Consider the following 60,948-nt stretch of genomic DNA (forward strand, 5'->3'; position numbering starts at 1 on the left):
ACCCATTAAAATTGAGAACAGGCAAATGGGTTTTTAACTCTTGGGCAAATGCAATGAGTTTCAACAAGAAGAACCCATTAAAATCAAGATCAAGCAAATGAGTCTTTTAACTCCTGAGCAAAATGCTAGAATCTCTCTCTCTCACTCGGCTTTGGAGGAACTAAGGATAAAATGGAAGAAGTGGGAACCCGTGAGGGTCAACGTAGGAAACCCATGAGCCAAATCACGTGACCGGACCCATGGAAACGGTGGTTGTGGGTTAGGGGTGGTGTGGAAGGATCATGCGTGTAACCCGTGATGTAGCCTAATGTGGGGACCCTCTGCACAAAAAAGGAAAAATTCAAAACACTTAGTTTTATCATGTGGTTAGAGTTTCTATCACGATGAGTTAGATAAGCATACGTATTAGGTGTTCTTTCATCAGGTTGGTAGCTTCTAGCGGGGTTTGGATTGGATCTGTCTTCTTCTTTTCACATTTTCAGGGCTTGTGAGTGAATGTGCCTATCACCTGTTTGAAGATATATCTCAGAGACAATGCAAATTGATTTCGTCGACATGTTTCTTCGTGGGTGCGAGCTCTTGCTCTCGCACATGATATGTAACCATTTCAGCAAGCATGTGATTGTGAAAGTAACACACTGTGTTTCCGTGTCTCTGGGTGTTCTTACTGCAAATATTTTTAGCTTGCTGCAACCTCATTTCACTGCTGCACCAAATCCTATATACAGATTTGAAATAATTCACTACCACTTTGCATAACTTAGATTTTGGTATCCTCAGAATTACCCTACTGCAGGAACGGCCAAATTTTGTCTGTTATTTATGGAAAACAAATTCCTGGACTTAAAACTTGAAAGAATCTTAGGAACCATTTTCAGATGGGACTGTAACCAGAAGACATTAATGAGCGTTTGGAAGCTCTGGCTAGCCTGGTTTCAAGTTATTGACATGCACCAGAAAAAGGGCATCTTGGATGTTCTCTGTTACTTCTGCAGAGAATTAATATATAAGCTTATACATGATGTGAATTTTTTGACTGCTGATATAGATAATTCATCTTTATGTTGGTTCACTCATGATGTGACAAGTTCGGTGTTAAATGTTGCTGCATAAGAAGTAAAGTGGGGGATAGTTTTTCTTTTTCAATACTGTCTTACCAAGCAATTTTTGCCAAAAAAACCGCTTCACTACCTTGACTTGACTGCTGATATAGATGTTCATCTTTTTGTTGGTTCACTTAGATGTGATCAGTTTAGTGTTAAATGTTTTTGCATAAGTAGTTAAATTCGGGAATAATTTTTCTATACAGTCTTACTCAAGCAATTATTGTAAAAATAACTATTCCGTTATTAAGTCAAGATCCACCCACCCTTATTTCATCTAGATCCTAAGATATATCAAAATGCAAAATTGATACATTAATTATATTAAACCATAGATGCACACCTTGTATGTAAGGGTGTAAATGGATAATTGAAATCTGCTCTCGAATTTGCATGTACATCCGTTTTGTGGTATTTGAATCCATCCGGTTACTAATAGGATGTGGATATGGTATGAGTTGACATCTTCTTGCGGCGCTCAATGTAGCGGCCATCCAGCAGCCACTACTGGGTGAGCGCCACGTGGAATATTTGAAATCGTAATTATCCACTAGTTATTCTGAAGAAAACATGTTTAAACCGGTCCAATATTACTGGCCCACCGATCCAACCTTGAGCAACATACAATTTACCCTTGTCTCTACCCTCTTCCCTTGTCGGCCGAGAATGTCATCGTTGTTGTCGTTGTGTGCTAATAAAATCAAAGAAATTCCTCCGACCCCAAGCATGAATCATCAAGCTGAGATTATTAGGACGTCTATAAAAAGAGATGATGGAGATGTAGGCCTGTAAACGGACCGGATTCGGCCCGGATACACCAGTATCGAATCCGAATCCGATTAGCAAATCCGGTATCCGAATCTGAATCCGAATCCGGCAAAAATTTAGAGAAGGCATCCGAATCCGAAACTTTATCGGATATCCGATAATAATCCGATCCGATAAAATATCCGATTATTGATTGATAATTGTCACTTTTTTACATTTTTTACTATAAATTTCTAATTTCCGATTACCGAATACCGCTATCCGAATCCGATTACCGGTATCCGAATCCGATTATCATCTATTTTTAAAGAAAAAATGTTAAATACTTTACTCTATCCGGATATTATCCGATCCGATAAGCAATTATCCGAATCCGAATCTGGTTGCTTAACGGACGGATACTGATATTTTCCGGTAAGAAAATTTTCGGATACGGATTCCCTTAAACGAATACGAATGCGAATTCGGAGGCGGATTTCGGCTATCCATTTACAGGTCTATGGAGATGTAGCCAAGTAACTCCAGAAGTCGCCAGAGAAATCTTTGCAGTGTAGGCCGATTCTAGCAACAATTCAACCCACCAAGAGCCAAGCGAAGTTTGGATCCAAACCCATAATACAGCTCCTAGAAAAAATATTATGGAAGCAAACACGATGCTGTAGCAATGACAGATCCAGTTGGAAACTTGTACAGGAACGGCGGAGCCCAGTAAGGAGCAGACATTGATGATTCCCACTGGAATTTCTATCTGGGTATTACTTATCTTTATATCATTTTTTTTATTTCAATTGTAGCTCTGCAAATAAGTCATAACTACAGTACTTGAATAAAGAAGAACGAGAAAAAAGACAAAATTAAACAACTGATAGATTAATGACCCTACACAATTCTTGACTGCAAATTAAGTAGTACTGATCATAGCCTAGTAAAATAGAAACCATTGAAGCTAAAGTTGCAGAAATCATAGAAAATTTGTTTCTCCTCTGTTTGCTCTACGATACAAGTGGCTTCGATTACTGCCATTGCTGTAGTTCAGATTACCGGAAGACTTGGTGAGAAGAGTCATTCCATTTCGTGAGTTGAGTTCTAATTGCAACGACGACGTTGTTCCTAGTCGGCGAGGGAAGAGGTAGGGACAAGGGTAGTTGTATGTTGCTCAAGGTTGGATCGGTGGGCCGACGCTATTGGACCGGTTTAAACATGTTTTCTTTAGAATAACTAGTGGACAGTTACGATTTCAAATATTCCACGTGGCACTTATCCAGTAGCGGCCGCTGGATGGCCGCTACATTGAGCGCCACAAAAGATGTCAACCCGATATGGTATATCCCTTTCTTACCGATTATTATCCGTCTGATAAAATTACCCGTTTAAGTTACTTATTTGGAATTATTTTTCTTGATTTTATAATTTTTTACCTGATGTGACTATTTTTATAGACTTTCTACTAAAATAACTACCAAAGTTGCTAAATTCTTAAATTTCAAACCTAGCTTCACAAACAAAAGGGTAAAGATGTCAACAGGTAGTCTAAAACCTATATCCAATCTATATACATGGCCATTTAAAAGAATCTATTTAAGAAAATAATTATCTGATTATCATCCGAATCCGACTGAATTTGTTCAAAAGTCGATAGGATATTATCCGAATCTGTCCAAATATAATAGGATGCAGCTATGGTATTACCACTATCCGATCTAAATCCGATCCATTTACACCCCTACTTGTACGTATATCTTGTTAATATTTTAAAATTTCAGGGATGCATTTGCAGTTTTGTAAACTAATATATCAATCCTACATTTTAATAGATCTCAAAGGGTTCAAGTGAAAATCTCCCTTAAAAAAAAAAAGAGGAAATGACAATCACTTACCCTCTTCGTTAAACAAATGACAAATACACCCCCCCCTCATAGGTGACATATGACAAGTGTCTACTCTCCTACTTAGGGCCTGTTTGGTTACTTGAGTCTAGAGATTTTAAAAATCTAGAGATTTCAAATCTATGAATCTTTGGAATGAAATTTGTAGATTCATCTTGAAAAAACATTTATGGAATCATGTTTTAAATGTTAATGCTTTTATAGTAGGGGTGAAATCTCTAGATTTCACCTCATACCCATAAATCTACAGGTTCACGTTTTTAGTGTAAAAAAATGAATCTCTAGATTTCATGAATCCAGGGATTCACACAACCAAATGCATATAAATCTTCCAATTGTGAATCTAGAGATTTGAGATATTTGGATTCAGTGAACCAAACAGGCCCTTAGAGAACCTGGGAATTCACGTTCAATGATATCAAACCCGTTAAATTTTTCTTTGATAAAACATATGGTCACCTATAATTCTGTTATTAAAACTTAAACCTAGCTAGTGTATGGGCTGGTTCAAGTACACAAGTTGTTGACTTGAAAAATTACAAAGAGAGACTACTTTTTTAGTCAGTCTCTTTAGGTTTGAAATCTAAATATACTTAATGATACTTAACGGTGTTAGTTTAGCTAGAGCCCACACATAATATATTGCCTTTAAAAGACCCAACATTAGTTTATGTTCCATTTAAAGGACCCACATATAAAAAACTCATTTATCAAAATAGATTCCTAATGAAATTGTTAATGCGGAAGTTAATCTAGTCCATTTCCTTGCCAGAAATGGATTGATGTGACTTAAATATAAATGGATTTCAACCATTTGATGTAGTGTTGAGACATACGTCACACATATATAAAGAAATGGACGGCTCATTTCCTTGTTAGAAATGGACATGATATTGGTCCCTGCCAAAGCCGAATAAGTCTTTGAAGCAACTACTCCAATTTTGGTAATTAGAAAAGACCAAATGAACAATGAGATGAAGTGTGCAATAGTTAGAACATCAAGTTGTTGTTGGTGATCTGTAGTGTCCAATCAAACGGAAGAACAGCTTCCCCTCTCTGCAAAATTAGAAATCCACCGCATTGATTTCAGTTTTCTAAAGGTGAGACCTGCAATTATTAGTGTAGTTTCAATAAGTTCTTTCCAAAGAGAAAGAGGACGGTTCAAGGATTCATCTCATCAATGTCTTCATTAGTCCTAGTTCATAAAGAAAACGCAGCACTTTCTTAACCAGTCCATGTCAATATCTAATGAAGCAATTCAGAAGGTCTCAGTTTGTGATGGTTAAAGAGGACTTCATTGCGAGTTTTTCATGCCAAGAAACAGCATAACTACTTCGAAGGAAAGAACACTGGAATCCCAAGAGTGTGAAATACAAATTTTAACACGCAGTGCCAAAAAAAATCAGCCAAAGATAATCTTTTACTTAAACCAAATCAACCATACTCCAACATCCAACCATGGATTTACTTTCAGCCATGGATAATCAGTTTTGCTCCACAGATTCATAAACTATTGTTTTTTTTTAAGGGACGAAGAAGGTGTAGAGGATAGAAGTTCGAACACAAGACTTTCTTAGTCTTACTACTTCTACATACGAATTGCCATCACTATACCAAAAGCATATCCAACGTACTATTGTTTTTCTCTTATGTGTAAATCTGTAAAGTTAAATTGGAGAGCTTAAAAACCAACGGGGTTGGTCCAAGTGGTAAGCAGCTTGGTCCGCTTAAATAAGGTTCCGGTATCGAAACCTTGTGGATGTAAAAAATCATCGCTGGGAGCTTAAACAAAAAAGCTCAACTATCAATAATTAGCTGAAATGTTCATCCACCCCCTCTAGTGAAGATGAGAGTGATCGACATGAAAACACCATTGTTTAGAAGGAGAGAATTGGGGGATTTGTATTCTAGAAAAAATAAAAAAGGGCTCTTCTATCTTTCTCCCTCCACCTTTTTGTATATAGGTTTTTTTTGAATTTCATGACTGCATTTCTATAATTTTTTTCATCAATTTAATACATACAGAAATTTCTAAAAACAAAAGAATTTCACAACTTTTTGATGGAATGCCAAAAAGATAAGTAAACATTACTATCACAAAAGATAAAACTTGACTAATTGAACGATTCCTAACATTTGTTCACTAATAGAATTGTAGTGGTGGACAAGTAGCTCAAGAACCCCATAGTCAGGATGGCCCATACCCCCTCGGGAAAAGGCATTGAAAACTTCCCCCCTTGGGAAAGGCTAGAACCTACCTCATTGGGAAATATATTGAGAACCTTTCCCCTCGGGGGAAGGCATAAAGAATCTACCCCCTCGGGGAAAGATATGGAGAAACCCTAGGGAGGTAAGCATGAAAGATCCCTATTGGGATTAAAATGAAGAACCCCCTCGGGAAGGGGAAGGACCCAAGTCAGGGATTAAGTGCTCCGAATATAGAGTACCACGCTCGGAGAAAGAATAAGTCAAAGGGGCTAGTTATGGAAGTAACCACCCACTATGCCCATAGCGAGATATGAGAGAGTAAATATCGGAGGGATGGCTCCATAGAGTTTTAAGTATGGGAACTGCCAAGAGTGGAGTGTGCTCCCAAAAGAAAACTCGCGTCAATCTTTGTGATCGAAAATCAAAGATTAATTGCCTCAAGGTAACTTCTATATAAACCCCACTTGTGGAATTGACAAGGTATAAAGAACTATCAAGTACTATTTTGCTTACGCTTTAAGAATCATTTCACAACCTTCTACTGTTGAGCCTAGACTAACTTGAAAGCCGGAGGTGGTTCTTCGACCTACATTAGGTCGGATAGCTCTAGCTTTCTTTATGAGTGCAGATATCATATAAACTCGAACAACGTTAAAGAATCCCTTAATTGGTTGTCCGAGTACTCGAGTGGTGCGAAGAAGGTCTAGATGCAATAGGAACAATTCCTCACATGGTGACACTAAAAGTCTGATGCCAAAATACCCTTGAGTAAATAAACTTTTTATATTTATATGAAAGTAAAATGGTAATTTTATCCCAATAAAAACTCTTTAAATTCTTATGGACTTTGGATAGAAATCATAGAAACCACACAAGGCACTGGAGTAGCAAGCTTTTTGCTTGTTTTTGGCATTGCATTTTACATGGGAAATTTATTCATAAAATATTCCACTTTCAGAAAATCTAGTATGAAATTTATTTTAAAAAATTCATTTTCTTTACAATTCATTTTTATATTAAAATATCCCGACTGGACTGCGGGGACACCTCATGACGGCGTAGGAAACACTTTCGACTGTTTGAGGTAGTTTGGTGGGCTTGTTTTGGAAAATGGGCCGGGCCAATCAGATGAAAAAGAGAAAAAAAACGTTTTCTTAAGTTTCACATCCAACTGTTACTGTTAGGTCCTCCTACCCCACCGATTTTTGCCACGTATACTACACGAAATATGAGATGACATGGATGACGCTTGATGTCGTAATCATCATTTTCTCGAATGTCCCAAACCCACAAATTCCCGAAGCTATGCGGGGTATTTTGTAATTTCACATTTAAGAGACGTCGGCAGGCGTGACGTGGGTTATAACTTGCAGGCTTGCAGCCTAGCAGGCAGTTGGTGCGTTGTTTTCACTCTTGCAAGACTCGGAAGGTTAACTCACTTCTTCTCCTCTTCGGCTCTGATCAGTCGACAAAGAAACTGGTATGTGAAACCCTAATTGCTCTTCTTTTCAGTTACAGGCTTCTGAAGTGTTACATTGAATTTTTACTTTTCTGTTGTTACTCTAACAGGTTTATTCAGAATCTCTTACTTGAGAAATTTCTGTAATTCAAGTCGTTGATAATCGGAATAGAGATACTCTATCTAGTTGTATTTAGTTATGAAAATATTGAAAATTTCGATGTTATTCTTCTTGTTCTGCTATTTTTCTCTTCCCTTCTCCTGATTTTGGAATTACCGAAACTTGAGTTTTCATGGAAAGCATTAGGAAGAAGAGAAGCCTGGTTTGATGTTTTTGTATTTTGGAGAAACGGTATTTGGCTTCAGTAGGGGATGAGAGGATGGGGAAAGGTTACCTGAGTGGAGTAAATTGCACCCTTCTTGTTGTCTCGTTCTGGCGTTGAAAGGGACCTGAAACTTGAACGTTAAGCTCTGTTTGCTCACCTAAAAGCTACTTTATTGCAAAAATACTATAAATAAGGAGTGAACCGTAATCAAATCCTAACTCCCACTCTTGTGTAGTGGTGTTGACTAAAGATTTCTTGTAGTGCAATTTGCTTTGCCTTCTTTTTATTGGTAAATTTGTCACACGGCACCCACCCCCATGCGATACTTGTTGGACTACCTACTGAAGCAATTGAAGTATGCCAGTGAAGAAGAGTGGGATGGAACAAAAGGATCAAAATTACACAACTGCCTGACCTGGCCTGGGTATACTGCACCATTCACTGAAATTTCAGAAAACAATAGGCCGGTGGAAAAGGACATCATGACTGGATATTTTGTTTGGATGAATGACTGCATGAGTTAATGTGAGTGGGAGAAAGAGTTCCATGCTTCCCTTTTGTTTCTCCAAGTACTGGATGTTTGTTTTTTTAATATTTGGTTTCTTACTCTATAGCTTTATTCCGAAGTGATATTGAAAAAAAATTTCGATTTTATATCAGTTTCTAAGGATTATCCTCCTTCTGGAAGCCTGTGGATTGGTTTTATTTTTTATTTTTATTTATTTAATATAAATATTAACCTTTGTATAGCTTTAACATTCAGAAAATGCTGATCTGAAGTTCTTACCATGTCATTGGAAACCTGACATATGGCTTAACCTGGTCAGACCAACAAACAATACTAACATTGTTTTTATTTCTCTGCCCTGAATGCACCATCAGGTTCAAAAAACTGAAGGTAAACCTTGCTTGATACTATTTAGGTATCATGAGTTCACATGGTTATACAGTGCAAGTTACAGGCCTATCTCCTAATGCAACAGAGAAGGATGTTTATGATTTCTTTGCCTTCTCAGGCACAATAGAACATGTTGAGATCGTCAGGTACCCGCTATTATTATTTTTGTTGGGGTAACAAGGTACCCTCTATTTGATACTAGCATTTTGTACTAAGTTTTTTTGTCCACTAAGCACCTCATCTATGATCTTATGTTGTGTCTGATGAAATTTGGTTTCTTCCAATGTTTTTCTCTGTATATTGTCCATAAATTAGTCCTTTAAAGGAGAAGAGAATTCAATTACTACTGCAATACCTGTTGTTTGATTGATGGTGAGAAATTTACTTCCAGACTTCTTGAATTTCATCATTGTATCCAATCTATGGGTGTTATTCTGAAGAAATTAATTTGAATTGCACCATATCCAACATCTCCTAAGTTTTAGATGGAGAGCACCCATTAGTATCGGAATATCCTTTTCTGGGTAAGAGCTTCTTGTTTACATCTGCTTAAACCAAGCACGGTCATTTGCAGGATCCATGTTGGTTCTGGGAATGCCATATAAAAACATTTATGAATTATTTTGAATTTTTCTAAGCTTGATCCATATATCAAGTTTCCTGTAAACAGTAACAAAACGACATACATACATGTATGGAGTAATTCCAGAAGCTCAACAGTTGTTAAATATTTATTTTGTAATTAGTCCCATTGGTTTTCTGTTTATGCTTATTGATACAAACTGTTTAATTGGTGAAACTAATGTAGACCCGAGAGTGGGTCTGCTATAGTGGGACTTCCAAGAGGTAGAATTAGAACAATAGGAAGAAAGGGGAATGAGATGTTGCATAAGAAGGGGGGGGGTTAAGGGTGCACACGTGCACACCAGACATGCTGACTCTCACAAGCATAAACTCAAATCAGATTTTCATTCCCTGTCTAACTCTGATTGATTTACATCATGTATGTAGAAAATTACATGACTCCTAAGTTAAGACTAACTCTTTGACTAACGCTAACTCAAATAACGAAACTAAAGAATTTCAAGCAAATATCTTACATATCTAATGTCTAATGTAAATAAAATAAAATAAACAAAGACATTATTTACCGAGATTATATATTCCCTAAAATCCTACTAGACCCATGACTCAAACTGACTCCGATTCATCTTGGTCTAGAAAGCCAGGTATGTTCCGATTGACCTAAGGCAGTGTTTCTTCATCAGAAACCATGAATATGCTAAGTTACCTCGAGTACCTTCTCTTCAGGACACTGCTTCTCTTTCTTTTAGAGTTTGACTAGGTTTGAGCTGAACGTTTATAGACATTTTTAAAATGCTTACCTTGTGAAAGGCTCTAGTTACCTGGAGTATAAGCTAATCTATGAGACATTCTAGGAGTGTGTTGATTAGTTGGTGATTTTTCATAATACACTTCTTGAAATTCTTCCTCTGTATTTACAGTATCATCCATCATTCATTCTCTCAAGACACTGTTTGCTTTGTTGTAATTTTTTCGAGAAAGCTACCTAACCAATGTCATTTCCCCCCCCCTCCCAGTTTATGACGGACTTATTTAGCATAAATGTTTATAGGACAATTAACACTATGGTGAGTTCAGGCAGTGTCTCTATTACCATCAAAGTGGTTTAAAATGCTTCAGGTGCTATATGTTTTGATGCAATTGATGGTGATAATAATGCCCCAGTGGGCAGTAACTATGGGGGCACTTTCTCTTTCATGCCTATGATATATGTGCTGTTCTCTGAAAATTTATATTTTCCACCAGTCTAGAAGAGATGTTTTTGGTAACGGTTGCTATGTTGGATAACTTTAAATTATGCTTATCTGGGAGTCAATTCTTTGGGTAAAATCAGATCTGGAGACTATGGTTGTACGGGCTACGTGACCTTCAAAGAAGCTCATGCTCTGCAAACAGCTGTTTTGCTCAGTGTAAGTTCCAATGCTACTTTTGGTATGGAAAGTGTGTATATACTTTAAATCCACATTGTCTATTACAATGAAGCCATTTAGAAATGGAAATGCCAAAATTACAGATTCTGTGAACATCACCGTTCCATCACATTGCAGACTTTATTTGTTTATATTTTTCCCTTCTTTTATGGAACTTCCAATGTCTAAGGTCCCATGTGAAATGTTTGTGTTGGAACTAGGGAGTAAGTAACCACCTTTGAGGTTGTTTCTTTGAGGTCTTCCAAACATCAAGAAATGGGTTTTTCCATGAGTACTAGCAGTATAGATTAAGCACCGAGAAGTTATCAGTTTTGGAATTTAATGAGTGTTGTGATGCTATAGCATGCAAATTCACAACTTATCTAGGAGCCATTGCATGAAGCAATGTTCAGGCTGCTGGAAATGCTTGGGTTTGAGTCTTTAGACTGGCCACTTGGTGCAACAAATGCCAAAGTTTAGGACTGTCTCCAAGTTCACCTCTTTTAGGACCCACCTACAAGGCCTTTGTTAAGTTTGCAACTTTAGTGGTACCTTGATTTTTACATTCATATTTGTTCTATGAAAAAGTAGGACCGTTCAGGATATCTTGCTCTTATGGTCCTTTGGTTTTCCCCTTTTGTACCTCTAGTCCAACATTGTTCCTTGGAATTACAATATCATTTAGGTCAACATAATATGTATAACCTATTAGGTCAATATTACATATCTTATATCTTCCTGTATTCTTAATAAAACCAATAATTTATAGATTTTTTTATTCATATTCAAAATAGCATGATTTGGAAAGGATCCAGTTGCTTCAGTATAATTATTTTCTAGAAGGCACTAGCAGAAATTAGACAATCATCTTTTACTTTTTGCCCATATTTAATTTTTTTCTTTTCCTTAAATCTATCATGTGTTTTTTATTCTCACATGATTTGCCTTAACATTTTCTTTTTGACGTTAATGTATCAGGGAGCTACAATTGGAGATCAACATGTATGTATAACTCGCTGGGGACAGGATGAGGATGAGTTTGATTTTTGGAATAGACCCTCCTCCTGGAGTTTTGATGATGAAACTAGATCAAGGGTAAGTATTCTCCCCTTCCCCCCCCCCCCCCCCCCACCCCCCCCAAAAAAAAAAAAAAACTCTTGGTCCAAGATCATTTGGTTCAAAGGCCACATCCCTAGGTAAGCCTTCGCCACTTGGGGAGCCCTCTCTAATTGTCTCCCCAGCTGATCTCTCCTACGTCTTTGCTATATCCCTGTCTCCTCTGAGTGCATTCTCTATGCTTCTGGTGTAGAAGACCCCCCCCCCAATCTGATCTTCATCTTCCCCTTCTTCAAGCCTATCTGGCGCCTTGGTCTTGCTTCCATTTGGCACCATTGCATACGCTGGCGGTACTTGGATTTAGAGATCCACTGGATTACCTCCAAGTTCCGAGGCCCCTTCATCAGAGACACATTAAGGGAGCTGGTTAGCACCTCTATTTCTCACATTTGGCTTGAGCAGAATTTCCATGGGTGGACTACCAAACCTAGATCCCTTGACCAAATTTGGAAGGCCATCTGCAAAGATGTTTTCTCTAAGCTCTTCTTATTCCCTCATGAACCCCTTCTAGATTCCCGAAGGACAAGCATATTTTTGTTACCCGGGGTTCAGATTTGTGATTCTCCTCAGAGCTTAGTTTGTCCCCCCCCCCCCTCTGGTTCTCCTCTTTGGGTAATATATTATATTTTCATTCAAAAGAAATGGTAAGCGTTCTTTTAATTTATACGGGTGTACATCAGCTGGCAACTGATGTAACCCAGGGTTTTGGGTTAGGTTTTTAGGATCTTCTAAATAGGAAACAGCACTCAATTAGGGTTTCTAGATGCTTTGCTAAGGGTTTTAAGGTCTATAAAGCTTCTGGGTATGATAAATCAGACTTGAATCTTATTAGAATTCAAATTCAGAATTATAAATTCAAATCCATGGTCAACTAGGATTCAGCTAGGGTTAGGGTTTTGAGAATTTGGGCTGCTATGCTGCAGTATAGCACTAAGGAGGTACTACTCTGCAGTTCAGAACTGATTCAGGTATGTAGGGATGGGGCTTAAGATGTTTTAGAATTTTTTTTGGATTTATCAAATTCTGCAACTTTCAATTGGTGAAGATGAAGTGCAGAAATTTCAAAACTCAGAAAAGAGGGCTGGTCTAGGGAAACAGAGGGTAGGACTTGGTTCTATAGGGTATTGTGACTCTAACAGGGGTTGAATGGGTTATAACTGAGCAAGGAAAGGGGGAATCCTATTTGGGTTAGGATCTGAAAACATGGGAAGAAGAAAGAGAAAGGGAAGGCTCTCTGGTGTTAGGGGAGGGGGCTGAAACTGCAGGGAATTGATGGGGTAGTGAGGTTTCTCTAGGCCTGAACAAGAGGGGAGGGGGTTGAGACGGTTGCAGACAGAGAGGGGAAGGGCTAGGGTTGGGGTGGGGCTCTTCAACTTGCTTGATGATGCTCGGCTGAAGGCTTGAAGGTTGAAGGTGATGGCTGAATTTGCTGAACTGAACTAGAACTTGAATGCTGAAATGAATGCTTGGAAGCTTGAAGAAGAAAATGTGATCTCAAAACTGAAAATAAGAACACTCTAACCCAGCCGTAGGGTCCCAAGGGGAATCCCATGACTTCACAAGTCAATTCTCAATCAATTTTCATACATAAACTCAAGCTGAAAAATTACATGAAAGAATAGGCTATTTATAGCCTCTACAAACCATCCAAGGCTCAACTAATGAATCCCTACCAAATTGGGATCCAATTACTTACTAAATTAGGACTTAACTAAACATAGAACTACTTTAACATAAGGTTCCTAAAGTTAGGGAATCCTATCCTAACAACTTAACACTAACTTAAATTGACTGTAGCTCTTAAACTACTGACTTAAATAGAAAAATAAAGATAGATCCCTGACCCTTGGATTGAGGGGATTTTAGCAAGACCTATATTCAGCCCCAAAAGGAGGACTTGAAAAATTACCAAATACCCCTAGGTATTATACTAGCTTTGAATGCCTTGTTGCGTCTGGTTTTTGGGCCTCTGGAGGGGGGGGGGCATCCTTGGTTACATCAGCAACTCCTAGGGTACTAAAGTTATAGTCTTGGTATAAGCTTTTACTTTTTTCTATCTGACATGCTGATGGGGACAAAACTGAATGTTCCCTCTTATGAATTTAATCCTGATCATGTTCAACCTTGTTTATCCCTGTACACATCATTTAGCACCAAATCACTACTCACTTGGGCCTTATTGGTTATTGTGGTACACATCTAATCAGGGTCGGGCTGCTTTATCTCATCTTGTCACCCATGGATGCTGGCCCCTTTTCCACTGCTCAATTCATATCTGATCATATCAATCCTAGTCTTGCTGCTCATCTCTCTCTAGTCTCATGAGCCTTGTCTTTTCTTGCTCCTCAATTCTTCGGTTGTCAGGCTTCACAACATATTTCTGGTCTTGTATCTGTCTCTTGAAATGTGACTTTTTAATTTCATAATCGACTCCACAAGCACCTCTCCAATCCATGAATCCTGTTAAATTTTGTTAGCTATGTTCTCTTGTCAACTGGCTTATTAATATGTGTGTGTGTGGTTATCTTGTTTTCTGATTAATCAATCAGTCTGAGTCCAACCCTCTTAACCGGTTAGATCAATTGATGATGACTAAATATTGGAAACAGCCTGAAACCAACTGCTTGACACCATTAAGTATTTAAGTTGTTAAGGAGTTTTTAACCTATCATAATACCCTTTACTAATTTATAGACAAAAAAAATTAGACTAAGCAACAAATTAAGACTGACCAGCAAAAACCACTTCAGGATGAGCAAAGACTACAGAGTGTGGGATCAATTAAGCCTCTGAACAAAGCTGTTCAGGTTAATATATTTGATACCCTCTATTGGTAGAGTTCATTCTATTGTTTAGTGTTTACAATTAGTTCTTTGTTTGATTGGGCACTTTGACACTCCTCTTGTGGCTTTTTTCTTTCATCATCCATGTAACAATTGTACTAACAGGCATCTTGTATTCCCTGAGAGCCTAAGGAGATTTGCTCATAATTTTGTAACAAATTAAAAGACTAAAATGCAATTAGCTTATCACACTGAATGAAACTCATAGCTCAGACTTGAAGTTCATCTCATTTTCCAATTGTCTTGGCAGGATACCCATGGAAATCATTTTGTTTCTACTCCAGGAGAAGCAGTGACAATGGCTCAGCAAGTAGTCAAGACTATGCTAGCTAAAGGTTATGTTCTGGGGAAAGACGCATTGGGCAAAGCCAAAGCTTTTGACGAATCTCATCAAGTGTCAGCCACTGCAGCAACTAAGGTTTCCGAACTCAGCAAGAGAATAGGACTCACTGATAAGATTAATGCTGGGGTGGAGGCTGTTAAATCAGTGGATGAAATGTACAATGTATCAGGGACAACCAAAACAGCTGTTTGTGCCACAGGAAGAACTGCTGCTGCTGCTGCCAACACTGTGATCAACAGTAGTTACTTCGCTAATGGAGCTCTTTGGGTCTCAGGTGCTCTCTCTCAGGCAGCCAAAGCTGCAGCTGATTTGGCAAACCGTGGTAGTAAACAATGAAATCTTAAAAGAGTTAATCCAGATACAGCCTCCACATTGTATATCAATATGTATACATAATTGCAGTTATATGGTGTGTAAAGTGTGATCATGTGGCGTCTATGGGATAGCAAGCATGTGTCCATTTTCAGATTTTGGTTAAATGTTAAATTTTACTTTTTACGTGTTTAGAATCCAGAATAGTCTTCTCTCTACATTGGGTTTGAAAGCAAAAGGATGGTGTTCTATAATTCCTTGTGTATGTGAAGTAGGAGAGCCTGGTTCTTTGCAAGTCGACAAGCAGAGAATGGAAGATCCTTACAACTAAATTTAGGGTTAAAGGGTGTCCTTAAAAAATGAGAGAAAATGCATAATCGCTAAGGCAGCCATCTCATTTATGATTAGGGGTGTAAATGGATAGCCGAAATCCGCTTCCAAATTTGCATCCGCATCCGCATCCGTTTAGGGGTATCCGAATCTGTATGATTATTAATAGGATGCGGATATGGTATAACCCTTTCTTACCGAATATTATCCGTCCGATAAAATTATCCGATTAAGTTACTTATTTAGATTTATTATTTTTATTTTTATAATTTGTGCCTATAATATGTGACTATTTTTCTAGATTTTCTACTAGAATAGCTAGCAAAGTTGTTAAATTCTTAAATTTCAAACCTAGCCCTCACAAATAAAAAGATAAAGATGTAAACAAGTATTCGAAAACTTGTATTCAATTTATATTCATGTATGTTTAGAAGAATCTACTTAAGAAAATAACTATCTGATTATCATCCGAATCCGACAGAATTCGTCCGAAAACCAATAGGATATTATCCGAATCCGGTCCGTTTACACCCCTATTTATAATAAGTTGGGATTTTCATGGAAAGAAAATTGTATTTCTTTTATGAAAGAGTCCTATTTTAGGTCTATCTTGCCTATGCTCATAAGTAGGCTTCTCTCTTAGGGCGCATAATCTTCTGCTCGCAAGGTCCTAGGATTCATTTATGATTATAAAGATGAAATTAATCATATATTTGTTAAAGAGTAATTTTTATTTTATTTGAAAGATAGAATAAATTGAAGCTTTTTTATTGTATTTTTCAACAACAAAATTTTATTTCTCCTATTAATATTATATTTTGTATCTGGTATCCAAACAATTGAGATTCAACCTTCATGATCTCTTGTAGAGGTGAAATTAAAGGCATTCGCATCAAAGGAAGAACAGACCCTCTCACACATTTGATGTTTGCAGATGATTGTGTACTTTTCTCTAAAGTCAACCTGAAGAGTGTCCATGCTTTAAAAAAAGGAATCCATACTTACTGCAAAGCTTCTGGCCAGATGATAAATTACAACAAATCCAATGTGTGCTTTAGTCCCAACACAGTGCAAAAAGTGAAGAGGTGGTTCTCAAAAATTTTGAAGGTATCCTATGGAGAAGGGCCAACCAAATATCTAGGGCTTCCAATGGACTTTGGGGTATCTAAAGTGGCATTATTTCACTCCCTTAGTGATAAGGCGGAGAGTAGATTCCAAGGATGGACACATAAGCTCTTGAATCAAACTAGCCAAGAAGTACTTTTAAAGGCTGTAGCTCTTCCATCCTCCAACTATGCAATTTCTCACTTCAAAATCCCAAACTCCATTCATAATAAGGTGAAAGCCCGAGCTGCAAGATTCTTTTGGGGAGGGACTAGGGAAAAAGCAAAAATACATTGGATGTCTTGGAAAAGATTGTGCAAAGAAAAGGCAAAGGGAGGAGTGGGCTTCAGAGATCCATTAATGCAGAACAAAGCTATGTTAAGCAAGGTAGCTTGGAGACTTCTCTCTCAACCCAATGCATGTTGGGCTCAATTCCTTAAGAAGATCTATTTCCCAAATACAACATTCATGGAGGCACGTTTGGGCAATAATCCATCTTGGGCATGGAGAAGTATCATGGAGGGTAGAGAAGTACTCAAAAAAGGACTAATTTGGAAAATAGGAAAGGGAGATCTAATCGATGTTTGGAAAGATCCATGGATTCCTACACTCAAGAAGTTCAAAGTCCTTTCTACAAAGCCAACTGATTGTGGGATTTCAAAAGTGGCAGACTTGATAGATCAACAGTCGAGAGCATGGAACAACACAGAAATCATTAGGTGGTTTTCTCCTGAAGAGGCTAATGCAATTCTAAATATCAAGTTGGCATTGTTCCCTAACGAAGATGCTCTTGTTTGGGGCTGCAGTAGAGATGGAAAGTTCTCAGTGAAAAGTGCATATAAAGTACTTGTACAACACCAAGAGGAGGAGGAAAGGAAGACCCCTTCAACATCAAAAACTCATAGTTGGAATGAGTTGAGTGAAGAGCACTGGAAAGAGATATGGAAGTGTAAAACATGGCCAAAAATCAGAAATTTTCTATGGAGGGCGTGTAATGAATGTCTTGCAACTACATCCAACCTAATCTCCAAGAAGATTGGGGTAGATGCATTATGTGGAGAATGTGGCTTGGATGAAGAAACAACTTCCCATGTACTACTACATTGCCAGTTTGCGAAGAGTGTATGGTTTGGTTCTCCTCTCTCATGGAGAATTTCAGATGATAAATGTAGATCTCTTCAAGAATGGCTATCTATATGGAAGGAATTTAGCAAGTTAAACAAGCATGATGAAGAAATTATGAAGAGTCTTAGTTCCTTTGTAGTGTGGTGGTTATGGAAAGCTAGAAATGATCGGATCATGGGCAACAAGAACTGGAAACCCCAGGAAGTGGTGGAGAAGGCAGTCTACTCCATGCAAGAGTTCTGGAACAATCAAAAAACAGCCAAACCCACATCAGAAAGGGGGTTGGACAACGAAGAAAATGGTCGGTTGACTTGGGAACCTCCTCCAAGAGGATTTGTGAAAGTGAATGTAGATGCCTCATGGGTTGCAAGAAATAAGAAGGGTGGTGCAGGTATTATTATTCGAGATGCCGAAGGAAAGCTATTGAGTGCTTCATCAGTACCTGGGACCTATAATTCAGCTGAAGAAGGTGAAATACTTGCTTTTAGAGCAGGATTATTGGAGGCACTTGCATGCGGTTACGAGTCAATTTTAATTGAGTCTGACTGTAAACAGATAATCAGGTACCTTGATGGTGAGCTTCAACCCCCGATGGTAGTGGACCCACTGATCCAAGATATCCATTATTTAATGGATAACTTTACACATTGTATCCCTGCCTTTATTCCTAGGAGTTCTAATGTGATTGCAGATCTCTTAGCCAGGAAGGCCCTTTCGGTTTCGGGCCCGAAAGATTGGCCATCTTCCACTGTGTGGTTGGTGGAATTATGTTCCTCCCCACCCCTTGCCCGCGTTGAATAAGATTGTTGATTACCAAAAAAAAAAAAAAAAAAAAAACCTTCATGATCTCTTCAGCTCTTCAGCTCTTTTATTTGGGTAAACGTTCTCCGATAGTATCTTCTAATTAATTTCAAGGTTCAACCGTTCAAGTCGCACCCTTTTGTAGAAAATACCGAGTCATTCCTGGGGCCGGAAGTTGAAAAACGGGTTTGGCCAGTTAGTCTTGAACTGAGTCGGCGCTGAGTCGGCGTCAAAATTCTGAAATTGTATTCAGATTATCATTTTCATTGGGGGAAGACTCAGAAGACGTCAACACGAAGCATTTATAGGGTCGGAGGAGAAGATTAATTTTCATTTTCTTTCATTTTGTTGATAATTAACTCTTTGCATGGGCAGATGTTATTCACCGTGTCTCAGTCGATGATGGTCTCTTCTTTCCAATTGGTTTCAGTGTCGGTGGTGACTCTCATCGGTTGAGATTCAGAAAACCCAAAAGGTTGCAGTGGGATCTCAACAACATTCTAAACTCTTAACAATAATAGATTCCTGAACCCTTGATAGGAAGTCAGAGAAATTCCTAGCATACCTCCATACTGTAATATATATATATAGAATTCCACTTACGTCTCACTCCTCCCCTCTTTCTGTTTCCATCCGTTTTCAGATCAGACCCTAGACACCACTTCGATCCAGACATCAGGAAGCAACAGGGAATTGGATCTATTAAGGAGGAGTTCCACTTTTCGATTTGGGTTTTCCCATGGAGAGAGAATCAAAATCGTGATTCGTATTTCAGCTTCTTTCTGATAGTAAACTTCACCTCTCAAATCCAATGGCGGGGAGAACGGATTCTGTTTCGATCCGGGTACCGTACAGGAATATTGGGCAAGCTGAAGTCGAGTTGATCGCTTCCAACGAAGCTCATCAATCGATCGATCTCAATTCTAGGTCCTCTAATGGCAGCTCAAATCTATCTGACTCCTCGATGCCTACTTCAGCCCCTAATGGCATTGGCGGTATGAAGACTTTGATTCTTGGAAGTATGATTGCTGCTGGTGTACAGTTTGGTTGGGCCTTGCAGCTTTCACTTCTGACTCCATATATACAGGCCAGTTCCTCTCTTTTCCGTAGCTTTAGTTATGATAGTTATCGAGTTTCTTTCTCTTGTACTTTATGCTGAGAGCGAGAAATATAGGGAAAAGATAAGTGCCTAGTTCCATGATTCATCTGGTCTCCATTGTATTTGTTCGTTTCTGCACTTGATTGAGATCCGAGTGCTTTTGATCATTAGATTTAAGGAATGACAATTAATTTTTCGTTAATGAAGGTCTTCCAGCGTCGTTGCCGTGAAATAAGAAGTCATGTGCTGTAGTTCACTTAGACATTGCACTCTGTTATTTTTTTTTTCCTTTTTCGGTAAACCATTCTATTGGTTGAAGCTTATAACTCTCACATTCAATTGATTATACAATGTCCGTGTCAGTTATTTAGTCCAGGATATAAAGCTGAGATCAAGAAGTACCTATTTTTGAGCGCATGTAGTTCAGTCCAATCACACGCTTTAGAAACCTAGACGTGAGATCTCATTTATTTTGGTTGACATTATAGGGTTAAATATTAAATTGGAACTCTCCCCATATTATCTCATTGTGTATTGATTAGGATTTGTCTGATCACTTAAATTTGTTTGTGGATTTTATGCCAATAGAATTGCTGGAATTTCAATTACTCTGAATTGGCCAGTCCGTTTGAGGCTCTGTTAAACTTTGAACTCCTTTCTTATGGAGTCTTTTGAGTTTCTTTTCGTATTAATTGAGGATTGCTGATACTGGTCTGTCCTGAATTTCCTGTTTTTTCTTGGTTTTGGACCTTTTGGATACTCCTGCCATGGAAATTGTTCCACTAGATACTTGACTCTTCGAACCCACTAAACCGGTGTCTGTTATCCTGCATCAGAGTAATCTGCCTATAATTGAAGAAGAATCTTGTTCTCTGATTGCTCTAGATCTACAGCATGTATCAAAAGCTATGACAAATGCCATAATTTGTGGGCTAGTCAAATGGTCATTGCCCAGTGAACCATAGAATAAAAGTAATGCCTTATCTAATCTGTTTTTAAAAGTGCATCCAATTGCAGAACCCTTGTAGATATTACATGTAAGATGTACGGAAAATTGGAGGTTCAGAGAATGAAAGGTTTTACTGAAGTGCATGAACACACATAGTTTGATTTGAGGAAAAAGGAGGAAAGTAGAGTACTTTTGTGCTTGGTGTGGGAATGTCTGCTCCAGGGGCTTGGTTTGGTGTTTACTTGTCTGTCGGGAGTTGTGCTCTGGTCTTTCCTTTCTTTCGGAGCTCCTTTTTCTTTAAGTTCACCCCCTCCCCCTTTTGCTCTCTGTGTTCCGGGACCTCATTGTATTTCCTTTTTTGGTTCCTTAGTACATTATCTAGTGTCCCGCAGACCTCCTTTTGCAACCAGCAACAAACACCCTCCCCCCAGCATGCAACCCCATAGAGGTTGAGGAAGTTGGGGATGGAGAGAGGTTTTGGGCTTGAGAAGTCACTATGATGCCAGTCTCCCCTTGAATCTTTTGTTATACCTATTTAAGCAGACATGGGTACTTAGTGAGCTATAGTGATGGAGAAGGATGATGGATTCTTAGGCTCTAATACCAAATTGTTGGAGGGCTAATTTGGAGAAAGGGGAAACAAAGGAGGAGTTGCAGGGAGCAGGAGAATGCATGAGAAGAAGGGGGCTTATGCATACACACAGAGCCAGTCAGCCTCACAGGGAGGAAAACTGTAAATTCAATTCATTCTATTCAGTCAGTCCCTGACATTTGGGGAGTACATCATATACAGAGAAAATTAAAAGGCTCCTAACATAACACTTACTCTCTAACTAAGGCTTTGGTGACCATAATTTATTTTTCATGTTTATGACCTATTTATTAACAATCAATTATGATAACGAGTTCTGAGCGATAAACAATGTGTTCGGTTACTACTAAACATTATATATTATATAACAAGAAGTAGGTTGGTATTGTTGGGTGAATAATATATTATATGCATCATCAGTTCACTTTAAGGTTGGTTTTGGTTTACGTTATAAATATATCGGTTTTGGTTCACTTTTATTGGTTTGGCTAGTTTTCATATCTTAAAAGTATTATTGAAATGGATATGGGAGCAAGGCAGAGGTTGGAGAGAGAGAAAAGCAAGGTTTTGTTATAATTTTTGATATTTTTACCATTTTACCTCTACTTAAGTAGTAATCCTGCACATGTTCATCAATTGTGCCAGCATAAATGAAAGTTAACAGTTTATTTTGATAAATCATAAACAATCGTTGACCTGTTTATGAATTTATGTTTCACTTTAAGGTTGGTTTTGGTTTACATTATAAATATATCGGTTTTGGTTCACTTTTATTGGTTTGGCTAGTTTTCATATCTTAAAAGTATTATTGAAATGGATATGGGAGCAAGGCAGAGGTTGGAGAGAGAGAAAAGCAAGGTTTTGTTATAATTTTTGATATTTTTACCATTTTACCTCTACTTAAGTAGTAATCCTGCACATGTTCATCAATTGTGCCAGCATAAATGAAAGTTAACAGTTTATTTTGATAAATCATAAACAATCGTTGACCTGTTTATGAATTTATGTTTGAGTCAATTTATCTTAATGAGAAACAGTGGTCATAAATCATACCAAATACATCTATTTATGTTTGTTAATCAAATAATCATTTATATAAACTGTATGAAAGTGAGCTTAAGTAACTAATTCCAGTAAAGAAACAAAAAAGTAATTAGGAACCAAAGACTCTATGTCTCTACGTTAACTTCTAAAATAAATGAAATTCAATAAAACGAGGAGATTACTTCTCCAAATAACATAAATTCCTAAAAATCTACTAGATCCATGATTCAAACTAGACCTGGTTCATCTTGGTGTAAAAACCCAGTTGAGTTTGGGTTGGTGCAAGGCAGTATCCTGCATCAGATAGTGAGATTGGAATGACTCTCTGAGTAATATGAAGAGGATAATTTCTGGACAACCTGAAATTCTGCTCTTTAATCATGACCTGTCTGGCTTTGCATTTTTAAATATATTTGAAAGCACTAAATAATTTTGTCACTTCCAACTTACAAAGATTGCATATGGACATTATTTGTCATAGACAAAAAATTTGTGATCAATTTAGGACAGTATTGAGTACCCTTCTAACCCCCCCCCCAAAAAAAAAAAAAAAAAAAAAAAAAAAAAAAAAAAAAGCCAAAACTGTTGGGATGATGTGGGATCTCATAAGCGGTAGTTTTTGTATTGAATTACAAATATTTTATTAATCAAAAAGCTTTCAAGATGTCATTAGGTTATAAAAGGAAAAATTCATTCAATGTACATAATTGCAGTCAGTATGAGCTGATATGTACTGCGTCTTCATCAAGCTCTTCAGCCAAAGTATCCATCTATTCTTGGCATACAAAAACTCATCTTGACCAGGTGGAGACGATAAATTTTTGAGATCTCAGCAAGACTGCAATTTTTTTGGGGCTTTAGTATGATGTTTCAGTTGGCAAATTGCAAATGACCATAATTGGCTCTGGAGCTTGTTTTAGGCTCAATAAACATATCTGAATATTCAAATTGTAAAAAAAAAACCAAATTTGTTTTCTGGATTTGCACCCTTGGTTGACAATATACATTGAAACTTCATTTAATATTCCTACTTCCTATTCTACACATTGTTTGAGCAGAATAGAGACAGAATTGGCAGATAAATTAAGTCAATTTTGCAATATGGATGAAGACTTGTAATATTGAATTATTATTTGAGAAATAGTTAAAGACTTGAAGTAGAAAGTACCATGTACAGTGAACAATGCATATTATATATAGACACCCAACCCTACTACTGTCTGAACTATGTCAAATACACCCTCATTGAGATCTTGGAAAATTCATCGAAGTCTCTAAAAATTCAACCAAAATACTGGGAAGTTCAATTGAACAATGTAGGTTTGATATCCATATTTTGGTTTTGTAAACAGGTTGAGATCTTCAAAAATTTTGAGATCTCAGCTACGAATGATGTAGAACAAAACATGAAGAAGAAAAGATCAAGTCACTGCTCCTGAGAACAGTTCCATAGCCCACATTTGCCATGTGTGATGAATGCCTTCTAGAATATCTTGGGGGCCCATTGGAGAAACATTATATCATAATGCTTCCATAATCTGGTTACGATTTTCAGTTTGAAAGTTTATTTTACTTCATTTAGGTAGCTTTTAATTTCAGTCTTTACTGTTTTATTTTCAGGGTTTCTATTTTGATTATGGCAGCTAGATTTATAGTAGGATTTTAGTTGTTTAGCTTTATTTAGAAGTCTGTGTCTTCTGAAGGTTAGGCTAATCTGTGAATAGTTTCCACCAGTTGTATTTAAATTCAGATTTGAGTAATAGAAAGTTTACTACTTGCTTGCTAGTACTTGGTCTGAAAAGATTTGTGTTCAACAGCTGAGATAGCTGGGGGTGAGAGAACCAAGGATGAGATAGCCTGCTCCCTCCTATCTTTATCTCTTTCCCTTCCCCAAATCAATTTGGTGTTTATGTTCTGCTCCAACCTATCTTCATCGATCCTACTGTAGTTTTGGTTCTTATTTAGACTACTCCAACATTATCGAGTTTTTGAATTAAGTTTCTAGCATTTCCTCGAACAGGCTTTTAGTTCTGAAGTGGGATCTTGTGCCTTCCTCATAAGGTGATAAGCTCCAATTATTTCATAGAAGATACTTATCAATAATGCTGGCTGGATCACTCTCCCAAGTGCCCATGGAAAAAGTGCACTCTTAAGGCCTAATATACAGGTCTTGTTCTCAGAGTGGATGGGATCTTTTTTCCCCAGTAAATCTGTGACCGCAATACCTTAATGTAACTATGTAAGTACCGAAAAGTCTATGATCTTGCCAATGACTGAAGGACCTAGATTCCTGGGGATCACCTCTAAAACTTACAGTTAAGTTTGGGATAAAAATGTGCAAATCTCCAACTATACTCATAAAATAGTTGCATTGTGATAACCTTCTTGAGAGTCCTAGTCATGATCAGCTCTTTGATATTCAGTGGTTTCTTGTTTTTCCCCCCTCAAATGTACTATTGTTTTATACTCTCAAATACTCAACAGCCTCACCAGGATAATATATTTCCCACTAGCGTGGCCCGTTCTGACAAATGGGACATAACCTATAATAGCAATTTTTATGAGATTAGTGGCATCTTCAAAAAAACATGAAAGATTAGAGAATCTGATATAATGACACCCCATCTCCATCAGTTTCATAGTAATATTTAATATCTGTGCTATAAAAAGATACTTGCTGTTATGCTGAGATATAAAATGCTGTTGACAGTCAGGGCCTTATGCTGTTGCCCTTCCAAGACCCTTTAGTGTCAGAAGAACTTTTTTTTTTTTAGAGGGGGAGGGGGCTGGGGTGGGGGTTTTGTTTGCTTTGAGGTTTGAATTTTTCTAGTTGGTCTGTTTCTGTTCTTTCTTGCTTAGAGTGGCCTACTTGAAAGTATTGAGTCCCTCTGATTGTGATTCTGTTTGGAAATTGGAATAACCCTCACTCCGCATGGTTAGAGTCAGCCCACATGGTATGGTCCTGCCGGTTAAGCCTTGCCCAAGTCCAGTCCACGTGTGAATAGGAATTTGAGAGATATCTCAAAGTCAATAAAATGGGCTGTAGTGTGAAAATAAGAAACTCCATTGTCAAATGAGTTTTATCAAGAGTTGGATAGTAGTTGAGTTATTGTAAGGTTTGAGTTAATACTCTTGTGAGTCGGTGTTAGCTAGTTGTTCGTTGATGGATTTACTATCCATGTCCTTGGAGTGGTTTTATAAAGAGACTTATGTAGAGGGTTGATCACCTTACTCATGAATTGAAGTAAATATTTGCCTTTGCGTCCTTCTTCTCTAGAAAGAAACCTTTTGCTTGATCAAGGATGGTGTTCAATCCAATTGATCGACCTCATATGTGAAGCTCGGGTGTTACTTTTATTGTTCTTCTTGTTCTCTCACTTCTTTCATCCAGTTTTAGTGACTTATTTTCTATTTTTAGTTACTAATCAGATCTGTCCCTTCATTCGAAATTATAATTTCTAGGTATCTTGCTCATGTCTATTTGGTAATCTACTTCATCTAGTTCAATTCAGATTTACAGTTCTACCCCTGATGCGAATTTACAATTCTGCCCTTATTGTCATAATGTTATTCTCTAGTTACCATTAAGGCATCATTCTTGAACTTAGTTCTATGTTCCATCTGATTATGTGCTATAGATAGCTTTAAAATCTGGAATTCATTCTCTGTGAAAAGATATTGTATGGCCACTTTTTTGATTTGTCAAATATAGTATCGCATTAACTAGTTTTAATTTCTCGGTATTGGGTGATTTTAAGAGACTTGTTGTATTGTACCATATGAAAAAATACATATTGGGCAATGTAGAAACACATGATATTTATCAATGTAAACATGGAAATATATTTTTGGGTCAATAAACAATATAAATAAGTAACAAATGACATGTATAATGCATAAACACTAAACAGTGTATAACAAGACGAAACTTTCAACGATTTAAATACAAATCCTAGCAAATGTTCAAGCTTGATGCATCAGCAAACTTAGTTCCACTTAATTGTATTGATTTACAGGGAAACAAAAAAAAAAAAAAAAAAAATAAAATAAAATAAAAAAAAAAAAAAAATATATATAAATAAATATATATATATATATATAAAAGAAAAAGGATAACCATGTTTTAATCCCAAAGATCAAGGTTTTATGAAATCTACCCTTTTCTACAAAATCCTTTGCAATCTCTAATCGGCAAACTAGAAATAAAATAAAAAATCATAGTCTAATAGTCACTTGAGCCTCTAATGGCTGTATAAACATGTATCAGTTGGTATCAACTGTGTTGGCTAATACATATTGATAGGTATTGATATCTAGCAATTGTATCGGAATATACGTACTAATACATGTTGATACCTCCATAGATCCTTTTAACATGCAAATTGTTAGTGTCCGTACATAAACCAATAAACTATGTGACCAATTGAGACAATACTAATTTCTAAAAATAATATCAATGGTTGATACTCTACCGCACTTGTATGTTTTGGCCCATATCATATTGTACCAGTTGATACTCTAAACCATGGTTTTGACTGCCGATTGTTTGAAATATACTAATACTTTGATTATGTAGATATACTTCATTACCTTTTTTTGTTGCGCTTTCTCATTTTTAGAGCATAAAGATGGGAAGGACAATGTATAAATAATGTTTCTGAACTTTTTTTTTATATCATATGCATAAAAAAAATTCGAGGGAAACTCAAGTTTCGATAAAGTGAAAATGGGAAACCTAGGTGGGAAATTAGGAAATTTCGAGGAAACTTAGGATTTTTTGTGCAAGTTTTGACAGGTTTTAAGGAGTATTTTAGGGGGGGGGACTTTGCATTTAAGCTAATTAGATTATCAAGAACACATTGGCTGCATTTTGCTAAAAAATTCAATGTAGATATGTCATTCAATGTGCATAACATTAATGTAGAGTTGTCCAAGAAGTACACTATAAACTTAACTACTTAAGTGCATAACATTCAATATATAATCTTTAACTTTAAAACATCAAATACAAAGTAACTGACAATAAAAGGAAAATATAATTCAGTGCCAAGAGGAGGGCCTCGGTGGATCCATCTTGTGAGCTGAGTAGTACTATACTTGTAACATCCTCTCCTCTAACCAATGAACATAGACTTCCCATGACATTTTATGCTTGTGGTTGTCAAGGTAATCGACAACGGCAACTTTATAAGTTTGGTCATCAACATGCCTAAGATAGCTAGTCTGAGAGAATACACAATTTGGATAGGGAAGTCCTAATGGAGGGGGTATTTGTTATAGTATTTGGGGAAATATGAAAGAAATAAAAAATAAAAATTTTGGGAAAGCTATGAAACTTGCAGGGAAAAAGTCCAGGTTTTCGCAAAATTTCCCAAGTTTCCACGAAATTTGGGAATTTTTTTCTCTCATGAACTAGCTGGTCCAACTGGGTTGAACTAGGTTTTGAAGTTTCGACGAAATTTCGACAGTTTCGATCGAAACTTGGGATTTTTATCTATCCCCTAGTTTTTCGTTTCAAGGTTCCCAAAATGGTAAATTCCGGTCAAAATTTCGCATGTTTCAACTGAATTTTGTTCTATGATCATATGAATCTTGGAAGATTGATTACATGACATTTATTTTTTGCTGAAGATTATAGTTTGGATTTTGGTGTTCTTCATTAGCTTTGGTGCTTTTAATAATTTTATGTTCATCTATGCTTTATTTATTTTTTGAACTTAATTGTGATATTGATTATGCTCTTGTTTGAAAGCCTCCCTAGACACTGAAGTGGTGAGAGCCTCTTGCAGCGGGTATGCCCTTTATTGATTATACTTTTGTTTAATTCGTTGGTGCAGACTCTTGGAATAGAACATGCCTTTTCTTCATTCATTTGGCTTTGTGGCCCTATTACTGGCCTTGCGGTAAGTGATTGTGTCAATTCTTCTTCAAATGTCAGGCTGATATTTTAACAACTGATGTATTTTCCTAATTTCTTGTGGAGTCATTGCTACCAATTTACATTTAATAATAAATTAATGTCCTTCTCATGAGCAAATTATTTCACCTAAAAGGCTTTTTGTTAGAAATAAGCATGGGATAGGTTATGCATGTATTGCCCTTTAGTAGCATGTGTGTTCTTTTAGTAATTGGCCATTTTAATGGGCCTAAAATATGTTTTCTCTAATAGCAGCTTGTTAGGTTTGCTTTCATCCCTAATAGAACTGTAGAAGTATGGAGAAGTTATCTAGTAGTTTCTATTTTTTTCTTCTTCCCCACTTATTTTAGGCTAGGTTGTAGGAACTCCTATTCATAAGAGTTGTTGGAAGTTAAAGAATGTTAGGGAACAAGAAGAAAGATGAAGTAGAAGTATGGAGAAGAAGAAGAATTGTGCAGTGTCTTCTGGTGGAGTGGTATCTCTTACACACCTATATTACTAAATTAATAATGAGAAAGGAATTAAATACAGCTAAAAGTTTAAAAAGGAAAAATTACAATGTAAGGCAATCAGAGTTACTAGGTGACAATCTAGTTCCCAAAGTTCCCTGACGAGCCTCAATTGAATGAGGGCCAGACAGTCAAGGTGTCTAAGAAAGGGCTTCCTGGAATTTCGGTTATGGGTGTAAGAATAAGGTAATTCCAAAGTGGTCACTAGGGTGATTATTTGACTTATATTTGACTGGTTTACTAGGTTAGGGTTTAAGGGAAGATGTATGAAATTTGAAACCAGTTTAAAAAATTAGGGTAAGTAGTTGCTCAAGTTACTTATCTAGAATTTGCTTATAGCCCCTTTGACCTAAAGGTATACTCAACATTAACAACAACACAACAAAAAGCCATGTACCAACTAAGTGAGGTCAGCTACATGGATCCTTGCCTTTTAATCAGCTCTATTGATGCAATATTAGATACAAGGCGTAACTTATTCATAACTTTCTCATCACTTCTCCTGAGTTTATCTTAGGTTTGCTCCTATTTCTTTTAATTCCTTTGATTTGGATTAAATGACTTCTCTGTACAAGGGCATTTAAAGGCCTCCATTGAACGTGGCCATCCCATGGCAATCGACTTTCTCATAGCTTATCATTTGTCGCAGCTACTACCATAGTAGCTTTAATGATCATTTTTACCTTATCCTTTCTAGTTTTGCCTCTCATCCATCTTAGCATCCACATTTATGCTACACTGAGTTTATCTTTATGATGCTTCTTAACCGTCCAACACTCTGCACCATACATCATAGTTGGTTGTACAATGCTTCTAAAGAATTTTCCTTTGTGCTTTAAAAGAATACGTTGATTAGAGAAGACCCTGGATGCACCTTCCCACTTAATCCACCTAGTATTTTAATTCGTTGGGAAACATCATCCTCTATATCACCTTTTCTATTATGATTAAGCCAAGGTGCCTAAAATAATCGTTTTGTCGAATCTCTTCATCAAGTTTGACCACCTCATCATCTGTATGATCATGACTGGAAGGCGACCAAAGTGATTGGGGTTTCGCCTAGGCGATTAGGTGATAAAGTGGCTCCTAGGCGACAACAAGATGACCAAAGCGGCTCGGTCAAAAATTTTCAATACAACTACTTTTAAACTACTTTTTATTACAACTATTTTTTATAATAAGTTAAAAAAAATTCAATAGTCACATTCATCCAAAAAAGAAAGCATTCAAAAATCATAATTATGAAAAATTATCCAAAAAAAAGAACACAAACATAAGTTCATCTCATCAAGCATCATAACAATGACTATGTAGTATGTACTAATAGGGCGAACACGATAAATTAATAGATCTCATTATTCTGATTTCCAAGTCATTGTCCATTAAATGATTCATTGATTCTCGATGTTGAGTATGGCTCATGCTTTACATTTTGTTGCCAATGGGCATAGGGTCCGGGGAGGCTGCCCCGGCAAGGGTGTGGGGGCAGCACCTCAGGAGCTTGTAGAGGTCCTATGTCACTTTGGGCCTCGGAATTTCTTTGCAATTTGGGACTCGATTCTGAAATGACTAAGCTATTAAATTTATATATGGTTTTGTAGAATAAATTTTGATTAAAAAAATTACTAAAAAAAATATTATGTACAAAATGTTAAAAAAGTGGTTGCTTTAGCTTCTAGGAGGCAATAAGGTGCATAAGGAAAAGAGCGGCACAAAAAGCAATGCGTCAACTAAGCGGTTCAAAACAAAGTGGTTGAAAAACCTTTGCTGCCTAGGCGGACTCGTTGACGACACTGCTTTGTTCTATTTAGTTTAAAGACTTTTTATTCCAAAGTTGCTCTCTATGATTCTAACTAGATATTAATTCCTTCTTATGTCCCATCTTCCTAAAAAATGTCATCAGCAAAAAGCATACACTAAGGAACCTCATCTTGAACGTCTTTGATTAAATCATCCATTATAAAGTTGATCCTTGATTTACTAAACCTCTCTGCCCTCCCTCTCTTCTTTTCCCCTTTCAGCAACAGAAAAATAGAGAACAGAAAAGGAAAAGAAAGAAAGAAAAAAAAGAAGAAAGTAGAAAGAAAAAGAAAAGAGAGGAAGGAAAAGAAAGAAAGGAAAGGAAAGGAAAGAAAAGGAAGAGCAAGGAAGAGAGCAAAACTCTTGTTTTCTTTCAAGATCCAACCCATAAAAAATTTGTTAAGCCTCAAGCCTTTTCCTTTTCCTTCCCATCTAGTTTTGTTGAACCCATACCCAACCTATAACCTCTATAGTTCGATCTCCATCTAAAATTTTTTATCCATCCCATATTTGTTTCATCCCATATTATTCTTGAGTATAAACCATCCTTTGGTGACTTGTCAACAATCCTAATTTGTCCCTAGGGCCTTCCCATAAATCTTAGAGATCCCCACACATCGCATAACAACTTTAGACCTATTTGCTGGAAGATTCTGGGCATCCCTTAATTTTAGGAAAAATCACTTCAAGAAAACCGTAACCCTAAAATTGGTTTTCACATCACCTTGTGTAGGTGGGATTCCTAGTTAGGTTGGGATCCCAAATCTTGAGTCCACTTTAATCTCCTAATGGTTAGGACTCCATATCTACTCTTAGAATTTGGATTGGAGTCCTCTAGAGTTAGTTCTTAAGGGGTTTTTTTTTTTTTGTGTGGGGTGGGGGAGGGGTTCAAAGAGAGTTAAAGATGGAGTCCCAATTCGAATATATTTCAAAATTAAGATTCCTTTTGGATAATTAGGTGTTATTTTCCAAGATGGCTTCTTTTTATTTGTGGTTGTTATTTATTGAATTGTAAAGGGGATCCTATTCTATAAGGGATTCCCTAGTTGAGTCAAGTTAGGTTTTCTTATTAGAGTCCAAGTCTTTTCCCTCCACTTGTAAGGCTATTTAACTAGAAAGCCCATTTTATGAAACATCTAATACATAGTTGTCAAAGCGTCCGCCTAGGCGGCAAAGCAGTTTTTCAACCGCTTAATTGACTCCCAATCTGCAAAGGAACTCCAAGGCCCAAAGTGACATAGAACCTATTTTTTGCTCCGGGGCAGCCTCCCCGAACTCCTGCCTGCTCACCGGGGAGCGGGACCCCATGCCCGTCAGCAGTAGAATGTGAAGCATAAGCCATACTCAACATCAATAATCAATGAATCAGTAAATGCCTAGGCGAATGCTTTGACAACCATGGTTTGATGAGATGAACTTATGTTTGTGTTCTTTTTTTGAATAATTTTTCACAATTATGATTCTTGAATGCTTGTTTTTTTTGGGATGAATGTAACTATTGAATATTTGTTTAGCTTATTATAGAAAGTAGTTGTATTGAAAAGTAGTTTAAAAATAGTTATACTGAAAATTTTTAACCCAACCGCTTTGGTCACCTTATTGCCGCCTAGGCGCCGCTTGGTCATCTAATTGCCTAGGCGGAGCCCTAATCGCTTTGGTCGCCTTGCCGCTTTGAAACTATGATCTGATAGATCCAAAGAGGTACGAATGCTTTATTTATCACCAAGTAGAGATGAATACTATATGGTAGCGGCGGGAAATTCTTTGGCGTTAAATCAAGGTATTTCGGAAGAACAGCTTGTTCCAGCTTTTATAGCACACCCTACTTTTTTGTAAGAAACATTGAATTTGATGATTAAAATTATGAGTTTGGAGGCAAATAAGGTTGTGGTCTTCTTGGAAGGGCCACAATGGATTTGAGTGTTCTTCTCTTCAAGTTCAGCCATTCTTCTTCAATTTCAGTAATCTATCTTCAAATCCAGCAGCAGTTCAACCCCAACAGCTGCCTACTTTCAACTCCAAGTAAGTATACAGCAACCCATGCCCAGTCCAGCCCCTCTTCCCCCTTCTCTCTTCCATCCACAGGCCACCCGTTCCCTTCCAGTGATAACAGCTCACCCTTCTCCTTGAAACTCCATTAAACCTACCACTTACCCCTAATAGGATGACACCCCACCCTAGTCCGAATTGTAGAACCCCAAATCCCAATAGATTCTTTCCCATTAGGTTGCAGAGTTTTCTAAAATTCATCTTCTTCTTCCTTGAAACCCTAAAACCCTAAACCCAAATTGACTTAGAATTCCTATATCTCCCTAACCCCAACTCCAATCAGCTTTCCCTTTTAAGATTAGCCTTCCCTTCCCTAATACTCGATCCGAACCCTAGCCCAATCCAAGAATCCGAAACCACTCAGGACTCTTCAAAACCTGTCCTAACCCAACTAGAATTGACCTCAACATATCCTACTTGACCTGAAATTGCAAAACGCTAACAACAGCCCCTTTCTAAACCCAACCAAACCACCCTGAAACAGCATCCCTTAAGGCCCTGACCTGGAATTTTAATTCTGGAATTACATTACAGCAGCCACTGAAATCCTAAGACCCTTCTATTCAGCCTCAAAACCTAAAAACCTAATCCTATACTTAATTCCTAGGTCTGAAACCCAATTACAGCATGGTATAACCCCTATAACTGACATTCAATCCTCAGCCTGGCCGAAATCTCCAAGAGCTGACTCTACCTTTCCCAACCTCAAAAGCTTTTCAATTACAAGCTTCTACAACCTAGAAGACTGCTGGTTCATAGAAAGAGGATATTGGAGTGACCCAATTTTAGGGTTTAATTTCAAACTCTCAACCCTAGAACTTGGGTTACATCACTATACCTTTCCTTAAGTCTCCTACTAAGGTAAACAACTTCCACTGTAGATTTTCCTGACAAAAAACCAAAATTTTTCTTTGTAATAGTGATGTCTTGCCTCAGATGGGTTTTAAGTACTTTGTTCCATAATTTCATAGTATGACTCATCTTTTTTATGCCTCATAATTCTTACAGCTTCGAATATCTCTTTTATTTTTGTAAATTGGGACTACGATGCTTCTCCCGTCATCTAGCATTTTCCTTTTGCTCATAATCTTGTTAAACAACTTGGTCTGCTACACTAGCCCATAGGTTCCTAAACTCTTACCCGGAATCCACATATTATTAGAACCTTGTGCCTTGCCTACTTACATCCTCCTTAGATATTCTTTTCTATGTGAAGACAGATTGACTCCTTTGGTTGAATCCTAGTGGGGCCCAAGGTACCTCCAAACTAGCTGGCCAAACCCTTATGGAGGGTATTTTGGGGCATTTTCAGCCCTATTTAGTTGCTGGAATTAATTCCAAAGATTCAGTTTTAATAGTAGAGTTTAATTTTGTTAAGAAGTCTTAATTGAGTTAGTAGTTGAGTAAGAGTCCTTAGTCCATCACATCGCAATTAGAGTTTTAATTGAATAGAATTTAGCGCATGCTAATAAGAGTTTTAAGCAAGGAACTCATTTTCGCCGAATTTTGGCTAAATATCGCCAGAATTCGGTGATGTCGCCCCCCGGCGAACCGAAACCAGGGGCCGAAACGATATCGGTCGGATATCGCCGATTTCTCGGCAATATCTCACCGAACTAACGATATCCGGCGATATCTCGCCGGAAAATCAACATTGTTCGCCTCTTTCAGTCTTTCTCTTCTTTCTCTCCGTCAATCCAAGGGAGCTTTAGGTCTTCATCAGGTGCTGCCTTTGGCGTTGGTGGTGGTAGTATGTCTTTTACTGGCGCCCAAAGGCACCACTGGCAGCAGCAGCAGCAGTAGCGATAGCCGTGGGAGAAGCAGTTCAAGGAGAAGAATGGAGGCGATGAAACCAAGGGTGCCTACCTGGGCCTCGCCAAGCTTTATCATCCAGATGCAGTGACTTCCGGCGAGAGTTCGCCCGGCCGTCCATAACCATGGTGAAGATGAAGATGAGATTCAATCTGATCCCATAAAAACCAATGTGCACGCAACCGTCATTCTCAGTCATTAATGAGTATGAAAGTATTAAACATTTGGTAAATCATATCCTCTGTTTCCTTTTTGGCATTTGAGCCTCATGTCACATGGCTCTTAAATTAACCATGAAATTGTTTAAAAAAAAGCACAAAAAACAAAAAACCTTAACGTAAATATGAATCTGATTTGACTAATTGACTTTTCACATATTATTTTATACACAAAACCTAAACTCATACATATGTTTTGAATTTTTAATAACAATTTGGGCCGAAATTTCGGCGATATTTCGCCCTTTCGCCTGGTTCGCTGGGTAGCGAACCGGGCGAAATGAATGAACTATCGTTCCTTGGTTTTAAGTTACTTAAAAGTTTTATTTCAGCATGTGTCAATTAGGATCCGTTAGATCATTTAATTTTTATTTCAATGGTTGTCATTAATGTGGTAGGATCCTAATCTATAAGGGAATCCCACTTAGTAGTAAGTTCTTTTAGTAAGCTATAAATTAAGGCCTACTCTTTCTTTGCAAGTTAAGCCTTATTATTGAATGAAAAGTTATTGAGGACTGGGGTTCTTGTTGAGGGGCCTCAGTGGGTTTTTAGTAAGTTCTTCAGTATTCAGCACCTTCCTTCAAGCTTATTCAAAGTTCTAGCATCTCTCAACAGCCTTCAGTAATTCAAACAGCCATTGACAACCGCTGCAACTTCAACAAGTACAGTATCCCCACCCCCTACCCTCACCTCTCTACCTTGTTGCAAGCCCTAGAAGACCTTTTCCTCTCCATTGCAGCCTTCTCCTGCCCTTCCCCTGTCCAGCTTCAGTACCCCTACCCCATTTCCCTCTTGCGGCAGCTTGGCAACAAGCATCCCCACCCCCCCCCCCCCCCCCCCCCCAAAAAAAAAAAAAAAAAAAGAAAAAGAAAAAGAAAAAATGATAATCCTAGTCCCTCTCCCACCTCCTACAAAACCCTTTGGATCTCTCCCTCACCCCTTTAGGCCCTGCGGCACCTCTCCCCCTTCTCCTTCTTCCTTCGAACAACTCCCTCTCTTTGCCTCTTTTCTTTTGCAACAAAACTAGAAAAGAAAGAAAAAAAGAAGAAAAAAAAAAAAAAAAAAGAAGGAAAAAAAAAAAAAAAAAAGAGGAGAAAAAAGAAAGAAAGAGGAAAGAAAAGAAGGAAAGATCCAATACCATATTGTTCAAATCCCTAATTTTTCCTTTTCCAAATCATCCCATCCTATTTAGATTCCCATCTTTGATTCCATTAATTTGTTGCATTCCATAAGGATTGATAAAGCCCTAATTTGTTTTCCTTCCCAAAATTATCCCATCCCTATAAGTTGTGGAACCCATATTCCCTATTATTAAATAGACCATCCCATTTAGGATCTAGAGTTTCCCCATTATATCCTTGAAGTATTTGCTAGAAGATCCTAAGCGAATCCTAAGTTCTAGGAAAATTCTTTTACAAACCCTAACCCTAGAATTGGAGTCACATCACTTTACTTTAGACATTGTAATTCTCCATAAATGTGTCCGAAAGTTGGTGCTATAGCGAATGGTGTAATCATCTGAGTCATAGATACTTGAAGTATATTCATTTTCTAGGCTAGATAAATAAACTTTTCATCTCTTCTTGATGCCTCACTCCTCATCACATATCTATACTTCTATTCACTTTTAATGCACCTAACGTGTTCTAGGTCCCTACTCTTCTTGTGCCTTATTTTAGCTAACTTATAAATAGTTTCTTCCTAGGTTTTTTGTGCATAACTTATTATGTTATATAAAGAGTTTTTTTTATTGGTGGCTGTTAGGACCCTAGGATGAGGCCAGGTGGAGGAGGAGAGAGAGAGAAAATTAGGGTTAGTTGAGGGTTATAAATAGAGGGACAAGTGAGTGGGGAGGGTATCGAATATTTTATGAGAGCTTTCATCTCTCTCTCTCCTCCACCTGGCCTCATCCTAGGGTCCTAACACTACCGGCCCCTCGAAAGTCACCTTGTCCTCAAGGTGATGGAAATTTTGAAGAAGTTTAGCTCTCACATGCTTGCTAGACACCAGAGATGCATATTCACATGCTTGCCACATTTTTTTTTCCCGATTTCCCATCGCTATCCGGAGCAGCAAGAATATCACCACGATCAGCCAAAAGACTTCGCCGATTGATCCCCTGACGAGCATTCTCTAGCAACAGTATGGCACTTAACAAATCTGATATCCTATTCCTGAGCAAATCATTTGAGGAAATGCTCTGCTTTTGTAACTTATAAATTTTCTTCTTTAAATGATTTTCAATCGACAGTCCCATATAGAGTTTGTTTTGAAGATGGTGTATTGAATTTCGTAACGTCTACAACACCTCTTCCAAAAATAGGTTGCACCCCTGCAAACTCGCCGGAAGCGAGCGTTGCGTCTCCGCCTTGGGGTGTCGCAAGTCCGGATCTCCATCGTTGCTGCCCCAGTCTCGCAGCTGTCTCTTTCCATCTCAGTTTCAAGAGGTTGAAGACGATGGTGTGTCCCCTTCTTGGCTCGGTCAGACCGCTGGTTCATTGGTTCAAATTGAGTCTTGGGTTGAGCCTTAATTGGGCCCAAATTAATAATCAAAAGAAGTGGGCTTTGGGTCATAAAAGTGGAATGGGCCCAAGATAATTCGTTTGAATGGGTTAAGAAATATGGGTTAATGAAATGAGATGGGCTTGGGGTTAATGAAATAGGTTGGGCCAAAGGAGGTTTCTTTGGGAACCAAGCGGCCCAATCTTTAAATTTGGTTCGTTTGGGCCCTATGTGGGAGGATAAGTGTACTTGAGTTGGGCCCAATTTAGAAGTACCTGGACTCTTAATGAGTGAACCGAACCCGTAAACCGGTTTGAGTTGGTTCAAACCAACCCTAAAAATCCTCAACCAGCGTCGTCTTCTCCCTTTCCTACGAACAAAATTTCTTGCCGCCTGCAACTTGCTGCCGACTGAACCTGGCCTTCTTCTACGCTTCTTCACTTCACCGCATCTCGAAGTTACCGCAGAATATTGCTCCTCCACTCTAGTCCGGTAGGTATCCTCACTCAGTCCTATCTTCGTCTTTCCAACCTTCTCTGCAGCCCGATTTAGCGATCATTCACATTGATACTATACTCTAATCCAACCTGGTTGGTGTCTATCTCCAGATTTGATCTCGGTTGTTTTTCGTCGCTAAACTCACACCTCAGGGCTTCTTTGAATCCCGTCCAAGTAAATGTTGTCCAATTCTTGCGATAAATCCAGTCGAGTGCCTCTCCTTCCAGATGTTGGATCGCCACTCCCAACCACTGCTCTTCCTCGATCTGGTTCTCCCAGCAAAAGAGAAGAACCTCTAGAATCCATCTCTGAACTCCTCCTTCACCAGAAAATGAAGGCAGTGCCATCACCTCCTTGGATCGTGAATGCTCTGATACCAGTTGATGAGATCCTTATAATATCTTGGAAAATTAATACAAAGTTGCAAGAATTAACAAGATAGATTCTGGTTTCTATGGTGCTAGTCACCCCCACACCTCACAGCGGTGTCCCTCAGCCTACGGCTGCCTAAGAAAGCTCTCATAAAATATTCGATACCCTCCCCACTCACTTGTCCCACTATTTGTAACCCTCAACTAACCCTAATTTTCTCTCTCTCCTCCACCTGGCCTCATCATAGGGTCCTAACAGTGGCTTACTTAAGTAGGGGCCAAACTCAAGGCACCTCCCTGAAGTGCAAATATTACTAATGGCTCACTCTTTTATTACTAGTTACTCATACTTAACAAAGTGAGTCACTAATCTGTTAAGTCCAACCTAAGAAGAAGGAAAAAGCCTCGCGGATGGTTCTCCAAGTCAGTGAGAGTAAAGAGTGAGGCTTTCTCGGGGGGGGGGGGATTTGGTCTTATGGCGAGAGGAGGTAGAGGTTGAGGATGACCACATCTGCTGGCATGTGATGTTTGGACATAGAATCGAGTCCTTGTGAATGGGCTAAGCCATGTGCACTTATTTTACGATGGTAGGGACAATTGCTTCCATTACGACCCAGAAAGGCACCAAATTCTCCTTTAGGTTTTTCAACTGACATTCAAATTTTCAACTTGAGCTGACCAATTACCCTTACGGACGGTGTTATGACCAAGCTACCCTCCCATACCCAACCCTTAGGTGGGTCTCCCTTCACCCATCTCCTTCCTACTCCTTACCTGCCGAAAACCACTTGCCACTGCCTGCCCCTTGCCAGAAATCACCCACCATTGTCCCCATGGTAGAAGATCTCGCTCTCGAGAGAGATCTCGCCACCTTGAAAAAGAGAGATCTCGATCATCTTGGTGAGATCTCGGTCGAGATATACAATTTTTTGGCGTCAACTCGGTGGCCCATCTCGGTGGGTTTTAGGGTCCCAATTGAGTTGAAACTTGGTATTTAGCTTATTTAAGGCCTTTTGAACACATTGGTGGCCTTGGATTTGTTAAAAACAACCCTATATATGATTTCTAAGTCTACCCATAGTGTGAAACCGAAATGTAGTAGGATTAGGGAATGCAATGTTATATAACATGTAATATAGAACCTTTAAGGCATATAAATGAAAAGCAAGTATATCAAATGCATCAACTAACTTAAATGTTATCAAAATTCCATCCATATGAGTATACAATCTCAATTTTCAAGAATAAAATAATTATACAACCATTAGAAGTTCTATATAAGTCATTAAATCATAAATTCATAAGAAAAGTAGAGAATACTTGATCTTCCTTGTTGTAGATGTGCTAAGTGTAGTTGCAAGTGAAAATTTAGCCAAAATCCACAAAAAATGTAAAAATTGAGAGTTTTAGCGAGATATGGCGAGATATGACGAGATCTCGAACAAGATATCCCAACTCTCTGCTCTCGCCCTCCATCTCATCTCGCCAAGGTGAAAAAACGAGATATCTCGCAAGATCTCGGATCTCCCACCATGATTGTCCCTTGACGGAAATCTCTCTCTCGGGCATCCATGCTAAACCCTATCGGAAAAACCCCCAAACTGTCGATCTCTGGCTCCAATTGCCACATTGTCCTGACCAAGCAGTAGTTTTCCAAATTTGCAATCTTGGGCTAGGGTGGGTATGAAAATGATTTCAACTCGATAAGGAGATTCAAAACCCGCTTTTGCAATTTGCAGAACCATAACCATGGTCCATGGATTTCGACTTGGAAACCCACTTGTTACCGCTTGATGAAGAGATTGAGTTAGGATTTTTGATATTCCTCCAAATAGTGCATCACACTGATATCATCATCATGAATTGATAGAATTTGAGTTTTCCTTTCTATTGTAAATTTGTAGTTTCCAAATTTTCATTTTTTTGGGCTGTTTCTTTTACATTATACATATGTGCAAAGTGAGGGTGAATTGTATGGTAAGTTTTCTATGATGGAAGGGTTTGAAAATGAAATTCCAACCAGAGCTTGTTTCTTTGGCCACAATGGGTTGTCAGTGACTAAGAGTTGAAGTTAATGAAGAGTTTGAGATGGGATAGGAACTCAATTTCTGAATGCAATATGTTTGAGATACTGAAACTGGTGATGTCTTTACTGACATCACGTGAATTGGAGGCTTTATTTTGGCAACTGGTGATTCAAAAGTTGGAGAGATTTTCGGCAGGGGGCTGGTAGTGGCTGGTGGTTTCCAGCAGGCAAGATGTAAGAAGGAGATGGGTGAAGGGGAAATCCCTTCACCCACCTAAGGGTTGGGTGGGGAGGGTAGTTTGGTCATAACACCCTACATAAGGGTAATTTGGTCATCTCAAGTTGAAAATTTGAATGACTAAACAATCTAGTGACTCACTCTGTTAAGTGTGAGCCACCAGTAATATTTGCACTTAAGGAAGGTGCCTTGAGTTTCACCCCTACTTAAGTGAGCTTCCTGGTAAAAAACTCTTATATAAATCTTCATACTGCTCCCTTGCTTTTTCCACAATTTTCTTTGCTTTTTTTTTACCCATATTATACTTTTGTAGGTCCTTTACATCCATAGTCCTTTGCTATGTCTTAAAGTTAGCTTTAAAGTTAGCTTTCTATAAAAATGATGCTTTCCTTTTGATTCACTTATGACATTTTTAGCCACCTTTGTATTACATGTAACCATCTTATTCCACACCGTATTAATGTCCCCATCAAATTCTCATTTTCCTTCTTTGACTACTTTGTTAGCGAATGGTTTTAATCTCTTTTCAAATTCCACCACCTTTTCCTAAGTTAGTTAACTTCACAGCTTTTATGAGTTTGTGGAGTGAGGCACACATCCAAGAGCACTAGTCTATATTATTCGGTTAAGCTTTCCCCTAGTAGCACCTTGTAATTCTTGCAAAACAATCTATCCGACCTTCTAGTTGGGGAGAAATCTATTTGGCTTATGTGACATCCACCTTTGAAGGTAATTAAATGCTACTCTTTCTAAAGTAAGTATTTATGATAGATGGATTAAAAGCAACATCAAAATCGAAAATTGAAATCCCTTCCTCATTCCTCTTTCCAAAACCATATCCTCTATGTACCCTTTCATAGCTTCTTTGATCTTTCTAATATATCCATTTAGGGGACCCCCTATGATAATTTTTTCTTTGATGAATTCCTTGCTCCACTCTATCCATATGTTTCCAAAATTGTAGCTTTAGACTTTCATCTAGTCCTATTTGAGGTGCACACTATTATATGTACGATCTCTTTCTCTATTGCAAGCTTGATAGCTATAATCCTCTTGCCTACTACACTATTATGCTTACTCTAGTTTTATTAGTTTTATCCTCAGCGTACCAAAGTTAAAGGCATGCAACTCCTTAGCATTTCTACCTTTCCATCTAGTCTCTTGAATGCAAGCTATTTTGGTCCTTTTCCTCATAACATTTATTAATTTTAAACTCCTACCTATTAAAGATCCTATGTTACAAGATGCTAGTCTGACCCTACATTTCTAGACTAGCTTCTTTACCTGCACTTGTCCATGGCAAGGGAATCCTTGTCTATTTATCGGCGCATTTGGGAGCCGACATAGCGCATTGCTTACGGGGAATGCCCTAGCTAACCCTTGCTAACCTATCACTACACTCAGGCCATAGTGTAGCGCATCACTTACTTTGTTCGGGGACACCCTAGCATAGCGTTTTATCATGTAAGGTTGTAGAATCCATGTAAAAGGGTTTTGGCTGGGTCTTCTTTTCGGTGCTGGCACACCAACCTCGTCCTTTTCCTGGGCTTGGGACTGGCAGTTCTAGTCAACGTCGACTACTGCCTAAAATTTGGAAGAAACCTGCATTGCCTCAAAATCAAGCCAGTTCTACCTTTGTCCATATCGGTTTCTCCTTTAAAGCCCCATGGTCATTGGAATCCTAGAAGACTTTAAACAGGACGCCACGGCCTTGTTCAAATTTATCCTTTCTTGGTTCTGTTTGATGATTTTCCTGGCAGTTTGTCCTTTTCTGATCACCTTATTCAAGGCTAGATGACATTTTATTGGTTATAGATTTTGAGATACCAGCATTTTTATTTGTTGCAGTCGAAGGTTGAACAAGTCTGACTCCATGTTGTTGAATATATTTGACAGTACTGGTTCTCTCTTTCAACATTGCATCCTTAAAAGCGTGACTTGGAAATTGTATATGGTGAATTCACATTCTGTGTCGGATTTGTAGGGAACTAGGGATAGGCAGGGCCTCTTATTGTACTTTAGTCCTATTTTGTATTTCTGCAACTATGTCTTCGTTTTATAATGTCACATTCTTTGTTGATTATGGATCAGATGGTGTAGTCTTTTACCCTGTTCATTTTATAATATCTTATAGCCTAACCATATTTAATTCTGCAGTTTTATTTGGTCACTGTTAATGGCATATTCATTTGATTATGTTCAGGTTCAACCTTGTGTTGGTGTTTGGAGTGATAAGTGCCAGTCAAAATATGGAAGAAGAAGACCATTTATTTTTCTTGGGTCTCTTCTGATATCTGTTGCTGTGAGTTTTGTCTGTCTTGTTGCAGATTCATCTCTTTGTTGGTATATGTTTACTTTATTTGACTGTCAGGACTGCTCTGTAATTAGGTGATTATAATTGGATTTTCTGCGGATATAGGATACTTACTAGGAGACACGAAGGAGCATTGCAGGTGAATGTTGTGCTTTTCTTTTACCCCCCAGCCCCCAATTTTAGGTTTAAGCACATCCGGGATTTTATGTTTCACTGAATTTCTTACAATTACAGTACATATAAAGGTACTCGAACAAGGGCTGCTATTGTCTTTGTAATTGGTTTTTGGATGCTGGATCTTGCTAACAATACTGTGCAGGTAAGCTTATTGATAGGAACTGCTGTGTTTTCTTATACATTTTTATGATAGTTTGTCTCCGGACAGAGTGGAGACTGATGGTAATGTGAAAATGGACTTCATTACTGTTTGCAGGGTCCAGCTCGTGCTCTTCTGGCTGATCTCTCAGGTTAGATTTCTCTGCATCAATTTCCTTGTATTATTTTTGGTATTTTGAAATTTGATATGGTCTTAAGCCTATTTATAACATGCTATGCTGTGTTTACTCTAGGCCCTGAGCAACGAAATTCATCAAATGCTATATTTTGCACATGGATGGCTGTTGGAAATATCCTAGGCTTCTCTGCAGGTGCTAGTGGGCATTGGAGCAGGTAAAGGTTTATTTTGTATAACCAGTAACTTTTCTGGACTTTTTGAGTCATTAAACTTAAATCAACTTAATGTGTACGTGTAGCATCGTATAATTTAGAACGCTGAGCATATCCTGTAAAAAGCAAAGCAACATACTGGCTCCATATATGTGCGATGTGTGTTTGGGAGGTGGCTGTGAAATTTTCTGTTGTAGAATTCCATTGGATCCAGTTGGGATCTAATTTAAAGAGCAGAACAGGTAGTTTCCTTTTTCAATCAAAAGAAATCTTGAAGACAACTCTGTTGGCATGAAAGAAGGTTGATAGAGGATATAAGAGGTGAAATGTTGAGAGAACAAGAAGAAATACTTGGAAAAAACTTTAAAAGGTGAAGATTCAGAAGAGAATTGTGTCAAAGAAGGCAAAGGAATTGTTATAGAGGGATAGAGTTGCTCTTCTGGGCATGCAGACTTGGTTTTCTTGGCTAAACTAAGGGAAACATATATTTTCTTTGCTGAAATTCCAGAGGCCTCCCCGGGCCGAAACCCTGGTTTGGGCCACAAGGCCCAACAAAGATGGCGCACATGGGGTTGGCGGAACCGCTACAGGGGCGATTTGGTCATTTTTCCAGCCCTAATTAGCTGATTATTTTATTTTCAGAATCTCTGTTTTATTTTTCTGAGTCCAATTCTATTTCTAAGTTCTTGTTTGAGTTCCAATGCCATAGGGATTTATTGAAATAAAGACTCCTTATGGATAATTAGGTCTTCCATTTCAAGTTAAGTTCTTTTATTTATGTGGCTGTTATTTGTCCAAGTCTAAAGGGTATCCTAGTCCATAAAGGAAACCCTAGTTCAATCTATTTCTATTTCCTAATTAAGAGTCAAATTCTTTATTCTTGATGTATGGCTATATAGGCCCACCAACCCCTTCATTATTTTGAAGTTGAACTGATGAATAAAATTTCGGTTTGGAGGCAAACAAGGTCATGGTCTTCTTGGGAGGGCCACGGCGGATTTAGGAAGATTTTTGCAGTCAATTCAGCAAGAGTTTTTGAAGTCCAATGGCAGCACAGCAATCACTGCACCTTCATTCCATTTAACAAGTACAGCTGCCAAGAACCCCTCTACAGCCCCTTCCTTCCATCGCAGCACCACCCCAGCCCCTCCACTCCATTTCTGTCCACCCAACCCTTACCCTTACCACCGCAGCTTTGCAGCCCCTTCCCAGCGCCCCTCCCTCTTTCTTGCGGCAGCCTCTTTCTCCCCCTTTTTTTGTTTTCTTTTATTTTCTGAAACTTGCTGCAGAACTGAAATAGCAAGGAAAGAAAAGGAAAGAAAAGAAAGAAAGAAAAGAAAAGAAAAAGAGAAGAAGAAAGTCAAGATTCTTGAGAGGATCATGGGATTCTTACAAGAATCCAGCAAGAACACCCCTCCCCTTGCCGTGAGGTTCCCCTACCCCTTCCCTCCAAACCGGAAGTCTCAAACCCCTCCCTCCCTCCCTTATTCAACATACTTCCCATTCTATTTGAACACTTAATTCCCTTTTACTTTTGCTTCCTTGATTTTCTTAACATCTTAAACCCCCATGTGTACCAATTTTGTTAACCCCAGGATATTCCCTCCCTTTTCCTATCAATCCTATAATCTTCTTTGTTTTTTGTTTCATCCAGGAATCATTCCCACAATCTTCCCTAAACCTTCGCCTACCAATCCCATTAATCCTAGGATAATTTTTGGTCATCCAAAATTGTTCCATGGAAATTTAGTGACACCCTAGCAACACGTATACCTTTAATTAGTATTCCTTGTGACCTTAGATCAACCCATAAATTTTGGAGATTATTTGCTGGAAGATTCCGGGCTAACCTAAACTTTAGGGAGTTATTTAAAAGAATCCAAACCCTTAAGTTGAGTTTCATCACTCCTGCCACTACATGGTCCAGGGAGGGTCATTAGACTCATTACTCAAGTGTATGCAGCTAGATGATTTATAAGAAGGAAAACCCTAAATAAATTTCAGCCATCGAAACCTAATGAATCTTTAGGCTGAGTGGAGAAAGGGAGAAACAAATAAAATTCAGTTAAATTAGGATCGTATAAAATTAAATGAGGATGGATTCCAATCTTCAGGTTGATTTTCTGAATGAATCGCGCAGTCAGAAACAGTAGAAAGAGCAAGAAGTATTTAGCACTTAGCAGGGCAGGATAACAGTTTGGCTGCCTGTAAACAGCCTTAGGTGTAGGGATTCCTTCCTGCACCAGCACCATTAAGTGTATGTTGGTCCCATACACCTTTAGCTAAACCATGTCTTTAGGTTTAGGTTATTTTGAATTTTAATTAGCCTATAAGTTGTTTTGTTTAGTTCTTATTTGAAGTTGTAATTCCAATAGTAAAGGTAAACTTACCGTTTTCATGTAACCATGAATAGGAACTATAGTTTCTATTTTATCCTAGTTCTATTCTAAGTCTTACATCAGCCAATGTGGCTGTATATTGATGTAATTGCCACCGAGTCCACTGAAAGTTTTGTCTTGAGCAATGTTGCTGTTAGAGTATTAGTGGAAAGGGCAGCAAGGGAAAGAAAGGATCTCGGGACTAGTGCTAAAAGCTAATCCTGAAGTTCCCTGGAGTTAGATGGAGAATAGGACTTTGAGTGGTTTATTGGGGGGGGGGGGGGTTAAGGAGTTCAAGGTATGCATGTTTTGGTCAGAATCAGGGTTATGATGGGGAAAGGTTATGGGTGAATGTTCAAAAGGAGTGCGCTGGCTTGGGGACAGAGATAAAAGGAATGGGGGTGTTGAAAAGGGTTAGAAGGCGGTTTAGGTTAGACTATGGGTTCGCTCTCCCCCTTATTTTTTGGCTATTTATTATTATTCTTTTTTGGGGTGGGGGTTGGGAGGAGGAGTTTTTAGGGGCTGATTCAGGATGGACCAGGTAGGTATGATGTTGGAAAGAAGGTTAAGGAGGTAGGGACTCCGCACAGGGTTAGGGAGAAGAGGGGAAGAAAATGAGAAGATGACAAAGAAGGAAAGGGTTCTGCAGTTTGGTTGCACACTTGCACCTGGGGAAAATGTGAAGTCTGATGATGTGATAGGGAAGTAGCAGAAAGGGGTGAGTTGCAGGGTGCAGTGGGACTGGGAAAGTGAAAAGGGGTTAAGCCTGTGGGAGATTGGTTGAGGCCACTTGCTCGAGCCATTGGAACAGGTGCAGCAGCGCAGATGCTGGCAGACAAGGCTTGCTGGCAGGGTGTCTCGAAGCAGATGAAGGTACAGGGAGAACACCAGGGCCAAGGAGCTGCACAGGAAGAGCTTCTGGCTTAACATTGATCAAGGTGTTGTAAATTAGCAGACCTCGGTACTCGCAGGGACGACAGTGACTGCCAGCCACAGGAGTTGAGGTGTTCTGCAAATTGGCGTAGACAGGAACTTGCAGAGGCAATTGAAGTGATGTAGTCAGAGGTTGATGCTGACTGATCAAACATGTCTCGCTGGCTAATAAAAAATGGTCTTTAATTTGGATGTTGCTTGTTTATGCTGCCTGCATTGCCTTCAAGCTGTATTGGCAGTTACGTAAACCTTTATGAAGAAAACAAAGTATTTTCTTGCACCTTCTTACACTTGGTGATGCTCAAATTATTCCACAACTTAGAACCCATTTGATAACCCACTCAGTAGCTGTTTTTAGTATTTCTTGCTTTGAAAAACATAAGTCTTGGTTGAAAACTGTTTGATAAACATGTTTCTTTTCTGCTTATTTTGGAAACAAAACTTGAAATTTATGCCTTCTTATGTGTGAAGAAGCAACTTTGAGGAAGCTCTATTTCTTGAAACAAAAATTGAAGACACGTGGACTTCAAGTGAAATGTAACAGGGTTATGATGGTCATTTTCCATCTGAGCATTAATCATGAAACTTTCAAAATGTTTAAAGCATTGAGCTCTAATTACGTTTCCAGAAGCAAGTTTTTTCAAATGCTTTTAGAAATCTCTTGGAACAAAAACATGAAAAACTGTTTTTGGTGTGTTTTGAAGCAATGACTTAGGGTGGGTTACTCGACATGATATTTAAAGTTCCTGAGATATGCACTCAACCGTTTCTTGTCAAAAGTGTATGTGTGTTGGGAAAGTTAAAATTGCTTTGGAAAATATACTTGCATATCATCTTTATCTGTTGGTGTGTGGGTGTGGTTGTTGGGTGGGTGTGTGAATATAGTTGTGTAGCATCTCTCATTGATAATGACTATTTTACACAGGTGGTTTCCCTTTCTGCTCAGTAATGCATGCTGTGAGGCCTGTGGAAATCTGAAGGCAGCTTTTCTAGTTGCTGTGGTTAGTTTTATGTTATTATCGTCAATAATATATCATAAATTCCTGTTTGGTGCAGTGGTGGTGGTGGTTATTATTATTATTTTGCCATTGATGTCTGTAGTTGTAAACCATTAACCATGTCTCTTTGCTGCTATTGCTTTTGAGAATATAATTGGATGTTACATGTTAGATGACTTTTAAATTGGCAACTATTTGTGATTTCAAAAATATGATGCATATTTTTCTTAGTGCCATTTGTTAGAGATTTTTAAACATGAACACATATTTTTTTACCTTTTGAAATCATCAGATCAGATATAATGCATTCGCCGTCTTAATTTTGTAGTTGATATGTTATGAGAGAAAAGTGGTTGAAATTGCAACCTAATGTGCTTCATGAAGTCTTTTACTTCCTAATGTTGAATGTTATGTTTAGCTTATCATCATATGGGTTCTCTTTGTAAATCAAAAGCTTGAAAACTCTCCACAGGTTTCTGTAAAACGGAACTGGTTGATGTAGCATGAGGTTGGAATATAGTTTTATTTGACATTACTAAATGAAAGACACACTTCATTCCCTGTATAGAAGACAGCAATGATTCACTTTGTAGTCTCATCATTCATTAAATGAGCCAGTCATTTCAAACTTCTGAGTGTTCTAATGATGGGTGGTATTTTCTTCTTTGCTCTTTGTTGTTGCTTTATTGTTGTGTTGAGTTATGTAGCCTCAACGGCTCGGGTTTTTTTTTCCTTCCAATAGTCAACTCTTTAGTTAGAGTCAGCTGGGAGAGGAGAGGAGAGGCTTTTTCTTTTCTTTAAAATCTCCCTTTTTTTTTTTTTTTTTTTTTGGGGGGGGGGGTGGTTTGGGGGACAGCCTCTATTAGTAATGCTTTTAGCCCTCTTTATTTCCAAGATTTCCCCACCCTATTTTCGCAACCCCTTGGCATATTTTGGATATTTTGACGTCACTAAAACGAGATGGTGTGTTGAACAAAATAAGAGAAACTTTGGTCAAGAATTTGCAAAATCTCAAAATTTTGGGACCATTTCAAAATGTTGCATATAAAAAAGTTTAAAGAATAGGAAAACTTACAAAAGCAAAGAGTTGTTGAGATTTCGATTGAGACCTATCTGCTTCTCTGTTTTGATAAAAACCTATTTGCTTCTCTGTTTTTCCCCATTGTTTGGCGACGGTAGCAGTTCATAAGTAGCACCCGCAGAGCACAGTGCATCGTATTTCAATCCGTATGGTTAGTTTATTGCGATGGAAGAGCATATCTCTACGATTTGTTTTGGCTATGGCTCCCACTCACAATCATAGGCACATGGCAGTTTAGGATCGTCATTTGTTGGTGAGGTGCTTTCCCACCCTTTACACTAGCAACCATTGCCATAATGCTTTCTTCAGTGCAATGTGATCCATTTTAGTACTAGTGCTAGTACATCACAAATTGCCGACCACATCCTAGGATGGGTTAACTTTAGTATGTTGATGATGCCATATACATGTTAGTGGAGTCAGATTATCTTCGGTTCTTTCTAGGTGAGCATAGCAGTTTCTATTAGTCTAGAGGATCTCTTTGTTCTTTTCTTTTTTCCCCTCTTTCTTTATCATATGATTCTATCAAAGTTGTCATGTAGATTTTAGTTCTTGCACAGTTTCACTTCAGTTGTATTTTAGATTTGACACTTTGATGTATGTGCTTATCTTTTGATTATGAATGCATACTTTATTGTAGGTTTGGTGTTTTACTTCAATATCAATTGAAATTGTTTACCATTCATGTTAATTAATACTTTAAGAATGTGTAACCTTAGGAAAACACATTCAATTCAATCACATACAAATGAGTGCAGATCCAAAACACCATTTTAGGTTTTTTTTTTTAATTATTATTATTATTATTATTATTTAACTAAATTATAAATGAATGTATTTATAGGCCTTGAAGCAGGCTGCCTAAAAGAATCAGACCCTTGTGAAAATATATTCAAATTCAATCACATACAACTGAGTGCAGATCCAAAACACCATTTTAGGTTTTTATTTTTATTTTTTAAACTAAATTATAAATATTTATGTTCATAGGCCTTGAAGCAGGCTGCCTCAAGAATCTGACCCAAAAATTTGTTAAAACCCACCAAAACATTTCTGATATTTGGCAAGGCTTTGTACTAGGTCTAGTTGAGATTTCACCAATGTCTGAGTATCTCTATCGTCCTAGTGGTGTCCAAATGCCAAGAGAGACAAGATCCTAAACTTCTGTTGGGGGGCCTTTAAGCAAGCCAACAAGTTTTTTTTTTTTTTTTTTTGGGGGGGGGGGGGGGGGAGAGGAACCCCGGATGGCATGATATCAAAGTATTGAATCTTGATATTTGATTGCCCTTTATTCTGGTTCTATATTTACCACATATATAATCACCGGGATTCGGTTCCGGTTCCTGAGTGTTATTTCCCTAAGTCTGTCCTGACAGATTAGGTGACCACATCAAAGCTCTTGGTTTGATTGCTATCGTTGAACTTCAAAATTCCTATTGGTTTTCCAATGATATTTTATTTGGAACAGAAAACATTGGAAAGCTTGTGGCCCTCTTGTTGGTCATGGTGCTGATTTAACATACAAGGGAAAAAATTAATTGAGGGAATTTCATTAGTCAGCGGAAACAAAATTAGTTGTCAACATGTTTTCTTTCCACTTGGTGCCTTGTGGGTTGTACTCTTTTTGGGACCATTTTTATATTAATTTCTCAATCTGTTATGATATAATTTTTACGCTCAATTCAGAGATATGGAAATGTTTCCAGATTTATAACCAAGTTGATTTCAATCTAATTCGTGCTAAAATTTTAATAGAAAAACAAGTGCCAAGGCATGGAAAAGAATGTAACTTTAATTAAAAACACAAATCCTCATCTCTCTTGTTTTGGATGGAGGATAAACAGAGATGACCTAAATGCTCCATCCATTAGGCACATCCCTGATGATACCTCTCTTCCTTCTTCCCCATCCCACTCTACCCCTTCTCATCCAATGAGGGAGAAACTCAGTGAATGCCAACCCAATAATCAAAAGTTCACTACTACTTGTGATTCCATCGAGTTCTAGGCTTCTATATGGTGGTGATTGGGAAATTGATATTTGCAAAATTCTGTGGATGCACCATCAACTACCTATATGGTATGTTTCTATTGAACCCAAGCAGCGGGCCAAACTTAAACATTGCTTTTTGGGGGTGCTGAGATTCTTGGGGTTTCTTACAGAAAACCCATAAAAACCCATGTACAGAGGGCTGAGCAGCAAAACCACGATATGAACTCATCAGGTTGGATTTTTGCAAAGAAGACATCTGAGGTGCTTCAAATTCTTCACTTGTATGGCTGCAACATAGTTGGCATATTGTAACAGGTGGCAATCTATGCCATCTTGAGGAGAGTTTGAGGGATCCCACTAAGATACTTGCTGCATGTATTGGTGCATAAGCTTAAGCAATGGAAAACCTGAGACATAAGATGACAGAGAGGAGGATTGAAGGTTGAATTATCAATCCTCCCTATAAAGAAAGAAGCCATAGACAGAGTCTAGTATCAAAATTAAACTTCCAAATGGATTTCTTATGTTTGAAATATGTTGCCGCAAACAAACAATTTCTGCTTGAGCTTTTCTATACTTACTTTCATTTGGTATCTGAGATGGTTTCACTTGTTTTTTGTACTGTTTATTATTTGATTTTATTATATTCATTCCATCTTCTTGACTCATTATCCCTGTGTATTCTTGCTCATATATGTTCATCTCTTACAACGAAAGATAGTTCTTCCAGCTCCCTTGGAATGAGTAATTCTACTGCATAACAATTTAGGCCAGCATGTTTCATTACATCTGGGAGCCTCTCAACTGATATATATGCAGGTCTTTCTTGCACTTTGCACAGCAGTGACTCTTTATTTTGCTAAAGAAGTTCCACTAGTTACCTGTGAGGCCCATCGCTTATCAGATTCTGCTCCCTTATTGAATGATACGTTGCATTCCGGCATCGAACTTGCTAGGTTAAACTCTGATAAGTCACTGGATGACCATGCATCTGAGATTGATAATATAGATGGCAAACCAAAGCATCTTGACGCTAAAGTGAAAGAGGAAAGTGAAAGCTATAATGATGGACCTGGAGCAGTGATGGTCAATCTCTTGACAAGCTTAAGGCATTTGCCACCTGGAATGCATTCAGTTCTTATTGTCATGACTCTTAGCTGGGTATGTGCTTCAATTTTTATCCATTATTCCAAAGATATTGATTGTTCTCTCTCTTCTAAAGTTGCATGTCAATCATTTTTGGCATTAGGAGTTGTAAGAGTATTGCTTTGTGATATAATTTTTAGCTGAATTTCAATTGGTTTCTATTGTTCTTAAAAATCATCTCTCCTTGCAGTTGTCTTGGTTTCCATTTTTTCTCTTTGATACTGATTGGATGGGGAGGGAGGTCTACCTTGGTGATCCAAAAGGCAATGCAACTCAAATGGGTACATACCAGAGTGGTGTCAGAGAAGGTGCATTTGGTTTGCTGTTGAATTCAGTAAGTACTCAATTTAATCAATTATCTACCTTTTTCAAACCACATGTGGAATCTCAAGTGCTGGAGTAACTGCATACTAGAAATCTTTAGGTTTATCCTATCTAAATTGGATGTGAACGCTGAGACTTTGGTTTCCTATTTAGGTGGTTCTGGGGCTCAGCTCTTTCCTTATTGAACCAATGTGTAAGTGGATGGGTGCAAGACTAGTGTGGGCAATGAGCAATTTTATTGTGTTTGTCTGCATGACAGCCACAGCCATTATTAGTTTATTTTCTCCCGATGAAAAGCAAGCAGCAAAGATTGCTGCATTGGTTGTATTTTGTCTTCTTGGGTTTCCTCTTGCTGTAAGTATGAAGCATTTGTAAAGCAATTTCCTTTTCCATGAAGTGTATTTATTGTAGTGATCCAATAAACACATGCTTTGTTGCAGATTACATACAGTGTCCCCTTTTCTGTGACAGCAGAATTGACTGCTGATACTGGTGGTGGACAAGGTGTGTATCTATTTCTGTAGGATTTTTTTTTGTTACATTTATCATTATTTTCATTGAAATGTTTTATTTGATGTTTCTGAACATCATGTGTGGATTGCAGGTCTGGCTATTGGAGTTCTAAACCTTGCAATTGTTATACCTCAGGCATGTTTCACTCCCCCCCCCCCCCCCCTCTCTTCTTTTGTTGTTGGATTATGCTTCAGTTTCCAGTAACGCGATAAAAGGGAAAACAGTATGGGCAATTTCCATGGACATGAGTATATTTTTTGTCTGGCTGCCCCAGGAGTGCAAAAATTAGAAAAACCCTGAAGGTTCTTATAAACGTTTTAGACTAGTGATTGTGACTTCTCCATCAAAAGCTGTGTTTAGCTACCAACGGGGGTTGGTCCAAGTGGTAAGCAACTTGGTCCGCTTAAGCAAGGTTCCGGTATCGAAACCTTGTGGATGCAAAAAATCCCCGCTGGGAGACTCACCCACCACAGCCAGGTGTGCGACCCGGGTCGAACACCGGATTAGTCAGGGCAAAGCCTTGGAACCGGGGTTGGCAACCAAAAAAAAAAAAAAAAGCTGTGATTAGCTATGTTTGGAAGTGTTGGGTTGTTTCCCTACCAGAAAAGAGCTGAGGTTTTTGGGGCTGTGTATGAAGGGTTCAATATTGGACTCTATAGCAGGCAATTTCAGGAAGGATTTGATGTAGCTTAAAATGATGAGTACCATGACAAGATTTGATGCAGATCTAGCACTGTTTAGGCATATATTCTTTTCAAATAAACATAGGGTGAATAGATAGGATGTTGGGCCTTTTCTTAGTATTTTTTTATGGTCCTGGGTCTGCCCTATGGGGCCAAAAGTCCAGTGCTAGGCTAAGTACGAAAATTGCTTTAATTAATGTAAATCTGGTCTGGCTTAGGTCATAAGGGCAGTATAGTCTTCTCTTATGTTTTCAGTCAATTAGTCTCTACTTTGTGCGGATGTTCTATTTTTCACAACTGGTTTTACCTTGACTGACAGATGATTATTTCTCTTGGAGCGGGTCCCTGGGATGCTCTCTTTGGGGGAGGTAATATGCCTGCCTTTGTTGTTGCTTCTGTTGCCGCCCTTATGGCTGGTATTATTGCGGTCCGTAAACTGCCAAACCTTTCAAGCAATGCCTACAGCGCGCCTGGCTTTCATTTTGGGTAAAGCACATGAAGGCCAACTTCATAAAGCACCGAAGGAAGGTCCTGACCACCGCACTTTGGGGAACTCGGTCTTTCTATATCCAATGAATCCCACATTCAAATTCATTCATTTTATTCTTTTCACTCCTGTATTTGCAGTGAGTGGTGTAAAATATCTCATATTAAAATCCAGCAGTATGTATGTATACATCCAGAGTTTTGCAGTTTAGTTATATTTTGCCATATAGTTCAACAATGATGAGCTTACACTTGACCCTTTCCATGTTATTCCCACCAGCTGGTCAATGTTTCTTCATGGCATTGTTTGTATGCTCACAGTGGGATATTAACTACTTACAGTGATGTTTGAATTGATTCTGATCTGGTTTTTTGAGTTCTGTATTGCACCAGCTTCCTGATCATAATTATGCAATAGATTTGGGTCAGTTAGGCTAGATCATGAATACAGTATCATCACGAACCATAGCCAAACATTTGTCACCATCTAGCCAGCAGGCTTCTGCATCTGATATGTCCAATTTGAGATACTGGTATGGCTGTAGCGACTTGCTTCTGATCCACCTGAGTTGGTAGGCCCTGACAAGTTTATAAGACAAGCAGAAGCTAACAGCATTGATGTCAGCATAAGCAACTCTTTATTTGTAGCATTGTTATGGTACTGTTTCTCTCCTTATCATTCAAGCGGATGTGTCTCCTTTGCTGCGGATAAATATTGTTTTATCTTGATCTAGGCAAGGAGAAGACTTGTTATAAAATTTGAAAACTTAACGGTCAAAGTGTCACATTTTAACTGTGGATAACTTGTAATTTTTCAAAAAGTCTAGTGTGGCAGTCTATAATACTTCTCACTTAAGTTGGAAGTCAAGAGTTTCAATCCAATTTAAGTGGGCAGTTTGAAGCCCTTCATGGGTAGATTGTTAATCTTATGAGTTATGAGTGGAATGCATTTTGAACACCATTTCGAGCAGATCCCGAGTAGCTTAATAGCCCTCTGGTAAAAATGCATTATTTTCCAAATAGCAGATGAGGGGAATAAATTTTGTTTGAGTCCCCTAACACTTACATGCTCTAATGTGAACTTACATCCCCTAAAGGAAAACTGTTAGTTACTGGGCAGACCTTAAACTGAATTATCATTCATTGAAAGACCTGAAAACCACCATTAACAGAGTCTGGTGCATGACTCCATTAAAGAATTTTACGTTGAGTGATAAAAGTGTTAAGCCTGGAAACGCGGCTCAAATTTTCCTTTCCTCCTTGTTTGTTTGTGTTCGTCTTAGTGCTGAGAAAATAATGTAGAAAAGTGGAGAAAACATAACTAGTATTTTAATCCTACTTTCAGTCTTGGTTTAGTTGGTCTGCAGCTGTAATGCAAAAACACTTTAGGCCAAACTGCTATCTTGTCTGCCCCATTCCAGATTTCAGCTCTCTACTTGCTTTCGATTTCAATTTTTTTTTCTTCTCTTCCAGTCTTCATTCCTCGCCGGTGACCTTGACCGTTCTTTTGTTCCTTTTTTTTTTTCTTTCTTTCTTTCATCTGTTATGTGATTGACTAATATTTTCTTTGCACCAAAAAAGATTGACTTATATTTTATTAGTGATCATCACTATTGACATGGTCAGAATGGAACTAGAATTGTAAAACGGCTAGTTGACTGTCATTTGAATTTGATGTACGTTCTTCCTTAGGAAATCATATAAATCTTTGAATTCCCTGCCACTAGGAGGGTTCTCAGTCTGTTTTGCTTATTTCTTCCATTAAAAGTTAACTACTTGGAGAGAAGTGAGACATGAAAACACGAAATTGCTTCAGTTAATGCGCATGACCGGCAAGCAAAATTTCAGACTGTTGAATCCAAAATTTCGGTCGAAATTTCAATTCGATGGCTCGAATTGTTTCGCATGATTGAAGCAAAGTCCATGAGAATAGCATGCAACCCTTCAAATGAATCCCTATAAAAAGAGGGAGAGAAAGGAGAAAAAATTACAAAGAAGACAGATTTAAAAAAAATAATTGATACAATCAATTAAAGGGATAAAACAATGGGATAACTTGACCATTTTTGAAATATCAGAAAAGAGAAGAGGTACTGGTTTACTTTCGTTAGGAAATGAGAGTCGAAACTTTTAAAAGGGGAATAAGAGTAAAGAAAAAGTAGAAGAGAGAAAGAAATTATCTCTAGAATTCTCTCTAGACAAATCAAATAAATTACAAGAACCAAACTAAAATGCAATATATGTTGACAGAAGAAGAAAAAAAAATGACCAACAAAAGAGGGGAAAAAACTTAGTATGACCTACTAACTTTTTTCCTCCATTTCGAAAAGAAAGACATAACCGATCCTAAAGTTACTTCTCCCAGATTGACAATGAGAATACTCTCTAAAATTTTCATCACCTAAATTAGATTTAGAAAGATTCAATTCAAAGTGTCATCAGAGATTTCATGACAACAACAATAAACAAGAAGAAAAGCTTGAATCTTAAAAATGTAATCAATTATCATCATGGATTATTATAAACTCCCTACCCCTAACTGGCGATTACCCTAAGCTCCATGAAGTATAACTGTATAAAGTAATTCTGAGAAAGAAATTCAGAGAATATTTTTTATCAACCAAAAAGAAAACCAATTCATTTTCTTCTTTAAGAATTCCTTTCTTTTTTTTTTTTTTTTTCTTTTTTCTCTCCTTGAAATAACAATTGTTTTCCATTTCTTAATAATTATTTCATATGTAACATTCTCAAAATTTCTATCAATTTACAATAAAGAAAGAAAATACAAAATGGAGAAGAAAAAACAAACAGAAAAGAGGTGCGGGAGAGAGAGAGAGAGAGAATCAGTCATGCCTGCAACTGAGATGGATGCAGTTGTTCTCGATCTCTGCAAGTTTAACAAGCGGAACTGATAAGTCAGCAACAATTCAACCCCAGTTAACAACAGATAGGGCAACGTATAATCCCATTCTCATTGCAATCTGGGCACCGTATAAACCCGTATCCATCTTCCTCTGCCTCCTCTTCTTCTTCTTCCTCCTCCGCCTCATCTCCACCTTCATAATAAATCTTACAGCTCCCTGAACACCTCTCGCATGGTACAAATCTTACATCCCCACAAGCCTCACACACCCCTCCGACACCACCATCGCCGCCGCACCCATCCATTCTCCGGCAGTCCTGAACTAGCTTCTCAAGACTTCCATCTTCGTGCAACTGCTTTATCTCTTCGATTCCACCTATATATCTTTCCTTCACGAACACTCTCGGCAACCCACCTCTGAACCCATCTCCTAACAACTCCTTCAGCTCCTCCCTGAACAAGTAATGCATCGATACGTCTCTCTCGTCTACTCGAACATCCATCCCTTTGAATATCATCCTTACCTGGCAGCAATCCTCGTATGTCTTCCTCACACCTCTCAGGCTCGTATAGTATATCACTACCTTGTCTTCCCCACCTGGTGGGCACTTTAAACCGATTAAATCCTTCGATTCTGTCGCAGCCTCTGTTTTCGAGGATAAGATTGATAACCACCGGTTATTGATCGGCGAAGCAAGCTTCTCGGGCTCTGGAGACCGCAGGAGAGATGTGTTCGTCGGAGATATATCTTCCAGTGCCTTCCTAAATGTGGCTATAATCTCCGGATCAAAAACTGAGAGCAGGGGTTTAGCATTGGAATCCGATGTTTGAAGCCATACAGGAATGGGCGCTTCGTCGCCATTCTCCAACGCTAGTTTGGGCGTTTCATCGCCATTGTTGTCATCGGCAGGGTTGCGAAACTTGGGATGGGGAAGTGGGCCGTTGTCTTCCAGGTCTTCCATCAATTCCCAAGCGTTAATGGTCTCTGGTTCTCCCGGTGGAGTTCTAATTGGGGTCTTCGGAGCGACTTTGGGGATCTTCTGGTCGATCATGTCCGACCATGTTTTAGCCAACCGAAGCTCCTGAGAGAATTTCTCTTTGTCCTTGCTGTTATCAGGCGTTTCAGAATTACTTATCTTCTCATTCTCTTTGTTGAAAGAGTAATCGTCGTTTTCTTCTTGAAGAGCAAGACCCACGTTGTTGAAGATGTGATCATGTACGCGGTGACGAATGGTGGAATCAAAATTAAAAGAACCTATTGTGGAGGAGGAGAAGGCAGCAACGTTATTGCTACTGCCTTTGCATTTGGCTTGAGATTGTTGAGGAATAGCAATGGGGATGGAAATGGGGTCGGCAATTTGTACAGGTACCGAATTGCTGCGAGCTAAAGAAGATCGGTTGCCGCAGTGTTCGCATCTGGGTAATCTGGGTTGCTTGGAACTCGCACAACCCATTATTGAACAGAAAGAGAATACGAAGCAGAGAAAAAGAAGAAGTAATCTTAGAGAGAGAGAGAGAAAGAGGTACAATGGGAATAAATAAACTGCTAGAAAAGAGGGAAATGGAAATAATCAAAGGGTTTGTACAGAAATCGGAGATTAGGCTAAGAGGAACATTCTTACATGAATGAGCTGTAAGTTTTCATTCATTTCATCAACCGTTCTTTATTGGAGTTGCAACTTTTCGGATATAAATGCGAAATTTAGGGAGGATGAAGAGAGAACCAATATAATAATTGCAGGTATTCAACCCAGAAAGAAATTTGAAAAAAAAAAGAAAACAATCAACAAATGTCAATCCAAAGTTGGTGAGTACCTGGAAAGTAGAATTGATTCTCTCTTTCCTTCACACAGGAAACTGAACATCCAAACAGAAGATTTCAATGGCGAAGGACCTCTGTCAAACCCCGTAAGCGTAACTCCACGGTTAGCTATCATGGTTGCCATCATTGGAACGGAAAGGATGAAACTTCTCCGTCATGGAAGTCAGAAAACTGATCAGACTTCCAAGAGGGAGAAGCAGAGGAAAATGGGAAGAATTCTGCAACGAGAAACTAGGAGGGGAGGATTGGAGGAGGAAGAGGAGAATGAGAATTTTTGATGATTCTGTTTTAACTCTTCTTCTTCTTCTTCTGCCTTCCTCTTTCTCTTTGTCTTTCTCTCTCTCTCTCTTTCTCCGTCAATGGACGGAGAAAGGAAAGTATTGATTAGAAAAACGGAAAGCGAAATGAGAAAAAACAGAAAACCGTATTGGGTATGGCCCTCCGGTATAAATTCACGGCGAAATCAACGTTCATATTTTGGAAGATACCATTTGCCATACTATGGACGCCGGGCCCCACAAGCCCCTCAACTGTTCAACACGGTTTTTTCCTCATGAAGTTTCCTCTCTAAAGACAAATAATAAGTGACACGTATAAAATTAATTTCCTTCTCAATACTAATATCCCAATAGAGTACGAAATCCTACCAACGGGGTTGGTCCAAGTGGTAAGCAACTTGATCCGCTTAAGCAAGGTTCCGGGTAGGGGTGTCAACGGTGCGGTTTGGAACGGTTTCGGGCAGGCTTGAAAAACCCCCAACCCAAACAAGCCCATTTAAAAGATAACGGTTTCGATTTGGTGCGATTTGGATTCGGGTTGACTAAGGGTTTGGCCTAATGGTTTTGATTCAATTTGGCTAATGATTTGGACTAAATTAAAAATCAATATTGAAATTTATTCTTATTTTTTCCTCAACTCCAAATCCTAGTTTGTCACACACAAAACTACAAAAGATAGAGGATGAAGACTTCAAGTAGATCCAGCTGACAAGTGATGGCATTAGCTTGATCCAAACCACCCTCCACCCTCAAAAATTAAAGAATTTAGATTTTTTATCATGTGTAGACCAACCTCACAATTCACCCAATGAAATTGAATTTGTAAGAGTTAAGAGTTATCAATTAAGACATTTAAATTTTAAAATAATAAAACTAAATGAAATTTGAAAATTAAAAAGTTAACAATTAAGATTAAGACTTAAGAGTATCAATTAAGAATTTAAATTTTAAAATAATAAAATTAAATGAAATTTGAAAATTAAAAAGTCAAAAGTTAAACCGTTAAACGTGTTAACACTCAACTCTCAACTACTTAAACTCGAGTCTCAACGTCTTAAACACCTAATTTATTGGTCATTAATTCATTAAACAATCAAAAAATATTACATTTATATTTTAATTTATTTAGGGTATTTCTCCCGGTTTAGTGTATGTCTTTTGTCCAAAACTCGACACGGAGCACGATGGCAATTATCGCTTCTTGGCCGATTACCCCTTCTTTTTTTTTTTATGGATCATTAATTTTACATTTTAACATTTTACAAAAAAATTAATTATATTTAATATTCTTCAATTTTATTTATCGTAAAAGACTAATGGGTTGCGGGAGGTCAATCGGCGATTGCCAAAACGGGCCGATGGAGATCCGCCGTTTTCATCATGAATAAATGTTGATTAATTTCATTTCCTTTCTCTTTCTTTGTTTCGCTCAATTGAGAAATGATTAATAAGGTTTTTTCTCGAACAAGCTAACTCGGCATCGAATGGATCATTCTTCTCTGTTATCGAAATGGTTAAAGGTTCAGCTATTACGTGAGGTCAACCGCGACCTCAACCGCGATTAGATCTAAAGGAGCCGATTAAGGACTCTTTCTTTTTTTATTTTTTTTTTTTTTTTTCCCTCCTCCCTTTCTCTCTTTTTTTTTTTCGGTTCGATCAATTGAGAAATGATTAGGAATCTTCAATTAATGAGAATTTCTTTTCTAGATTTCTTAGGATTTGAGATTGCAGAGGTTTTCTTGTAATGGAATTAGTCCAACCCCTACGTTATGGGCCAGTTCCCGGTGATCGAAACCTTGTGGATGCAAAAAATCCCCACTAGAAGACTCACCCACTACAACAGGGTTTGAAAAAAAGTAGCGGGAACCGGGTTGAATTTGGGATTAGAAAAGGAGGTTTTTTTTTTAAAAAAAAAAAAAATCAAAGGCAAAGCCTTGAAAACCGGGGTTAGCAAACCAAAAAGAAAAAAAGAAAATAAAGTCCAGAGTCCTCGTCAGAGTAAACCCCTCATATCTCTTCACCACACATGAAAACTACCTCTGATTTATTTTATCAGAACTCAAAAATGAATTTCATCCTTATCATGTAACGGAGGATCTAGATCATTTCAATATAAATTGCATCATGCATGGGAGTTGAGTGCATTATCTTTGCCAATGAAGACCGAGGAAGGAGGAGTTATTGTTTTACCCTGTCAGAATTAAGATTGTACTCCTCCAAAACTTATTCAC

General features: G+C 38.1%; 3 protein-coding genes and 1 pseudogene across 4 annotated transcripts in view; 3 read left to right on the forward strand and 1 right to left on the reverse strand.

Annotated features, from left to right (window-relative positions):
* The window catches only part of LOC149006746 (transcription factor PRE6-like), a 2,672-nt gene extending 1,143 nt beyond the window's left edge, over nucleotides 1-1,529 (forward strand). Inside the window, exon 2 of the mRNA XM_089165617.1 lies at nucleotides 1-1,529. This exon is cut by the window's left edge and continues 383 nt beyond it. The gene's annotated coding sequence lies outside the window, so the exon portion shown is untranslated.
* Nucleotides 1,530-7,353: 5,824 nt separating this feature from the next.
* On the forward strand, nucleotides 7,354-15,615 carry LOC149006747 (RNA-binding (RRM/RBD/RNP motifs) family protein). Of its 2 annotated transcripts, none has more exons than XM_089166115.1 (5): nucleotides 7,354-7,445; nucleotides 8,633-8,794; nucleotides 10,567-10,642; nucleotides 11,621-11,737; nucleotides 14,852-15,614. In XM_089166115.1, the coding sequence occupies exons 2-5, from the start codon at nucleotides 8,679-8,681 to the stop codon at nucleotides 15,278-15,280; spliced, it is 738 nt and encodes a 245-aa protein (XP_089022241.1). In that variant the 5' UTR covers nucleotides 7,354-7,445; nucleotides 8,633-8,678; the 3' UTR covers nucleotides 15,281-15,614. The 2 variants fall into 2 exon arrangements, with proteins under 2 accessions (XP_089022241.1, XP_089022242.1); XM_089166116.1 differs by lacking the exon at nucleotides 7,354-7,445 and adding an exon at nucleotides 7,535-8,275 and having other exon boundaries at nucleotides 14,852-15,615.
* A 3,129-nt stretch (nucleotides 15,616-18,744) lies between these two features.
* Nucleotides 18,745-55,139, forward strand: SUT2 (sucrose transporter 2). The gene is made up of 14 exons (XM_089165998.1): nucleotides 18,745-19,703; nucleotides 28,138-28,203; nucleotides 42,444-42,542; nucleotides 42,629-42,693; nucleotides 42,789-42,873; nucleotides 42,988-43,021; nucleotides 43,124-43,223; nucleotides 47,457-47,532; nucleotides 51,422-51,763; nucleotides 51,939-52,082; nucleotides 52,226-52,426; nucleotides 52,513-52,576; nucleotides 52,677-52,720; nucleotides 53,588-55,139. Exons 1-14 carry the CDS (start codon nucleotides 19,428-19,430, stop codon nucleotides 53,756-53,758), a joined length of 1,767 nt encoding a protein of 588 aa, XP_089022124.1. The 5' UTR covers nucleotides 18,745-19,427; the 3' UTR covers nucleotides 53,759-55,139.
* Nucleotides 55,140-56,424: 1,285 nt separating this feature from the next.
* LOC149006749 (uncharacterized protein At3g28850 pseudogene) lies at nucleotides 56,425-58,816 on the reverse strand (annotated as a pseudogene).
* Between the last annotated feature and the right edge of the window lie 2,132 nt (nucleotides 58,817-60,948).

Source organism: Hakea prostrata, chromosome 8 (assembly GCF_041222555.1).
Source record: "Hakea prostrata isolate BN-2017 chromosome 8, UWA_Hpros_2, whole genome shotgun sequence".
Taxonomy (NCBI): Eukaryota; Viridiplantae; Streptophyta; class Magnoliopsida; order Proteales; family Proteaceae; genus Hakea; species Hakea prostrata.

Excerpts from the sequence above, each read along its gene's own strand:
- LOC149006747 (XM_089166115.1), top strand. The coding sequence starts at position 8,679 with ATGAGTTCACATGGTTATACAGTGCAAGTTACAGGCCTATCTCCTAAT. Across the intron at positions 8,795-10,566 it reads GAACATGTTGAGATCGTCAG|ATCTGGAGACTATGGTTGTA; the intron begins GTACCCGCTATT and ends GGGTAAAATCAG. Across the intron at positions 10,643-11,620 it reads AAACAGCTGTTTTGCTCAGT|GGAGCTACAATTGGAGATCA; the intron begins GTAAGTTCCAAT and ends TTAATGTATCAG.
- SUT2 (XM_089165998.1), top strand. The coding sequence starts at position 19,428 with ATGGCGGGGAGAACGGATTCTGTTTCGATCCGGGTACCGTACAGGAAT. Across the intron at positions 43,224-47,456 it reads GCTAGTGGGCATTGGAGCAG|GTGGTTTCCCTTTCTGCTCA; the intron begins GTAAAGGTTTAT and ends TATTTTACACAG. Across the intron at positions 52,721-53,587 it reads TTGCAATTGTTATACCTCAG|ATGATTATTTCTCTTGGAGC; the intron begins GCATGTTTCACT and ends CTTGACTGACAG.